Here is a 60,948-nt window from a genome sequence, read left to right on the forward strand (position 1 = left end):
CACAAGAAGGATTTGTTTTTCCAATTAAAATTCAAGCTTAACGGAAAAAATCGTAGTATGGCTATGAGCCTATGAGAGAGGAAAATGTTGACAGAAGACATGTTGACCATGACACCTTGCCTGTTCACGAGCATGAGAGGATAAAGTGTCGCAACACATTGGTAGCTTTGACATTGGTATCTATCACCGAATCAAAATCCTCCACCGGAACTTCCCATAAATTGTTGTTCTTGTTTATTGTTCATGCACCTTGAGAATTCATGTACCCACAGCTTGGTCAATACGTACTCCGGTACGGGTACGTACCCACAGCTTGGTTCTGCTTCTATCCAAGCCATTCTCAGATGGATAGCTAAGCGTTGCTCACGATTGACCCTATGAGTACACACAAGTGTTTAAATAGAAAAAGCAGCCTCACCGAGATCATACCCACCACTCATCTCACCGGGTTATTACAAAGCAATATTAAGAGGCCATTTACAGAACCAACAAAAATGAATAAGACTGAAACAAAAACATACTTCTATGCTATATCTGCCATAGCCATCGTCCTCCAAGGTTCACGTCAGATTCACTTCACATTCTTGAATCTTGATGGAGCACTTTCATAAGTAAGTACTGATCAGGGACAACCTGATGGCTGCTGCGTTCTATGATGCCTTGACATTTCCACTATCAACATTCAACATCTAACACCCCGAATATAAGTTAGAAATTTTAAAATAAGTATTGACTAATAGTTCGGAAACTAAAGTTTTATAAAAATAAAGTTAGAGATAGACAAAAAAATAATTGCAAATATCAACGAGGAAATAAACCTAAAAATAGATAGAAAGTAGTGTTAAAAGAACTAAATTAAAGTTAGATAAACACATTTGACAAATATGTTATAAAAAAATAGTTAAAATAGGTATTAAAAAACAGGTTAGGAAATATAGGCTTTAAAAACTAACTTAAAGTTAGATACTTAGATAAATGATTAGACATACAAAAGTCAGAAAGAATATATGAAATTACGTATTGAAAAATAGATAGGAAAGTAGTTTTTATAAGTTTGGTTTTTTTTTTGACGAAAGTTTTTAAAAGTTAAGTTAATTTTTTTTTTGAACATGAAGTTAAAGTTATATAAAAGCATTTTACAATTATATAAGTTGGAAAATAAATTTAAAAATTAGTGTTGTAAAATAGATAGGAAAATAAAGGTTTTATAAGTATTGATACATAGATAGGAGAATATAATTTCAAAATCTAAGCTAAATTTAAATAAAAATATTGCTCAAATCTTCAAGTGAGAAAATAGATTTAAAATGAAGTTAACAAAGTTAAAGTTAAATAAAATAATTTCATAAAGTTAATTTATATATCATCATGATTTAGGCATGACTCATCATCACAACTAAATTGCCAACCTAAGCTTTTAGTGGAAACCCCATGGCTATGGGGAGCTTGGAGGAGCTCAACCCATACTTGGTCGTGCATGCACGACAGGGCCTGAACAACACAATCTACAACTCAAGAGGATCATCAACACATGCAAGACAAAAAGAGGGGGTTTGAGAGCCATTTAACCTGGACAGAAGAGTGGGAAGAAGGTGTATGTTGTCAATGACGGTCAAGCGAGGACTATATCGTGACCCACTTGGATTTGCACAAGCCAACATCGAAGTTAAGAGAAGCAATAATGTCTGCCTTTGCTATTGAAACGGTTTGTTGTTGCATAACCTGGAATAAACAGAGGCAAGCCCATTAGATGTTCAAAAGTATACAGTTCTTATGTCACAGGCTTATTAGTATGGCAGGCCTTGTCATAATGTATATTTTAAACATAGCAAGTTTTGGAGAAAGGACAGATATGACTGCAGAAATACTTCATTAGCAAAAATGCATAGACAAAAAAATGTAATCAACCTCTTGTAACATGCTCCTGGCATTGTCAGACATTCTACCGAATTCATCTATATAGCAGATACCACGATCACTCAAAACTAGGGCACCACTCTCAAGAACCTGAAGATTAAGCAGAAATAATTAGAGTCCACCAAATTTCTTGTACAAAAGGCGATTAAAAAAATAAATAAATGTATTTAGCCTGTTTCAGGATATTTGGTCACATAAGCCGTTTGTCCAACAGCAGAACTCCTCCTTCCACTTGTGTGAATGCAACGTGGAGATAATTTGTGTATATGTACTGTAGTGGTTGGGACTTGCTTGTCCCAGGATCACCAACGAGAAGAATATTTATATCACCACCGAAGCTAGCACCGGATGCCAACGTCAAAGCATTGCCACTAAAAAGCTGCAACAAAATAAAAATTAGCATCCTCAGAAAACCAGTCAATCAATGAATGCATAGCTAGAGAGAAAGATGTGTAACCTGACAAAGAAGGTCTTTCTTCACATCACCTAGCTCTTAGATGTTTGGCACTAATGACTTTGTTAGTCTTTCATATATATCGGATCTTTTGACATCTTCAGTTTAGCCACCTGCAACTCAGACAAACACACAATAAGCAAGGGCATAAAGCAAGAAGTGGATTTCATAGAAGATAGATACAAACTGTACCTTTTCTTCATCAAAGGCAACTTCTGCATTTTTTCCCTGGGGATTGTCAACCTCCATAGTATCCCCTATCAGCATCCTGGACTCAACGGACTTCTTTATGTGAAGACAATCAATATATATCTACAACATGAAGGGGACAAAACCGAAACATTTAGCAAACAAGATAGAAATTGTCAGAATGGAGCTCTAAATGTTAAATGAGTTAAGAGCATAATGCATACCTTGAATAATGACTTGACAATTCTGAGTTGGCCCCTGACACTCATAGCCCTACAAATACCAGTCACCTGATGCACAAGAAAAGACATGATGGGATAATTAAGCAAAAGCAGATGGATATTTATCTGTCAGAAAGTATGCCATAGTATATTCTCTCACCTCAACTCCGTCACCTCGCTTTCCAGCATCTACCAGCTTGTCCTGCATCAGCAAGCTAACTGTGTGAACTGTGAAGTGTTCCTCCTTTAGGCATCTCATCAGGAGTCTCCTGGATCCTCACAATTTACTTATCTGAAAACCTGATTTTTTATAACAAATCAGTTAATTGCAGTTTTGTAGCTATCGAACCTGAAAGTCAAGCCCTTAATTTCTACACGTAACAGAACAGTTACACTTTTTGATAAGCAAGCTGAATAGTTTCACAATCAAGATCATTATTTAATACCATCATCAACCCATGAATTACGTATCATTTAAATATATCCATTGTTCTTCAATTATATTAATGTGTGAACCAATATATCTTAACCACTTGACACAGGAAGCATAGTTCTTAACCTTCTAGATATAACTAACCCTTTGTCACTTGTATTTTAGGATGAGCATGCACTTTGATCGAGTTGTCACACTGGACTCGAAATGGACTCAATATATTAATTTTAATCATTAACACCAGGTTAATTTTATTTGTAAACATAGAAAGAATTCAAGCATCTTTAAAATAACAATTTCAAAGGCATTATAGGATTTCAGTTCTGCCATCGATTTCTCAGTCAAGAGCAAAAACCAAAAGAAACTGAATAGCTTCCTTGCACACATAGTATATCAACAAAAGAACAAAAGAAATAGGAAATTTGCTTCAAAATCAGGCTCCCTCATGGTCTTCCTTAAACAAATAAACCATAGTGTGCACTACCTGCATTGGTTGTGAACCAGTGCAATCTTCCCTCAAGCATATAGTAGGTACAGTAATCCGCCCTAAAAGTCACAATACTCAACAAGAAATTAAAAATACAATAGGGCACTTAACTGATAACACAGTATGTAAATGGGAAAAAACATGTCATGGGATTACCTCTCTCTACAGCAACTGGTTCAGTGCAGAATCCACACACAAGACACCTAAATATAGCTTCCCTTATTTCCGCTATGATTGAGCTACATTGTATAATCATCCCCTTAAATGACACCATCCTCTCAAAATCTGAAAAGAAGCCTACAAGTCGATTTGCCTGCAATAAAACACAATCTAAAATTACAATGGGGGAAGACGTAAAAATCCAAGTTTGAATGTGCTTATCGAACATGGAATTCATTCAGATGGTCATGAATATCTGGTAAAACCGCCATGTGGATCTAGGGACTCGCATTGATGATTTTCGTCAATGAGTCAGTCCTCAAATTATCACTATTCGAAAGGCAACAAGGGTCCATAATCAGAATTAGCATTCTCACGACTTCAGGGTCATTGTTCACATGATTAACCATCTCGTTTTAGGGACTTACATTGATGATTTCCGTCAAAAGGGAGAACCCTCAAATTATCATTATTCGAAGGCCAACAAGGGTTCGTAATCAGAATTAGCATTCTCACGACTTTAGGGTCATTATTCACTTGATTAACCATCTCGTTTTAGGGACTCGCATTGATGATTTCAATCAAAAGTTCCAGCTCTCAAATTATCAGTATCTGAAAGGCAACAAGGGTCCATACTCAGAATTAACATACTTGCGACTTCAAGGTAATCACATGATTAACCATCTCATTTTAGGGGCTCGCATTAAAAGACTCCATAATCATAATTAGCATTCTCATGACTTTACAGTCATTGTTTACATGATCAAAAGGGTCAGCCCTCAAATTATCACTATCCGAAAGGCAACAAGGCTCATAATCAAAATTAGCATTTTCGCGACTTTAGGGTCATTGTTCATTTGATTAACCACCTCGTTTTAGGGACTCACATTGATGATTTCCATCAAAAGGGCCAGCCCTCACATTATCTTTATCCGAAAGGCAACAAAGTTCCATAATCAAAATTAGCATTTTCGCGACTTTAGGGTCATTGTTCACATGATTAACCATCTCATTTTAGGAACTCGCATTGATGATTTCCATCAATAGTATCAACCCACAAACTATCATTATCCGAAAGGCAACAAGGGTCCATAATCAGAATTAGCATTCTTGCGACTTCAGGGTCATTGTTCACATGATTAACCATATCGTTTTAGGGACTTGTTTTAGGAACTCACATTGATGATTTCCATCCAAAGGATTAGCCCTCAAATTATCATTATCCGTAAGGCAGAATTAGCATTCTCGCGACTTCAAGGTCATTGTTCACTTGATTAACCATCTCGTTTTAGGGACTCACATTGATGATTTCCGTCAAAAGGGAGAACCCTCAAATTATCATTATTCGAAGGCCAACAAGGGTCTGTAATCAGAATTAGCATTCTCGCGACTTTAGGGTCATTGCTCACATGATTAACCATCTCGTTTTAGGGACTTGTTTTAGGGACTCACATTGATGATTTCCGTCAAAAGGGTCAACCCTCAAATTATCATTATCCGAAAGGCAACAAGGGTCCATAATCAGAATTAATATTCTTGTTCACATGATTAATCTTCTCATTTTTGGGACTCGCACAAAAAATACACAACTAAGACTAGGCAAATGAACACAGAAAAAACACACAAAAAAACCCAGAAGTGAACCATATTAGCCAACCCAGAATTGTACACACATTCCAATATACCTTGTTGTAAAGCTCCTCAACTCGTCGGGACATGTGCAGTTTCCATGGACATTCCAGAACAAAGCTATGCATCCAACAAGCTGTTAAATCTAAAGAGTGTTAGCATGTTTACTCATTGATAATAGAGATATATGCATTAGAGTCTGCCTTAGAGAAAGGGATACCATGGGTAAAATAACTAGAATGTGCTGTGAGATCCATTGACGAAAAAGGCAAGCATATGACTTGTAATGCTCTGCCAGCAAATTGGGATACTTGAACTCCTTCACCCTACAAGAGACACAAGTAAACATCCTGAGCAGAAGTTTAGCCTCTTAAGAAACACATGCTTAAAAGTCGAGAAGATCATATACCATTGAGAGTTTAACCTCATTTCCAATACGTAAACCATTGTATCAACTGCTCTTTGTTTTGAATAATTATAAACTGCATTGTCCACTTCCACATTTACCATGTGCTCAAAATGATTCCACAAATCATCCTCATGAACCTGAGATGGAAATACAGATGGGAATTTGAAATCAGCAACAATAAAATAAGTAAAGAACAATTAAAAGTAATTAATACAACCAAACATACAATAAGTACAAGTAAACTCTGAGGGTTAAATGTAAAAAAACTAACCAAAATTGATCCAGTTCCATAGCACAAATGTTGAGCATATTCTGCACAGAGGTGATGTTCCACTCTCTCAAACTGTGGTAAAAAAACACACAAACAACTTGCCTATCAGAATGACATAAACAAAATGCAAATAAGGACAACGAAACGAATAAAGACAGCATTTATTTCTCAGAACAAGTAAACGACAACAAATTAAGTTATAGGGACACACAATTTTACGAGCTGATTCATTAATATCTCCTTGTACACAATTTACTTGCCATCACTGCATTCTCCATTGATTGGACAAGGTTCACAAGTATCTACAACAATAACCAGTCAACACAAACTAGAAAAGAAACACACAATTTGAAGGAACCTACATATTGAGACTACAATATTTAAATGCATTATACAAGGCAGAGAATGAACTCACAAGAAAATTATTAGAGGTAATACGATATGAAGCTGAAAACATCACGTGGAGCTTGCATTAAAAAGGCATCTGTATCCTACCAAATTAAATAAACAGCAAGAATCATGTATAGCATTTCAAAATAAAACACAGAATATCAACTAACTATCAACTGATTTTTCTTAGAAACTTTCAGGCGATTACCTTTTCATTTTCAGTGTATTCATTCATGCTTTCTTGTTTCTTCTTTAATAGAAAAGGGGAAACAAAGTAATATTTCATTTTTTATCAATACTACTGAAATGGACTTTATTAAAAAAAATCAACCTCATGAAAACCAAATAGATAAATTTATCGGAAATTCAAATACATGTGAGTTTGAAAGAGTCTAACCAGGAAAGTAATCAGAGGGATGGAGGTTGGTGCCGCAAAAGGGTTTCACAGGTGGATTTTGGAGAGAGGTAAAGAGGAGGTTGCAGGTCCAAGCAATTGCTAATATTTATTGAATATAGGGATCTGCTATAAACTTCGCTAGTGAAAATCTTGAAAGCATTATGAATAAATACACCACTTTTTATAACCTCAGCACAGTGTTTGCAATGAAATTGAGGTGTGTGACTTGAATCCTTGATCTTCTTCATGGTTTTGCATGGCAACGACAAACCGCAGCCACCACAATATCTTGCATCCTGCACAGTATATTCACCGGATAAAAAATAAAACAATAACCAGAGTCCAATACATTTTGACACAGTTAACTCTTTAACCAAATCTGCTTTTCAGAGTAGCTACTAGACATAGCAACTGATCATATGAAAGAATCAGGCTAATGGTCAGAAATTCACTACAGATTATCCCATCTCTCATAACATTCTAAAAAAAAATGGAAAAACTTTATTCAATTGAAGAATTAAGAACACATGGAAAACCAAACAAAAACCATAGATGACAATTTAACAAAGTTGATGATAAAAAACTGTAATTCTCTAACAGGAACAGTAGAAATTTCGCAACCCCATTTCAACTCATTTTTATCAATATATTCATATCCTTAACTTATCAGAATGAAAAAGCATATTTGTTGCTCAGACATATAGGCATGTCTGACGTAATACATATGTCACTATATGATACCACTCACATAGCTGAGCTATCAGCATGAGAAATTTCCTCTTCCCAACATTCCCATCAGGCTTTTGGTCTTCACCATCAAAACTGAGACCAGACGTGTTACTCTCAGTATTCACAGTCCTTCCTCCGTCCTCCGCCGCTTTGATTCCTCCATTCTTCCACGGAACCTGGACGGTAGCATCAAGTGCATGTTTGAATGATTCATCACATTGAAACCCTAAAACCCTAAGCCAACAGAAAGTTCAACTTTAAAGTTCATGTTGCAGGAAGTTCAATCCAAGCCAAGGTTAGTTAGATGGATGTTTTTCCTCCAAGAGTTTGATTCGGAGATTCGAGATAGAAGTGAAGCACAAAATTTGGTGGCTAATCACTTGAGCAGAATTGAGAGAGATGTTGATACTTTACCTATTAGAGATTATTTTCCTGATGAGCGACTTTTTAGTATTTTTGTTTCTCTTCCTATCCCTTGGTTTGCTAACATTACTTAGTATTTTTGTCAATTACTTGGTTGCGTCTTTTGTTCCTCCATTTGCATCTAGAGCTCAAATTGATAAACTTAAGAGTGATGCTAAGTATTATTTTTTGAATGACCCCTATTTGTGGAAATTTTGTACTGACCATGTGATTAGAAGATGCATTCCAAATCATGAGATCGAGTCAGTCCTTCAGTTTTTTCACGCCTCTTCAGTGGGTGGCCATTTTGGTCCCCAAAAGACAGCACCGTATCACCCCCAAACAAATGGGTAAGCTGAGAATTCCAACAAAGAGATAAAGAGCATTTTGGAGAAGATGGTGCAGTCTAACAAAAAGGATTGGAGCAACAGACTTGAGGATGCTCTTTGGGCACATCTTGATTGCGCCCGCCCTCCTCCAACCATAACTCAGAGAGTTTTCTTTTTCATCTTCTCTTCTTTTATTGCACTTGTTCATTTCCATATCTGCTTATGCTACATTGGGAAAATGTGTCGTTAGAGTGTGGGGGGAGACTAGCGCATGTAGACTAGATTAGAGTAGGATTGATGCATGCTTTTCTTTAATTTCTTAGGTCTTGCTTGGATTTTGGGCATTTTCTTTCTTTTAATTGAGTCATGATATTTTGTGATGTGAATCCTTGCATTCCCGTGTGTCAAGTTACTTTTGATAATTTAGAGGTTGAAACAATTATGATATACTTATCCCCTGCGAGAGATTTTGAGCCTTAATTCTTTTTCTTGTGTGATTGCACTCTTGATTACTTGCACTCTAGAACTGGACTTGACACTTGTTGATACCTGATATTCGCATGCACATATTGAAGTGATTTTAGACATTTTCTTTGAATAAGCCACTAGCCATATAAGCATACCTTGAATGAATTAATCCTTTGATAGCTTCTTTAAGCCTTTTTACTCCATTTTCTTTAGCTCATTAAAAGCTTATAAGTGAAAAACATGTTAGACCTAACCTTAGGGAATTTTGGAGCTTTGGAATTGTTTTGGGAGTAAGTACTCAGTGGATAAGCGTGCATTGTTCTTTATTCCTTGTAATTATCGGTTATGCTTTGTTGGAAGTACATAAGTGTGGTATTTCTTTCATTTCAATTTGATTTCTTTCTTTCAGTTTAAAAAAATAGAAATTGAAAAAAAAAGCAAAAAAACAGAAAAAAAAAAAAAAAAAAAAAAGAAGAAGGGCAAGAGGAAAAAAAATGAATGAAAGGATGAAGTGTGGAATTGGAGGAAGAATTGCAGGTTTTATGCTGCTATATTGACTTACTTTTTACTCATTTCTCATTGCTCCTCTATTTGCTTTGATTTTAGCTACTTATCTCATATTTTATCCTACCTTGTCATTGGCCTCATACAACCTTTAAAAGTCTTTTTTGATCTTTATGTGCATATGTTTTGATTGTTGATGTTAGAGGCTTGTCAAGTCTATGGTTGTATTTGTTTTTCATTAAGTGTCTTGTGTGAAAACACAAACCTTAAACACTTGAGTGTAAACACTTAGACAACATATCTTGTGAGATTAAGTCATCTTTGTTCTCACCCCTTGGTTTGATTGGTTACTTTGCATGCTTGGATGTTTGGATGATGTTCATGGATTCCTTACCCTGTGTTTTTTTATTTTGCCCACTTCACTGCTTTTCCTAAGATTCATTGTGAAGTATGTGATCTTTTAGGTTATTGCATATCTTACATGATTCACTTCTTTGTTACAAGTTAATTTTCATGGTCTATTTCTTTATTTTGCCCAGGAGTACCCAAGGTTAAGTGTGGGGGTGTTTGATGAGCAATACTTTACCCACTTTTCATAATTTTAATTTATCATTATTGATGGTTATTTATGCTTAATTAACTTTTGTTGTCATGAATTTTTATTATGTGTTATAATTAAGTTTACTATTAATTTCAGATCATATTTGGCATTAAGGGCATTTTGGAAATTGCAGAATGAAGATTGTATTTGTGCTGAAGTGAAGATTGTATTTTAAATTTAATTTCGAGATATTATATCTCATTTAGGATTTTATCGTATTTTGATTTGTTATTTTAGGATCTTATCTTTAGGTTCTATCTTTAGGATTTAATTTGATTTTTATTAGGATTAGATTTCAGCTCTATTTAAGGATTTGTGCTGAAACAACTTGAGACACCTTCTACCTTCTACATTTTGCTTAATAATATAATTTCGTTTTTCAGTTCATTATCAGGGTTCTGCTAGGGTTTATTCTTCTACTCCCTATCTTCTCTAATATTTTCGTTGTTTTCGTTCATCCGTCCATGTAAGGCTAACTTCATGGATTGAATCCCTTTCCAAGTATGTATATCGCACTCTTGAGGTATTGTTATTAATGCAAAATTTGTTCTTTATTAATCATCTTCATCTTTTTTTTTTTTGAATCTATGGTTTGCTTAATCTCGCCGTTTTAGAAATAAGGGTTGATGCATGATCGCTTAGCTGGTGTTAATTCGTAACTGCATAGTTTTTGGAAGTGTAAATTGATTTTCGCTCAGTTAATTAATTCTCACAAATTAGGGAATCAATAAGAATGAATTAATCTATTGAACCAATGATTGAGTTGCGATATATTGAACTAAAGAGATTTGTCCGTTTAAATCTATTATGCTAATCTGCTTATTATTTTATGCTTGCGTACTGCAACCAAATCAAAAACCCCCTTTGTGTGTGTTTTGAGTGTTGAACCTTTGCTCGATTGGTAATTCTTATGAAACGACTTAAGAGTCACTTCCTAGTACTATAGTTTTATTAATTAATTATTTACATCAAGTACGACCTCGACCAATCAGGTTATCTATTTTTTTATCACTTTTTTGCAATCTAATTTTAATGGCTAATTAGATTGTTGTTCAAGTCAATTTTCTGATTGGAATGATAAGTCCAGCTTGGTTTTGAGAAGTATGAAAAAGAGTATAAAAAGAAGTGGTGGATTTGCACTGAGATATATAGATTCTGGGAATCGAATTTCATATGATGTCAAATAGCTCTTACAATGTGTCATATATCAATGTTGAGTGCATGCAAGATATTTATGTGGCTAATGAAAATGTTTTGAAATACTTTTAATAATTATCTTTCCATAACTTGATGCCATAGATCACTATATTAATAATTGAATTTTGACTCTCTCATGTTTTAATCTTCATATGACCATCTCATGTGAAGATCTGAGCCTAAGTTTAGGTGTTATACGGATTCACAAGCGTATTTGAACTTTATTTGTAAAAACAGCTTAGACAGGGTGGCAGAACACCCCTTTAATGTCTGTTGTATTGGTCTCACTGTGTATTGTTCTCACTATTTGCTTGTCTTTCGTGACATCTCCTTCAGCTAGCAGGCCCATAATTTGTATTGTCTATTTGTTTGGGCTCTGTAGAAAAGACTGATTGTATTGTGGCTTTGTCTACTCCTTTTGGGCTTTGGCTCACTATCAATGAACCTTGTTTGTTTGACCAAAAAAAAAACAAGGGTGCTTTCAAACTTTATGCTCCATCTCTCTCTATGCTGAATCTCTCTCTTCAAAGTCTAGGCTAACAAAGCGTTAATGAATGTATGGAGAGAAAAAATTATAATTGTGCGAAAAATAATAAATAATACTGACCATAACCATCATTATTCATTAAAAAAATAATTAAAGATATCTTTCACATGATATGGTCATGTGAGATTAACACACAAAGATCCAAATCTGATCCGAATCCATTAAGGATTACCTGCATGTTACTTAATTAATATTGTTTTTTGTCTACATAATATATTTTATTAATGATATACTCGAATATTCACTAATAATTTGTCATTTATTACAAACTATATATACTTGCTATTTTTATTCCTTCAGCATCTCTACTATGAAGATGGTAAAAGTGAAATTTAAAGATTTTAAGGCATTCAATAAACCTCCAAGGGTCCATGCAATAGATGTCGTTGATTAGAACACTTGTTTGGGTTGAGATAAACAATCAAACTCTCTTCTTCACCTTTGTTCACGAACACCGCTCGCACCACCGGCCTTGCTAATCCACACCGTCTTTGCTATTTCCATTACTTCTTAGCATCTAATGTTGCTTATTTTGAATCTTCATATGCCTTCCTTAATTTTCTCTCCTTATGCTAAGAGCTTCCCATGTTAGTGTTTGAAAGTCGCACATTAACAACTCCGACAGAGCTGGATGAGTTGTTAAATTGGGAGACTTGATTAAAATTGAAGATAAAAGTTTCTCCACTCTAAAGACAATTGGTCTCTGATAATTTGGGGTTTTAATGAATTTTTGTACGGCACTTAGGGTTTTACTTCATGGTTTCAGGTTGTTTCAACTTATTCAGTGTGCATGTTTTTCTTAAAATGCTTATGTATGTGCATTACAATATCGTTCTTTAAGATTTATTCTGCGGTTAAATGTTATAATTGTCGTTAAGCAACTCTTTCGTATTTATTCAGGACAAATTTTAAAAAAAAAGAAATAGCAATCGAACTCAACTTATTCAATCCACGAGCTCGAGCTAACAAGTGTAGTTAAAGCCTTTATTTTTTCTTGTGTCCGAGTGCTAAATGATCAGTTGTTCCAATTAAAATTCAAGTTTAACGAAAAAATCGAAGTATGGCTATGAGCCCATGAGAGAAGGAATTTCAACCAATCACACCTATTCTTGCATGTTCGTGAAGGTTAACTTCGTAATGAGAGCATTTACCATGGAAATTAAGATAGACACAAGCTTCTCCTGAAGATCGTTTCTATCTATTTTTCTTCTTCTACCTGTTACTGTAATTTTAAGTTAATTTGCACCTTTTGAACCTTGTCGTAATGGGTTGGGGTATCCCTTAGACCCCTCATTAATGCATTTTTGCTTATAAAAAAACTATGGAAAGATAGATTGCAATGGAATCAATTAACGACTGAGATTAAATTTGGCTGAAATGAATTACAATTTTACCAACATAACCATTGTTCAAGCTACGAGATATTCATAGAAGAAATGGTAAACAAAGTCTCAATAGAAGAGATTTGAAACCTACCAGAGGTGATGGGAGACAGAGAGTGGTGATCCTTCATCGAAACCTAACGTCGATGGTGATGGAGAGGACAAAGATGACGTGGTGGAGATGACGACGTGGAACACAGGCCGACGGTGGAGAAGCACCGTGGTAGAGGCGACATTGAGGTTTTGTGAGCGTCATCGAGCGTGAAGGGTTTTGATGAAGGATATAAAGAACAAAGTAGAGGGATCTGAAATTTTATTTGTATGTTGATGGTTTTCGCTAAAATCAAAATCCCGACCGCCGCAAAGCTAAGAAAACACATATCAGCGATTGGAACCGCCGTAGAACAAAAACATTTACAGTGGTCGAGACCAGCTGTCGCGAACCTATTATGTTTTAAATAGAAGTGATGTCGGCTAAACCACCGCAAAAGAACCGCTGCAAAATTAATTATTTGGCATAGTGAATTACTGAATATTATCCTCAAAACGGTAAAAACTTCTTCTTTATTATATATTAAGATTAAGATAAGATAGCCGAGTCTTGGCCAGCTTGGATATTATCATTTTTCAGTTTTGGTTAAAAATAAGGATGTTAAAATTTCAGTTGTTATTAACAAAGACTGTTTGGGAGATGATTTTTAGTGAAAATTTTTGTTTTTTAGAGGAAAAGATAGGGGAGAATATGTTTTTAACAATTAAATAAATGATTTATAATTAAAAAAATGTGAAAATAATAAATCATCTTGAATATAATATGCTAATTACTATGATTTATTATCATAAATATTATATAATTTTATTAATTAAAAAAATTTAAAGTTAAGGACTTTCTTTTTTTCTCTCTAAAATTCTCCAAACAATTAGAGGTTGTTTGGGAAGGGAGGATTTGAAGGAAAATGAAGGTTGATACAAAGATAAAAGTTACCCAAACAAGACAATTGTGTTATTTGGGTAACTTTCATGTAAAAAAATCAATATAAATAAAAGTTAAATTCAGTACACATTGATGTAGTGTAGAGTGTGTGTTTGCTTTTGTGTTAAGTTTCCTTCCTATACTAATCCACGTAGGATTCTCATTTCAATGCATAAGGCGCGTAATTAGTGAATTGAATTAAAAGCAAATTCACATTGAGTTGAATTAATTAATGACCATTCAAACACTACTTTTTAGTTTAGAAATTTCATTGATGAACATGTGATAAGTTTTAATAATATAATATAATTTAATATACTATAAAATTTAAATTTATTATTGAATTATTCAAAATATAAATATATAGTATTAAATTATTTTTATCATTAAATTATTGTTTTACTAACTTTATTATTCTAAAAATATTATTATTAAATTATATAAATATATATAATAGTAATTTTAAATTATTTAAAATAATAAATAAATTAAATATTAAATATTAAATATCATTAAATACATACAATATTAAATATCATTAAATACATACAATATTAAATATATATTATTGTATTAAACTTTGACTACAATTTCAAAAAAAAATTGACCAACATATTAAATTATTTTAATTATATATTTTACTTTTATTCTATGCAAAAAAAATGTTCATTTATTTTAAACTTAACATTTCAACACACTATAAATACAGAAGAACAACCTCAGAAATGTTCACAATTCTTTCTAACCTACTCCATTGATGCAAGACAAATTTGACATCCATGGATAGTTCTGCAACACCTCATCATCATCACCTAATGCCTCCACCACAACATGGAGGTTCTTCCCAAGACGAGATCTTGAGCATTGCAATGGAGGCAATAAGAGAAGAGGAAAAACGTGTAGAGGAATGCCTCAATCGAACCCCGGGCAACCGGTACTGTATCTAAGTTTTATCCATTATGTAATTCATATTATTTTATATTTTTGTAATTATCATAAGCGCTTAATTAATTGTAACAGGAATCAGAGGGAACTAAATTACCATGGTGACAACGATAGCTCTAAGTTTCGTGGAGTTTCCAAGTTCGATTCTCTCTTAACATAAGCAATTAATTTATATATGTTTGTGTTTTATATATTTCCTGATGGTGCAAATAATTTGGATGTAGGTGCCATGCTCTGCGTTACGAAGCATTTACATGGGATGATACAATTCCAGGAGAGGAACGAAGAACAGGTTGTACATTTTTGGCCAAAATCTTAGATTTCATTTTAGTATATTTACCTCAAATAACTAACATAACCACTCTATGTTCTCTTGTGCGCATGTGTCTTCTTCAACTATAACAGTTTATATTGGTAAGTACATACTTCTTCCCTATATAAATCTCACTTAAATTAATAAATTAAATCTGGATTTTCATCTTATTTAGCAGGAATATTGTTCTTTGTTTTGTTAATTTTTTCTAATCTTATTGTGTGTTTTGAGTTGGTAGGTGGATATTCGACTGGAGCTGAAGCTGCCAGAGCTCATGACAAAGTTTCAATTAAGATAAAAGGCAGCAATACATTAACAAATTTCCCTGTATGCCATATTGGATATTTATGAATTTTATTAATTGGAAAAAACTTATATTATAGATTTGATTAAATTGTTGCACATTAATTGATTAGTTTCAATCTAAAACTTTTAATTGTAGTTGAATGACTATCGGGCGGATATCTTGCAAATGCAAGAAATGAGCAAAAGATTTTATATTGAGCATGTTGCTAGAAGGTAAGGTGTGAATTACAATAAAATTTCTTTTTATTTTTAGTGCTCACATCACTTCTTAAAACACACATCACGTTTAGAACTGAATATTTAAAGAGAATTTCTTAGTATTTCTTTAGCATATGGTTAAAGGTCCATAGCCGTAGGAATGATTTCATTAAAATCTTATTGAAATTTCAGGAGTAGCTGGGCCAGTAGTCAAACCACTTCCCCTTACCGTGGTGTCTACAGGTTTGAAATCTCTCTTCTCATATCCTTCATTACTCTCTCTCTCTCTCTCCATGTCACTCTCTCACTCACTCACTCCCTCCTGTAAGAAACAGAGTTCCAGAGTGCAATAGTTGGAAAGCAGGTCTTGGCCAAAGGATTAGAAGGATAGATCTTGGCACATATCGTGAGTTCGATTCTAACACTTCCAACTGCATCAATTATGAGTTATTCCTGCACATAAATATGTGTGCATATTCTACTAATAAAACTATATCATATAGTCTACATTTAACTTGAGAGATATCTTTTATCTATTTCACCTTTCAGATAGTCCTGAGGATGCAGCTAGAGCCTATGATATTGCTCTAATAGCATTGAAGGGAAAGGCTGCAGTCACACATTTTGATGTAGACTCTTATGAGATCAATGGCATCTCAAATTCAAGGTCTAAACTAATAGGGGAATGGAAAATATCTGTTTGGAGTAGTGGAATCAGCAATGCTCATACAACACATCCTAGCAGCTTCCAACACCAGCACAGTCCTCAGCAATTGGGAGCCTCATCCTCTAATCATATCCTAAATAACCGCAATCTTCAGCAGCTCGTGACTCGGCAACTGGGTAGTGGAATAAACAATGCTGGCAGATCCCAATACCATCACAATCCTCAGCAATTGGGAACCTCATCCACTAATCTCATCCGAGAACAACACAATCATCAGCAGCTCCTAACTCAGCAACTGAGGAGTGGAATAAACAATGTTGATACATCACATCTTAGCAGCTCCCAATACCAACACAAGCCTCGGAGCTTGGGAACCTCATCCTCTAATCCCAGCCCAAATGAGCCCAATCTTCAAGAGCTCCTGACTCAACTAGGGAGTGGAATAAACAATGCTGATTCAACACATCCTAGCAGCTCTCAATACCAACATAATCCTCGGAACCTGGGAATCTCATCCTCTAGTCTCATCCAAAATCAACTCAATCCTCAGCAACTCCTGACTCAGCAACTAAGGAGTGGAGTAAGCAATGTTGATACATCACATCCTAGAAGCTCCCAATACCAGCACAATCCTCAGAGTCTGGGAACCCCATCCTCTAATCCAATCCCAAATCAACACAATCCTCATCAGCTCATGACTGTGCAATTGGGGTGTGGAATAAACAATGCTAATACAGCACGTCCTAGCAGCTCTCAATACCAACACAATCCTCAGCGAGTGGGGTCCTCATCGTCTGATCTCATCCCAAATCAACACAATCCCCAACAGCTCCTGACTCAGCAACTGGGGAGTGGAATGAGCAATGCAAATACAACTCATCCTAGCAGCTCTCAATACCAACACAATCCTCAGCAACTGGGAAGCTCATCCACTAATTTCATCCCAAATCAATACAATCCCCGACAGCTCCTGACTCAGCAACTGGGGAGTGGAATGAACAATGCTGATACAACTCATCCTAGCAGCTCTCAATACCAGCACAATCCTCAGCAAGTGGGAACCTCAGCCTCTAATTTCATCCCAAATCAACACAATCCCCAGCAGCTCCTGACTCATCAACTGGGGAGTGGAATGAACAATGCTGCGACAACACTTCCTAACAGCTCACAATACCAACACAATCCTCAGCAACTGGGAAGCTCATCCTCTAGTGTCATCCCAAATCAACAGAATCCTCAGCAGCTTCTGACTCAACAACGGGGCAAGGGAATAAACAATGCTGATGCAACTCATCCTAGCAGCTCTCAATACCAACACAATCCTCAGCAAGTGGGAACCTCAGCCTCTTATTTCATCCTAAATCAACACAATCCCCAGCAGCTCCTGACTCATCAACTGGGGAGTGGAATGAACAATGCTGATACAACACTTCCTAACAGCTCACAATACCAACACAATCCTCAGCAACTGGGAAGCTCATCCTCTAGTGTCATCCCAAATACACACAATCCTCAACAGCTCCTGACTCAACAACTGGGCAATGAACCTTCCAACAACAATCCCAATACTTTGAACAACCCATGTCAGAACTTAAACTCCAGCTTCTCTAATAGTCTTCAAAATTATTGTTCGCAACTAAACACTGGTGCTCAAGTTGCAATGCCTGAAGATGTTTCTGACATAAATCAGTACCTCAACATGGATTACGTGGAAGAGTATGATCGCACTTGTGGAATTGGCCAATGGAGGCCGATAAGGCCTTGAGCACTTCCAGTAACAGGACATAATACAAGCTAGTTAATTATGAATACTCACAGCAGATGGAAGCCAAGTGATTGCAAATCCAGATGGATTACTTGTACTTTTCCTTAATTAACAAACTGGGAATGTGAACATTGTTTTTGCTACGAGCATCATGAACTTGACCTTCAATATTTGGTTTATTTTACCAGCTGTTTGATTGATTTGAAATGATATGCAAGTTTATATTGGAATGAGTCATTAGCTGGGAATTTTACTTGGATGCGTAGATGAGGATAACCATTCATTGGAATGGTATAGCAATCCCTTTGAGAGATTGGTATAGGACACTTACCATGAAAAGGATTAATCACTACTTTCTTTTCTAAAATTTCTAGACTAATATGGAGAATGTTCTAGTGTTTTCATGCATTTAAGCTCTATAGCTAACTCCTAGCAACTCATGTACACAGAACATGCTCACTTAACTACAGGATGCAGATATTATTATTATTCAAATTCTTTTTTTACTTTACTTCCATTGTTCCTACATATTTTACATATTCAATTTTCCTTTGGTAAAAAACAAAAACTGGGGTACACATATTGGGAACTCTCAAGGTTCACATGGACCAAACTTCACGGAGGAGTTGATATCTAGCATTTGTAGTGGTGGTATAGCTCTTGTGCTCTTTTTGATTATCTTGTCCATTAGCAGAGACAGTTGGAGATAAAGGAAGCTTATCAATGATGGATGTAAGAGGGGAATCAAGTTCCTCCAGTTCTTCATCACTGGTATATCCTCTCCTCTGAACAGCTGATACATTCCTTGCCAGGTGAGACTTTCCTCCTGCCTCTGCAACTTTCTCTGCCACATTAGATGAGGAAGGAGGCACATACACAACTGCGGCGGCGGCATAAGGGAAGCTTCTGACAGATTCTGCTGACAATCTTCGTTCCGCAATAGTCTATAGTTGAAAATAAGTAAAATTCAATAAACTAGTTTTCACTTTAATAGCAGAGGTCAACTATTGTGTAGAACAGGAAGTTGCAAAATATGTACTCTATACACGAAATTGACATTGCGTTAATGGCATTATCAATGTCAGAATTTAAATAAATTATTTCTCCTTCCCTTGCCAATGCAAATTGGTTATTAAAGTCATGCATGTTGAGAGAAACCAAAATTTAATAACCAGGTAGGTGTTCATAAATCATAACATACCATATAAACATAAAATTGAATGTTTAATTAAAATTTTCAGACAAATTCCCAGACTTATCATAAGCTGCTAATAGCATGTCTGGAAACCCTTCTACATTTCATTCCTACATGCCAAAAATGGTTGAGGAAAAATGAAGTGATCCTAACATACTGTAAATATAGCAGCAAGTTTATGTAGTCTCATGAACAGCTGAAAAAATGCAAGAGATGTGGAGTATACCTCCGCGTTCAGGGCCTCCAAGACAGTTCCTGGAACAGGATCTGGACAGAACTCATCCGGGGTGAAGTTGCAGAGGACCCTAATTATCAATGAAAGAGTGATGGATGGACATACCTGCACAACAAAAAAAGATATGGAATAAATGCAGTGACAAAACAATGAAAAGAGAAAGTGATATGCTACAGTAGAAAACACCATATAATTCATGAAATTAACCTCCTCTCTGACGTGTCTATCTATAAGCATGTCTTTTGGGAGCATTAGAAGGTCGCTCAAGTCGTTTAAGAGAACAAAAGGTTTAGGTTCGCCATCTCCACCTTGCCTTTCATCATTCTCACCGCTGTCCTGATATTCTTGCACACAATCTTCGACATCCATGCCAAACATATCAGTAAGCCACCTAGACCAATTCCCAACCTGCAATTCAAGTAGCTCTTCCGTAAGCATAAACACCTTTTGGCATAACTTATGTATGTGATGACACCTTAGCACTGCATAAGAGTCACATGACTCACATCAAGTACAAGATATAAACACCATTTTTTGATAAATCAATTTTTTTTTCAATTTCACCACTTTTAGCCGCTCTGACATTGCTAAGCATTGAGACTAACAAGTAATTGAAGAGTTCACTGTATAAAATCACAAATGGCATACAGCATGATATCTTCTGAGAAGATGATCTATTGAGAATTTATGAGGTTCGAATATAGGAGGGCCCAGGACACCAAATATTCACCATGCTTTTTTCTCCTCAGAAAGAAAACACTAAAAAGTAACCAGTTAATGCAAGTTAGAGTGGTTGAACAGATAAACTAAAGCAGTGGATATGAGACACGGATTTTCTTATATTCACTATAATATGTTCTGTAAACAATAATGTCAGATGATAGAATTATTGAATAACCCATGGTTAACCTCAGAGTAATGCTTCGATACCTAGAAGATTAAGTTTCAACTTTCAACTCAAGCAGGTCTCAGCAGACAAAATCAATTTGTTTATCTTACTATTTAATAAAAATAAAAAATAAAAAATAAAACACACTATAAGCCCCCATCAACAAGTTGTCCCCCCAAGAAACTGATGCACTACAGAAGAGGAAAGTTCCCCCCTGCCAGCTTAGAAATTCAAATGTTCAAACTCAATTTTTAGACAATGTGTGAAGTATGAACACAAAGCTGTAATAAGAAAAAAATACATACAGAATTCTTTAGCTGTGCACCAGATCCAAAGCTTAAATCTCCTGCTGGAATTGGCAAAACCTTTGAATCCAATATAGGATCTGATATAGGATCAGTTGGGATCTCAAGGGCTGACTCCCGAAGAATAGCATTGAACATGGCAACATCTAGTCTAGCTATGCACTGTTCCATGACCTGGTGAAAGAGTTTAAATCTATTCAATCCTGCAAAGGAGGGAAAGTGAACATTTTAAAGAACCTAAGGAGTAATAAAAAAAGCATACCATTCTAGCCAACACAGGCAAACAACCACACTCATGCCCTCCAGCTCGAAGAGGACAGAGTCTTTGAAAAGCATCTTCGAAAGCATATCTCCAGAGATTGATGGAAAAGTTTCCTTGATTATGATCTCCAAGTGCAGGTCCCAGCACCCTCCCAAAGGATTTATTTGAAGAGAAGTCCCCAGCTGGAGACTGCATGTAAGGAGTCAAAGCCTGAAAACATAGCATGCTTCTCAATTTATCATTAATGCTTCAAAAAATTGAGACCAAGATCAACTGTGTCAAGAGCATCATAAAATAGATCAATCACTTCTTATTTAGTGTATCCAATTTTACAAGTAATAAATAAATACTATTAATGACACTAGTCAATAACGGTGATGTTAGAAAGGAGCGGCATGTTCGCATATATTTAATCACAAAATGAATGAGCCTATCTCTAACCATAATAGCAAACACTGGTTACTTAAAATGTAAGATATTTAACGACAATAAGAAAGAATGATTATTTCCTACTCAATCAAACTGAATAACTAGATGAAGCATAGATTGGAATACACAATGTACTGCTCTCAATTGTTGTTTTCTTACATCAGTGAAAGCCTCCATGTCTTAATTATAAACAACAACTTAGACACGAGACAAACATTTATACCTGCCACCACACTGACTCCACTAGCCGAGAAAAGATCCATGATTCTACTCTTTCTAAGGCAGATGTAAAGGTTCCTGTCTCTTGCCAATCTTCAACAAACTGAGTGAAACCACTTCCTGCTTTACCATTTGGGAATCCTTTCCATTTCAGGGATGCAGACTTTCCATTGCCAGCCCCATTCGATTCAGCCAACCGCATAAGGGGACTAACTTGACATGAATTGCCAAAAGCATGTGAAATTATCTCTCTCAGCACAATGGTGTTTGACAACCAGAATGTTAACCTAAAATACAAACAAAGATTAGAATATCTGTTGTCTAGAAATCAAAATCTGCAGATGAATTTTTTTTTAATAAATTCAAGTACATACCTTGAAACATCATTACCACAAGACTTTGCAACCAATATAAGGCCAGAAACAGTATTCTTGGCTATTGTTGCTCGCCTATTTTGGGTCCAATGCTTAGACGCATGTAAATAGAGCCTAGAAAGGCGCCGAGCAGGTGTGTGCACCTTGTGTGCTGAGCTCCCATGCTCTGGTACTACAGAATAAAGTGACACTTCAAGAGCAGCAACTTCTCTTAGTTCCTCTTCAAGCTTTTCAACTCGTAATTCCATTTCTTCTATTTTTAGTTCCAAAGCAGCCTTGTCCTCATGTTCACCATTTTCTTCAGCATTAACTGTCTCATGTCTTTCATCTTCACTTCCTAAGCTCTGAGCACCATTGGAGGCTCCATCCAGGATCTCGATTTCCTTCACCTCTAGAACATGGTTTTCATCAACTCCTTCAGAAGATTCTGAAGAAGCTTTTACAGGAGCTTTCACAGGCTTAGAATTGTTTGACGAAGTATTCTTGTTTGTAACTCTGGAAGGTCCTTTAGTTGAGTTCATGGGTTTCTTTTGATTGCTATCTGATACCTTGGATTGCAATTTGTTTGTTTTCCTATCAGATCTCTCCTTTAATCCACGACTGCTTTCTGAGGGACTCACTTTGACCTTACTTTTTGCATCTTTTGAAGCTTTTTCTACTTTCTCATCTTCATTTGTGAAAGAATCACCTTGGGATGACACTGAATCCTTTACTGTATCAGTATCTGATACTTCTCCATTCCCTTCTTTTTGCTCTTTCTCCGTATCACTGGCCTGGTTAGCAACCATTGCATTAACTTTCATCTCGGCAAGTGCCTCCTCAGACCTGTTGACATCATCCACATAATCTATAACCACGTTTTCATAAGTTTCTGAATTCTCTGAGGCAGTGTTTGAATCGCCTACTAAATTATTTGCAGCTGATCTATCCTGGGGTGTCTTAGATTCAGTTCCTTTTTCATTCAATGTTTTGGATGAATTATCTTGATGCAATTTATCCTCTCTTCTTTCGGTTCTTCTAGAACCCTTTGTCTGACTATTCCTTGAAGCTTTTCTCTTCTCAGTTTCTTTCATGCTTACAAATTCCCTCAAATTTCAATCAAATCAAGAAGCTGTAACAGGAAAATGATAGCTTTCACTAACCTTAGCGAGCTCCTTCGTGGCAAAGCAGTTCTCAGTTCCTAAAGTCCACTACCAATACCATAACAGTTTTTCCACAGATTGAAAACAACCATGTCCTACCTGCAAAAGTAGTGATAAAATAAGTTATAAAATTCTAAAAATAAGGAAAAAACTAGCCAAAAACTAGAAAAGGGAAACCAATAAAGATTAAAGAGATGGGATTTAAAGTTGAGGCATTTAAAATTCATCAACACAACATGTACCAGGAGACGCAGCACAAGTCCAATATAGAAAAACCATAAAGATAACAAGTTCAGAAAGATCTCAGAGCACACAATTAGTAGTAATAAATACAAAAAAATGCACCAAATGAATCAAAACCTCATTTAGAAAGTAATAACTCAGCAGGTAGAGGGAAGCAGAAATCAAATTAAGATCATATAGGCACTGATACAAGAGTCCGAGCTACTAGATACCCAATTGGGAATAAATTGCAATCTTGTTTCACACTAGTGAAATTGAAGCAAGTTCCTACATTGAGCAAACATATTATAACTTGTTTGTTTTGCTCTATGAAGGAGCAAGGTGTGCAATATTCAGACAAGGACATAGAATACGATGAAAAATATATTCTTTACATAAAAGAAGAATAGCCAAACGCACAAGATGCGGTTACCATTGTCCATTTCTGATAAAAAAAAAAATAAAACTAGAATTATTTGGCCATAGAAAAAGGGATAAAAACAAAGAAAACAGAGAGCTTGAAGTAGAGAGTGAAGAAAAGAAAAAAAAAATCCTCCATGAGCGTCACAATCATCAAATCAAATATGCAAGCTGGCTATATATATTGTAATAATAATTTGAAGACCCCATTTGACAACTATTGCTAACCTGTCGAAAAATTTAATCTTTTAAAATTTTTTAACAATTAAAATGACCAACATAATCCATGAAGGAAAAGGGTGAAATTACTAAATTGGGATATTTTGGAAGTGAATGCTCTGCTCTGGTAATCAATGAACTACATACAATCCATTTCATGTCACTATGCAGTTACAAGAAGAATGCAAATGCCAAGTACAACCGAAGTGTGAAGAAGATGAATCTATGAACCGTCATGATCAAATGGTATACAGAAAAAACAAAAACAAGGACAGAGAAGGGAAATTGGGAGAAAGTAGTAGACTAGTAAATGGTAAAGGAAGAAGATCTAGCAGAGAAGAATGGTGTAAAGGCATGCAAGATTGTTGAGTATGAGAAAAAGGAAGAAGAAGATAAAAAGCTGTAACCGTAACAATAAAGGAAAAAGAAGAAGAAACGTTGGAACTTACCACACAGAACACGGGTAGAGAGAGAGAGAGTGAAGTGAAGAGGTTCTTGGGATTAGAAACGTTGCTGCAACAATGTTGTGTCTCTGTCTGTGTGATTGTTGGGAGAAGAGAAGAGAGTGCGGGAACGTGGAAAACAGGAGGGTGACCGGGGGATGGGGTGTCGGTGCAGGAAGGTGACCGGGTATGGCCGGTGTTGATGATGCTTTCTCATGTGCCTTTGTGGTGTAATCAGGTCAACATTTTCGTCATCTCCACTCATTGGGTGGGAACCTCCATTCTTGCCTTGTGCTTGTGGGACCACTAATTGCTTCTTGTTCCCTTCCTTTCTCAATTTTTTTTTTAATAATTTTGTTAATTTTTTCCAACTTTTTGAAAGTTCATGTTTTATTCAAACTTCAAATCAAACTACACCAACATATTAACAAGACATCAGTTTAGTGGTAAGCAATAGATCGGTTAGATCCAATCAAATCACTTGGAGACTGTTGATTGAGGGGAGAATTGCAAGCTTTCAGTGTGATGAGGTGGAAAGGCTTGCGAAGAGAAACAAAGTTGGTAGGTAAAGAAAAGGAGGATTGAGAGAATAGCAGGTGTGTCCTTTGAACCTTGTTAGACTACCCACAATGGTGTTGAATGTGGGTAGTTTAATGTTGAAAGTGGGGTTTAATGGTGTTGAAAGTGAGTGTTGAAAGTTGGAGGGAGGAGAGAGGTGTTGAAAATTTTCAACACTTGTGAAACCTGCAGCATGGGACACGTGGCACGGCCTGGCTGGTGACCGCCAGGCGCGTGCCACACACGCGCGGACAAGGCGCGTTATGGGCAGGGCGTGGCAGCAGGCGGGTCCCAGGCGGACCGGTGGTGGGACGCGTGGCACGCGTCGGTTGGGCACCGTGCGTGCCACGCGTCAGAGGAGAGAGAGACGGTCTGATGAGTGACGCGTGTCACGCGTTGATTGGTCCGGGCGATTTTCTTTTATCCTAATCTTTCCAACTCAATTATCTGGTACACTCCCATGTAGGATTTGTTGGATCCTCTAACTCCCGCTCTGATCGAAGGGTTGTGGGTGAGTTTGCGTGTTGTGGTAGTGACTAGTGACCTTCAACTATGTATCTGCTCCTGTGGTGTAGGGACGCTGACACTTTATGGGACGTGCGTGATGAGAAAGGGGTTGGGTCAGGCACTTTGTTTGGGGAGAGGTGACATCGGGACAATGTCGATTTCGCCGCGCTCGTAGTCGATAGTAAAACTTCAAGCCAATTTCGGTAAGGTTGTAGTCCGGTGTCGAGAGATTCAGAGTAGTCTGTTTTCTCATGTGGATGTTGTAAGCATTAAAGGTTAAATGAGTTTTTATTATTGAAGGTGTTCGGGGAAAGACGAGGTAGTGTGATTGGGAGGCGTCCGCATCTTTCCACTACCATAACACTTGTAAAATGTACTTTTTTTTTAAATTAATAAAATTAATTGAACTTCTTAATATATGTTTTTTCTCTTTTTAGAAAAGCCGAGGTAGTATAAATAATTTAAGTTGGATCTAAATGGTGGGAGCACGAGGAGTGGACAGTAGCTGTGAGAGGTGCACGCACAAGGATAGGAGGAGAGTGCCACCGACAGGCCCATATTGCTGTTCAAATAACAGAATAATTAGTAGAAAGCACAAATCAGGAGAGGAAATGATACTGTTGTTTTATGTTGTTGGGAGAAGTGTCAGCATAAACAATTAAACATGCAGCAATGCGCGTTTAGATCTCACATCACATCAGCTACATAAGTAAATTTACGAATCAAAAGCAACTAAACATCTTAGCTAGCACCGACGAGAAATCAATGCATTGCTTCATAGTATTTCAACTCAATTCAAGGTGCTTAATTGCCACATAAATTGGCTGTCTCTATACTTGCTTAATGAAGCAGTGACATGCCACTGTGATAGGATCCGCAGCATCAGCTTCACAAGTCACTCTCAAATTAAAAGTAGTTGAATTAGCAGATTGGCTGAAATGGATCCTTTTAATAGTAAAAATAAATTGACACGATCTTACGAGTATATAATTATTCTGAATTTATACGCTTTAATAGAAAGTACTACTATTAAATAAGTGATGTTATATATTATATATTAAATATTAAAAATATACTGCATTTGCTAGCATGTTTGATATCCGCTTCGGCCATCATTTGGGCATTAATTGGGTTTGGCCAATACTAAAAGGATGATAAAAGATTAGCACTATTTTTTTTTTATCTTAAGTATACTTGGTGTATATAAACTTTGATCGGAACCGAGATTGGAGACAGCAAGAATCTGATAAAAAAAATATGAAAAGACAATGACAAGATTTGAGCTCGGTGTTGCATGTGAAAAGGCATAACGATGCATATGGAATAAGGACAGGATGAGAGGAATGAAGATTTGATGCTATATTGAGTTCTATATTTTTGTTGTAAAATCTGAGCTACTGAATGCTCTTATCTTTTGTAGTAGTGCATAATTGTGTAGAATCTTTCAGTATGGTGGAGCGATTTTGGCAAGATGTTCTAACGTTTAATATGGTATGACAATATATTAATATAAAGAGAAGCCTAATGTCATAAAAAAAACAATAAGTTAATAAATGAGTAATACTTAAGTAAACGAATAATCAAACATGTATTTATAGAAATGGTAAGCGTCATACTCAAGGAGCTTTGATGAAATCTTTAGCTTCTGAAATAATGGTTGTCAGTAGACAACTTTACAATTATATTACGAACGTGTCGGCTTAATTCGCTCGGTCATAAGCTGGACGAGTATAATACTCACCTTCTGGTTGCTCGAATGGCTAACATAGAGTCTTTTGGCCACTTGTGTATCATTCGGGCCGTCCCAGATGATATTACTCCAATAGTCTTTTGGACTGAGCGGAAGGAATCCTTCAATTTGACATATAATGCAATCTAATGTCGAACTTAATAAGTTTATATTTTATGAAATGTCCAAGATGCAAGCATTCTTAGATGAAAATCAAAATTGAAGTACTTCACGAACGTTACGTTAGCTTTGAAAATATTGAAGGTTTGATTATCCTTTAGCTTGTGCCTTGTAGATGTTGTTTGAATGCCTTAATTAAAACTATTGAAAAAAAAAAATCGAGCATTGGGTTAAGTAACAAAACTCATTTTCTTAAATTAATATTCAGAAGCTTTTTGTTTTTGCCGGGTACCAAAAAAGCTTGCGGTGTTTGTAATGACAAAAAAGAAAAAGCTTGTGGTCTTTGTTGAGTTCTCTTTTGGGCTTTGAATTAGGCCATGTTCTTTTTCCATTTATTTTTAATTTAGAACTTGTTGGAAAAACATGAATTTTATGAGCTTGTTGGAAAATGAATCTAAGAGCATCTCTAATGCAAGATTTTTAGTTCTTATTTTAGAGTTAAGAACTAAGAACTAAGAACTTTACATTTGAGGTGCTGACATAACCCAATTCTTATATAAGGAGTTTTGCTTTTTGAGTTCTTAACTAAAATATTAATTATTTATCTCTCATCCAAATTACTTTATTACTTTATGAGTTTTGTTTTATTACTTTATGAAAATAAAAAGTATAAATAATGTGGTTCGTGGGACCAAATGAATAGTGGTAAGAACTAAGAACTCATGGTTTGAGCAAAATTGCTTGAAAGTTGCTTAAACACATGTGGCAATACGGGCCCAAATGAATAGTGCTAAAAACTAAGAAATAAGAACTAGCATTGAAGATGCTCTAAGTATTTAAGTATTTGTTGTTTATTATGAAAAAAGCATGACAAATCAAGACAAAGGTATGAAACCCCTTTGTTATTAAATAAGTATTAGAGAAAGTGTCTATAAATTTTTATTTAATTTTAAACTATTGGAATTCAAGTTTCACTAAAGATATATCAATTTTACAAATCAAAGGCACACTTCCCACCACAGATCCAGATCGTGAGGCATCAATATAAAATTATCAACTGAAGTTTATTAACATTTAAGAAATATGTCTGGAATGTTGGCCTCTTTCATGGAAAGACAGAAAATGTTGACAATTTGATATAAACAATTTGCAGTCCTTACAATCACAAACTTCTGAATAATAAAATGCAATCACAGTATAGTGAAGTGGTATGAGATCCCCAATCTTTTTATTTTTCTTGATGTACAAAGCAAATGCTTCTCCTGTCTTTTGAACTTTTTCTTCATTCCCTTAATGGTTAAGCAAACCATGTGCTTTGGATATTTGTTGTCTGCAAATCCAAAGTTATTAATAGCATGTTTGGATCAACTTCTTTTTTCTCAGAATTTATTTTGAAACCCATAAACTACTCACAGAAGCTTCTCTTCAGAATTCGTTATGGCTTCAGAACCAATTGTAGAAGAATATTCAAACACGCACTAACTTGATTTGCTATTTTGTAGATGAAACAGAATTAAAATTAAAGAAAGAGATGTCATTCACAGTAGATGGCTTGAACTCCAGAGGATTATTCCACTGGTCTAGTTGATTGTTTGAATTTGACCATCTCATTTCTACATTTTTAACTTCAAGACCTTCAATGTGTTCCATCATCATGCCTGCAGTCCTGTGTTTAACCAATTCTTGGCATCCTGGCCTATAGTCCAATAAGCCACCAGCATAACTGGTGAACCTTCTGTAAGTGATGTTCATGTTGACGAATCTCAAGTTCCTTAACAGTCCTCTCTTGGAACCAGCCAGGAAGATGCCATTTTCAGAATTTGCTGTGATGTTAATGAAAAGAACATCTGAGATTGAAGCCTCCTTTGAGGTTGAGTGTCGCGGGCAAGTAGTCACGTAGATAGGCTCCGCTCTCCCCCACCATAATGGATCATAGTATCTAGTGCTGATATTTATGTTGGAGAAGACTATGCCACTTACATTTCCTGCACAAGAAGGTTGAAAGCACTTCAGAACATGTTTGGATCCCGGTTAAATCTCATAGAATCACTTCTCCCTCATAAAAGCTACTCCTAATAACTTCTCCCAGAATCACTTCACCCCCAATGTGAAAACCTAAAAGGCTCCCAGACACTCACTAAGAGGACTATATTAATCAGGCTCAATATAAATGTGACTCTTTCTAACTAAGCCAGGCTCAACTAAGCTACATCAAAATATGTTCAAATGTTCAATCATAAATTTAGAATATGAAGATTAATTTACGTAGATTTTTTGTTTTGTTTTATAATGAACTTTTAGTGTGTTTAGAAACTTGAGGTAACACGATTCTGAACGTGCTGAGACGCAGAATCAAACATAGACTTAGTATTTTAGATACCTGTTTTGCTTTCAACATTTTGAGTTAAGGAAAAATAAACATTTATAGACAGAACAAAGCAAAAATTTGTGATTCAATGATTTATCTGGAAGAGAAACAAGAAGAATCCAAACCAAGTTACCTCCATCACGGATCTGGAATGCAAGACCTCTGTGAGAATCAACAATAGTGATATTATCAAACACGAAATGCTTGAAATCAAACCAACTAGCACTGCCAAATTTAATTGCAGAAGATTTGGACCGAATCCAACAGTTGGTGACAGTGAGGTTGTAAACAGGGCCTGTATATGACTTTGGACAGATTGCATCATCCCCTGTATCAATGTGGCATCGAGTGATTACCGTGTTGTTTGAGTCCTCAATGTCAATCCCATCATTGTTTGGTATGTTGAAGTCCCCATAAATTGCAATGTCCTCAATGGATATGTTCTCACTCCGTACCAAGTGTAAGCTGCAAGTTAGTACAAATAAACTGTTAGGCTCAAGTAAGTATCCACTTTATTATAGAAATAACACAATAGAATAGCTTTAAAGTTTAAACACATAACATAATAAATCAAATTACAACTTAACCAATCTAAATGCATAGGTTATGGTCAAAGACGTTTAAGGCCAAAAAAAAACCACCATTGGCTAGTAGGATAGCTGTCTGATATGATAATAATAGAAGTAGAAGTATTTGTCATGGGACCCGGTTCCCTTCCCATGTTTATCCAAAACTCATGTTGCCTTTGTTTACAGATAAAACCCAAAAAACTCCAAATCAACAACTGAGCCCATTACAGCAAGACATCCACAAGTAATATCAGTTTAGGCTATGTTTGGATATCCGTTGGCAGTGGACATTAGTACTCACTTTGAAGTAGTGCTCATTTTGAAGTAAAGGGTGAACAAAACTCTTCTTATGAATTGAGATTCTGTTACGCTAGACTCCGTATCCAAACACACACTTAATCGTACTTGAAAACTTACTACTTATCATAATCAAAATCAACCACATATACACTATGCACAAACAAAAGTCAAATGGCTAGCACGAAACGATGGTATAACTATACCATAAACACTTATGCATGTGTTTGAGTAAGGCCGCGTTTGGAAACACAGCTTAATTAAGCGCTTATGATCATAAGCGCTTATATCATAAGCGCGATATAAGCGCTTATTCATAAGTTATTTTAAAATATTTATTGACATAAATTGAAAATAAGCTATAGATAAGCATAAGCTCTTTTTCATAAGCTATCCTGAATAGCTTATGAAAATAAGCTCAAACAGCTTATGGTAGACTATAAGCTGTTTGCATAAGCTCTCCCAAACACTGGCATAAGAGCTTATGCTATCAGATAAGCTCAAATAAGCTCTTCCAAACGGGGCCTAAGTTTATAAAAATAGCTTATGACAAACTTATAAGCTGTTTTGAACTTATTACATATTAACTATAAATAAGCGCCGCTTATACCTACTTAAAATTTATATCCAGAAGCTTCTAAAATAAACTTATGAATAAATGCTTATGTGATAAGTGATTATTACCATAAGAGATTAACTAAGTTGTTTACCGAAATGCATCCTAACAAGATTGCTTAACTAATCAGGGACTTACTCACTACTCACTAGCACTTGAATTTTCATGTATGCATAAATGAACTGAGCATAAATGAGGTGATTCAATGAAATAGTGGATAGAAATAGGAACAAACCACCAATAAGCAGGTTGGTTAAGGGTAATGTTGGAGACTCTAACGTTTCTGCAACCGAGGAAACCGACGAGCCTTGGTCTGCATTCGTCACCCGAACAAACTCCAGTTTGATTCCAGCTCACCATGATGTTCTTCCTCGGATCCTCCCTCACCACGAACTTCTCCGCCTGCCCATCCACCACCCCGCCGCCATCAATCCCCACATCCGTCGCGTTCTCCGCCAGCACCACGTACCACCGCGACGGCTCCCTCGGGTAGTCCTCCAGCCTCGGACCGCCCAGGATGGTTGCTCCGGGCTCCACAAACAGGACCACGCCGGATTTCAGAAACACGGTCGCCGTCAGGTACTTTCCCGGCGCCGGGAAGATGACGCGGCAGGGGGAGCTGCCCGGGCAGGAGTTGATGGCGGACTGGATTGATGTTGTGTCGTAGCGGACGCCGTCGCCGGCGGCTCCGAAGTCGGAGACGGAGACGGTTAATGGGATGGGGTATGGTGGGTGTGACGTGGCGAGGAGTGATTGGGTGAGAAGGAAAAAGGAGAAAGTGATTTGGAAGAGGAGTGGTAGCTTGTGTTCTTCCATTAACATTTTTGGAGAAAGAGGCTTTGTTTGTATGTTCAAAAGAGAGGTGTCCTACACTCCTACTCCAGAACTTTGTATACAACTATATACACTCTTATCATAGTGTATAATGTTTGTAAATTGTTTGCAACTAGTATATCATATTTTAAAGGATAATGAATGTCAACTTGGTTGATACAACTCGTTACATATTACCTAGGTAATCATGTTCCGGATCTCCCTCCTCCTAAGGCCTCTTCTCTACTTCTTGTGGCGGATGTTGTTCAGATCACGTTCCCTCGTTCTACCTGTGTGTAGTTTTTCCTTTCGGGCTTAAGCCCTCTTTGTAACAAAAAAAAAACCTATGTTCGAAGCCAGTAAAAATGGTTTCCAATGATAATTCAAGTGGTAAGAGTTAGTTAATAGGTTTAGAGATGAATCCCTCCTGAGAATGTACAATTTATCTTTCTAATATAAAAAAAAATTCAAATAAGATTCCAATTGCTGGACAATTCTTCTAATGTAGATCCCCTAACGCCGCTATTGAAATTAAAAAATATTGCTGATATTGGTAGAACATGCAATTGAGTTAGTAAACTCTTTTGGTGTAGTTTTTGTTTAATTTTTAGTCTTTAGTCTTAGTTTAATTTTTAGTCTATGTTTAATTTTCCAGATGTACCCAAAAATGGTAATCTCTTTAAAATATTTTTTTCCTTAAAAGAAAAAAAAAATTGTTTGACTAATGTGAATATTTTTAATCGAATTATGGACCATGTAGATAACTACATAATAAATCAAGTAAGGGACGATGATGCCTTCTATTGTATAGGGATGACAACGGGTAGGATCGGACACGGGTTTTATAATTACCAAATCCAAACTCAAACACAAACACTTATGGGCGATAAAATGAAATACATGCCCAAACCCATTGGGTTTCGGATGAAACCAAAACCCAAACTCATTCCTTACGTGAAATAGCAACCCTATACAGAACCTACTTTCATAAAAAAAAAGTGAAATTCATAGAAAGAAAGAAAAACAAATAATATTCATCATCCTCATCCATCACCAAAGTAAGACAACAATAATTTAGAGTTGACTTTCTCAAACATACAAAAGTACAATTAATCATCAAATACTAAGAACAAAGTTTATAAATATATACATGTATGATATTTTTTTTGTAATTTTATGTTTTGGGTATCTTTGGGTTCGGGTTTGGGCGGGTATGGACACGAATTTAACTAATATCAAACCCAAACTCATAAGTTGCTACAGTAACGGGCAAAACCCAAAACCAAACCCAAATCCAGTCAACTCGGGTTTTGTCTGTCAAATCGGGTTCAGGTTCGGGCGGGTACCCATGAGTTTGGGCAAAATTATCATCCCTATATATAGATTAATCTTGTGGACAACTATCATAACTCATAAGTTTTGGGCTGATTTATTGTTTTAAGACACTTTCTCTCCAAAATATGAGTCAGTTGAAAGATTAATTAGATGTTTGACCGGAAAAGATTAATGAGATGGAGTGAAACAATTTCAAGAGAGCCAATATACCAACTGACTTTATAAAAGGACAAACCTATAATCAAATGTCATTTTCACAACCTAAATCAAAACTTGTTACATTCATTCAACATGTAAACAAACACAATAAGTTTTGCCATTTTACCAGCAACTGCATTTAGCTTCTTGTTGAACATGGTAACGGTTAGAAGTCCCACATTGGCTAGAGATAGAGCCAAGATAAGCTTTATAAGGGTAGTGTAAACCTCAACTCTAGTGCTAGCTTTTGTGGTTGAGTATAGGTCTCTCAATTTCTAATATGGTATCAGAGCCTATCCTAGATCCATTTGTTGTGGAGACCTCCCATTATTGGGCCACCCGTTGTTAATCCCACGTTCCAGTCTGTTCAATCCTGGACGTGAGGGGGTGTGTTAGAAGTCCCACATTGGCTAGAGATAGAGCCAAGATAAGCTTTATAAGGGTAGTGCAAACCTCAACTCTTGAGCTAGCTTTTGTGGTTGAGTATAGGCCTCCCAATTTCTAATATGAAATCTCAAATATTAGGGTTGAATAATTTTATTTCTTAGAATTATGTTACAATACATCAGCCATATATACAAAGCTGAAATACTAATTTAGGAAATATAATAACAACACCTATACAATTAAATCCCTATGATTCAGGGATATTCCCCTCCTACATTATAAATGTGATTTGCTAAATAAGGAAATAATATAACTAACAATAAAACATATTCTGACACTCCCCCTCAAGCTGGTGAATAGGTATTTTCCATTCCCAGCTTGGAAACAATCCTCTCAAAGTTGTTGCTATTCAGCCCCTTCGTTAGAAGATCTGCAAGGTTGTTTTGTGAGGAGACATATGGAGTGCAGATTAGGCCACTGTCTAATTTTTCTTTGATAAAATGCCTGTCAACCTCAATATGTTTGGTTCTATCATGCTGCACTGGGTTATGAGCTATGCTAATAGCGGATTTGTTATCACAGTAAAGTCTTATTGGTTCATCCGACTTTATTCTCAAGTCTTCCAAGATGATCTTCAGCCACAGTAGTTCACATATCCCTTGTGTCATTGCCCTGAACTCTGCTTCGGCACTGGATCTAGCTACCACACTTTGTTTTTTACTCTTCCAAGTCACAAGATTCCCTCCAAGGAAAGTGCAATATCCTGTAGTTGACCTCCTATCCACAATTGACCCTGCATAGTCAGCATCTGTATATGCTTCAAGACTTACATTCCCATTCCGTTTGAACAAAATTCCCCTGCCTGGGGTCCCTATCAAATATTGCACAATTCTTAGTGCAGCCTGTAGATGGACCTCCTTTGGATGGTGCATGAACTGGCTGACTAGACTCACAGCAAATGCAACATCAGGTCTAGTGTGAGATAAATATATGAGTCTGCCAACTAGTCTTTGATACATTTCCTTGTCAACTGCAGTATCTTCTTCTGCATTTCCTAGCTTCATATTTGGATCAATTGGTGTACTTGCAGGCTTGCATGCCGTCTTACCAGTCTCTTTCAACAAATCAGTGATGTATTTCTGTTGGGATATGAAAATCCCCTTTTTAGAATGGGCCACTTCAATTCCCAAAAAATACTTCAACTTTCCCAAGGTCTTAATTTCAAATTCCTTGGCTAGATGTTGGCTTAACAGTTGTTGCTCCTCCTCATCATCACCTGTCACGATAATATCATCCACATACACCAGTAACACTGTTACTCTCCTTGACTTAGAGTGTTTAATGAACAGAGTGTGGTCTCCTTGACTTTGTTTGAAGCCCAGACCTATCATAACTTTAGTAAACCTTCCAAACCACGCTCGTGGTGATTGTTTTAGCCCATACAATGCTTTCTTAAGCTTGCAAACAGTGTTGACAGCAGTTTTTCCACCATATCCAGGGGCAATTCCATGTAAATCTCCTCCTCAAGTTCTCCATGGAGGAAGGCATTCTTTACATCAAATTGTTGCAAGTTCCAGCCATAATTAGCAGCTAGGGATAATATCACCCGAACTGTATTCATTTTTGCAACTGGAGCGAATGTTTCCAAGTAATCCACTCCATAGGTTTGAGTGAATCCCTTGGCTACTAACCTTGCCTTGTACCTCTCAATGTATCCATCAGCCTTGTATTTTATTGTATAGACCCACTTGCATCCTACTGGTTTTTTCCCATTTGGAAGAGGAACCAATTCCCAAGTACTATTCTTTTCCAGTGCTTCCATTTCCAAGTCCATGGCTTGCTTCCATTTCCTATCAGTCAATGCCTCAGATAGGGAGGTAGGTGTGGTTATAGTGTTTAAGCTTGTAAGGAAGGCTTTATGGGTAGGTGAGAAGTGTTTAAAGGATAGGTAATTGGCTAGAGGGTAAAGTGGCTTCGTGGTGCATTTTCTAGTCTCCTTCCTAAGGGCGATTGGAATGTCCAGGTCCTCGTAAAGTGGTGCTGAACTGGATTCTGGTTCCTGTGCAGTTGGGGAATCAGAGATTGATTTAGTGGAGATTAAAGGATTAGGGGAAGTTACCTCATGTAATGTTGGGTCGGATTCTTGGACATGGACAGATTCTGGAATGACCTTTGTCTTCCTTGTATAAATCAATTTTTTCCCAAATCTTACATCAGCTTCATCTTCCTCTTGAGTGGATTTAGTGGGTTGAGCCTCCATCTCATAATCCGTTGCACTTTCAGTCCCTACTTCTGGTCCGAGAATAAAGTCAGTGAGCATAAGTAGATCATCTTCCTTTCTTGTAGTCTCCCCCTGAAGATGATCTTGGTGAAAGTAACTTTCTTGCTCGAGAAAGGTGACATCTCTGGACACAAAGAGTTTTTGAGATGGTGGGTGATAGCATTTATATCCCTTTTGTGTGGATGAGTATCCTATGAAGACACATTTTAAGGCTCTTGGGTCAAGTTTACCTCTATCACCACTATGGACATGGACAAATGATACACACCCAAATATTCTTGGAACAAGTTGATTGGACGTGGACACATTAGGATAAAAAGAGGACAAAACCTCCATAGGACTTTTTGAGGCTAGAACACTGGAAGGTAACCTATTAATTAGATAACATGCAGTGAGAACAGCCTCACCCCAAAATTTCTTAGGGACCTTATGCTGAAAAAGGAGAGCTCGGGTTTGGTCTAGTAAGTGTCCATTTTTCCTCTCAGCAATCCCATTTTGCTGAGGTGTTTTGACACAGGATGATTCATGAATGATGCCTTCCTTTTGACAAAAAGAATTAAGCCCATGATTAAAGTAATCTTTGGCATTATCAGATCTAATCCTCTTAATGCTAACACCAAACTGATTCTTTACCATTGAGAAAAAATTCTGAACCACGGAGCTGACTTCGGACTTTTGTTTCAGTAAGAAAATCCATGTAACTCGAGTGCAATCATCTATAAAGGTAAGGAACCAACGGGCACCGGAAACATTTGGGACATTTGAGGGACCCCACACATCAGTATGAATTAAATAGAAGGGAAACGTGCTCATATTATTACTAATGGGAAAAGGTACACGCTTGTGTTTAGCAAGCTCACACACTTCACAATGAAGACTCTCCACTTCTAATTTGTTAAAAAGGGAAGGAAATAACAATTTTATGACTCTAAAGGAAGGATGTCCAAGACGACAATGATGTAAGAGGATTTTCTCCCTTTTGGTCTTTATTGAATCAGCGAAAAAAGAGTTGCTGCTGTTGTGTAGATCTGGAGGCAGATTCGGGTTGTCCAAGTAATAAAGGTCATTCCATTCTCTAGCATGTCCAATCGTCCTCCCCGAGTACTTGTCCTGTAGTACACAACCATTGTCATAAAAAACAACTTTACATGATAAGTCTTTTATGAGTTTTTTTATGGAAATCAGACTAACAGACAATTTGGGAATATGAAGGACATTTTTTAGGGTTATGGTTGGGGTTATTTGAACTTCTCCTTGACCGGCTGCAGTCATGAGAGTGCCATATGCTGTGGATATTTTCTTATTGCTAGGGCAAGGTGAGTACGAGGAGAAATTTTTAGGTAGGGGTGTCATGTGGTTAGTGGCCCCAGAATCCAGTATCCAGTATTGGTTATAGTTTGTATCTGAGACATTGAGTCCAAAAGGAAAAAGAAACTCACCAAACATACCTGAACATGCGAGAGAACAAGTACCTGTTGGTTTATCCAACTTGCTGAGGAACGATCTCATTTTCTCTACTTCATCCGGGTTAAGTTGAATCAGACCTCCTTTATTTTCTTCATTGGTTCCAGCAGCTATGTGCGCCTGTCCTCCCTTTCTTGTGTTGTCTCCTTTTTTTTCCCCACTCCCTGTCTCGGTTTTGGGGCCCCCACTCTCTACTAGGTGGCTTTCCAACCAGCTTCCAACATTTGTCACGAGTGTGGCGAGGCTTGTTGCAGTAGGTACACCACACTCCTTCACCTTTCTTCTCTGTATTGCTTATTCCCCCTTTTTTCTGGTCTGCCATCATGGCCGAGGCCCCAGAAGCTATCATGGCTGAGTTTTCCACAGTTGGGGTTTCTAGCATTACTCCCCTTCTGCTTTCTTCACTTCTGACCATAGCTACTACTTCATTAATTCCTGGAACCTTTTCTTTTCCAAGGATTTGGACTCTCACCTGATCAAAATTAGAGTTAAGCCCCACCAGGAAATCATAGACTCTATCCTGCTCAATATACTCTTTGAGCATTGCTGAATCTGCTGAGCACTTGGCTTTAATGACCCTATAATGGTCTAACTCCATCCACAATGATTTGAGTTGATTGGCGTACTCTGTAACGGTCTTGTTTCTCTGTTTTGCTGCCACAGTCTTCACCTTCACATCATATATTTGAGCAGCATCTTTAGCTTTGGAGTATGTCTGCTCCATAGCATTCCAAATCTCCTTTGCAGAATTAAGAAACATGCAAGTATCAGTGATCTCTGGGATCATTGAGTTCCATAGCCATGCCATGATCATAGAGTCCTCTTCATCCCATTTTGTAAATTTGGGATCTTCCTCTTTAGGGGCATCTTCAGTCAAGTGGCTAGCTTTCCCTTTACCTTTCAAAGTTCTAAGAACAAGCTGGGACCATTTCAAGTAATTCTGCCCATTCAATCTGTAGGCAGTGTAGAGGTTCTGCAGCTCTCCATGAGTTTGGGATTTATTATCCCCAGAGTCAATGTTCCTTGACTCAATATCCACTATTTCTTCAATTGGTTCTCCCATGGCAGCAGCAGTACAGTGAACGTATTGCAATGGGAATGTATTCGGGACAGCAACTAAGGAACAATCACGACAGCAATGAAGGCTGCTCTGAAAGGGATGATCAACAGCAATGAAGGCTGCCTTGAAAGGGATGATTGACAGCAATGAAGGCTGTCTTCTAGGGTTTTGGTTTGCGCAGTCAGAGGCGGCTCCCAGAACTTGAGAGCTCTGATGCCATCTCAAATATTAGGGTTGAATAATTTTATTTCTTAGAATTATGTTACAATACATCAGCCATATATACAAAGCTGAAATACTAATTTAGGAAATATAATAACAGCACCTATACAATTAAATCCCTATGATTCAGGGATATTCCCCTCCTACATTATAAATGTGATTTGCTAAATAAGGAAATAATATAACTAACAATAAAACATATTCTGACAGTAACTGAAACTCAATGTGGAGATTGGTAAACCGAATTTGGGAATGCCAGGATACTTTGCCATCAACTTAGATGCAGGGAATGCATGTTGATACACTTCCTGTTGTCCACCCTGAAGAACTATCTGAGTTGTGACTCACCCATCCTTTCTGAAAATGATTATGGAGCATGAGGTATGCATTACATAAACTTGTCTAGTGTGAACTTCAAGTACGAGTATAAAGAACAACCATTTACTGCTTCATGTAGCAACTTGTAATGGTTTGGCATGTGAACCTACTGATATTAAAGTTGTTTAGACATTGAAGATGGCTTAAACTCTGACTTTCCTTAGGTTCTGCATTGTAAAAATTGAAATTTGCAAAATTTATAGTTGAATGCCTAAGATGATTATTAGATTAATGCCACTCGAGCGGCCAAATAGCATTTATATCAACAGATAAAATCCCCATGAAGACAAATGAGCAAATACAATACAACAATGCTACTAAAATAAACATTACATAACAATGCATGCTTGCTCACAAATTCACAACCCATAAACAGAAAAACAAAATGGAAACAAATAAAAACACAGAAAAGCTAAACATTTGATTAATTTTTTTCAATTTTCCAGTCCTTCACTTTTTCTTCAATGCCCTATTTTCAGGGCCCATCGGGCAGGCTGCCGGAGCTTCTGCCAAGGAGGCCAATCTCAGACCGTGCAGGTCAATTGCACCAAACTAATTATACTTTGGTAGACTGAAATAAAAAAATCTAAGAGAAGGGGATAAGAGAAAAAGGTTGTGGGAAAAGAGTTGATTGAAAATAAGTGTAATGGAAGGATTCAGGTGGGATACAAAGGAGAATGGAAGGTGATGGCAATAGGAAGAGGAGGACGAGGAAGCAAAGGAAGAACATGGCAGGGATACCAAAAGAAAAAATCCTACTCAAAAGTTAACAGGATAGAAAACCCTCACAGAAGAGGGAAAACACCACCTAAAATGGGTAAGCATGTCTCCCACGAGGAGGGGAAGCACTCCCTACAATGGGGGAGATAGGAAAACTGGTGGGGTGGCGCTGGCTTTAGAATGCGAAAGAAAGAGGAAAAATAGGGTTTTTCATGGTCGGATAAAATAAAAAATTAGAGCTACGCTTTTTTTCTTTTTTGTGAAATGAGTAGATTGACTAATGATAGCCCAAACGAAACTTACAATCATCAAAGGGAACTGAAATCTCAACAGAGCAGTACAAGTTATACAACAGTTCAAAAACAGATACATACTTAAATCACAAGCATACTTGCTCTAGCAAATCAACAAACCAACTAAAATAATAGAGAAAAACCTATTAAAGAGACCAAAAACTCCACAAATCCTTGTTGCATCAACTTTTCCAACTTCAACTGGCTTTGCTAGTGGCGTAACTTGTACAGCTTCTAGAATACTGCTGACATTGGTAGAACATGCAGCCTCAACTACGCAGAAGAAAGTCAAGCGGCTGAATGAAGTGTCAACGAAAACATCGAGAGAAATACAGCCTACTAAAAATAATCACAACAAAATGTGGTGGTGGAGTAGTTTGAGTGAAAGGAAAATAGAAAGTGATGGTGGAAGGCAAGGGAATGGGTAGTTGTGCAGGAAAAAAATGGAACACAAAGGGTCAAACCAGAGGAAACGGGTGAAAGCATGGAGGGGAAGAAGGTGGGAAGGAAAGTGGGTAACCGGATGAAGGTGGGTGAAGGAGAGGAGTGGGAAGAGGAAAGAAATTCTCTCACTAAGGAGAGGGAAATACTCACTAATGTGAGTAGGAGGACCCCGTAAGGGAAACAAAAAACCCCATCCTCGAGAAGCTTCCTCCTCTGAGGGGAGAAGCTCCCCTTGGGGCCGGGGGTGGTGCTGCATAAGGATCTGTGGGGAAACTAAAGCTACGCTTTGATGATAGAATTTAGTAGCTGGAACCAGTCTCCAAATGGCCCAACACATTAATTAAACTTGACTGCTCCTTTGGGCTTGATTGTTAAGAATTAAGATGGATGAAAGCCACAAACAATGTATGGGGAGTTAAAATTAAAATGAGATGAAGTAGCTCCACCAAAGACTGAGCATAAAGTTAAAACCAAAAGGAAAAAAAAGAACACTATGGACTATATCTAAGACAAAAGTTCATATTTCATTATGGATGACTATTCTGTTTTGTAGTGTCAATAGAACTAAAAAATGAAATGGCAATGATAATATCCAGCAAGGAAATAATGATAAATGCCTTCATGGATCATATTTATGATGTGATTCAATAACAATCATACATATATATGTGTGTGTGTGTGTCTTTTTGACAAAGCCTATAAATGTATTTTTCATATTCAATATGATTTTCCATGTCCTTATCGATTGACAATGTACATATAAACAAGCGAATGTTTCATTCCTTGACTTCATGTAATGCCATAGCTCTTCATCATTTTGAGGACCAGTATCACCACCATTAATCTTGAGGCATTTTAAGGAATAGCACAGGTAGAAAGCTTCCTCTAAGTTTAACTGAATCAAGTGTTTATCTTTTTCAACTGTTCTCACAGGCCGACCAAAGCATGCTTTATCAAGCAGATCAATTTGTTCTGCTCCAACTGCTACGTGCACACTGTTGCCAGAGAGAAATCCACATGTATCTGATTGAACTAGAGAAGATTGAAGCTGAGATATCGTCTTTGACATGGGTTCCTTAAGGGCTTCAGCTTCTGCATCCTTTTTAGCTTTTGCATCTTTTCCTTTCCATCTCGGCACCATTTGGCCTAACAAAAAATGAGTAAACAGATGAGTCAAATGGGTTCGTTTTCTTCCCTGCTCTGCTTCTCTTGATGCTTGTGCACTTCAGAGTTCCCGATGAGAAGGGATTTCTTGAGACTTTTTCGATATGGCTGGTATTGTCAATTGTGCTTTTGGTGACGGAATCCTGAGTAAAATTGTCGTTTCACGATGCCCTCTTTTTCCCTCCCTTATTCACTCACTAATTAGGTTTTTAATTGGACCAGACTCCAGAGCCCATTATTTGAAACCTCATATTTGGGCTTTTGAGCATAATAAAAGTAAGCAAATAAAAAATCATTGAAAACAAAGAAAAGGAAAAAATAGTGATCCCACTTTATACCATGTTAAGATCATTTTATTTTATTTTTTCACAATCAATTCTAACATATACTAGAAGATAAGCGACCCAAAAAAAACATTTACGAGATACTTTAAAATCATTTGTGTAAAGATTTCCAAACATATACTTAGTCTTTTCGGTAAATGAGTGTATTAGGATTGGGATGGAGGGAAAATTTTTGGTGTCAGTTCATTTTGTATCTTGCATTTATGTATTACGATTTTCACATTTCTTTTGAATCGTAGGTTTTTTTTTTTTTGAAAAATGAATCGTAGGTAGTATGTTTTAAGTTTTTAACCGAATTCAGCCTGAAATAATATTATAATAATTCACCAATCACCTACTGGACTTGACTAAGTCAAATACCGTCACTTCCTCTGATGTCTACTCCACATGCTTTTGTGCCTCATAAACCCACAATATGAGGTCGAATAGATGGTATATTTGGAAAATGGCCTTCCCAATTTGATAATGCCTCTCAGATAGAGCATAAATGCTACCATTTTGAGAAGCGAGTTCTGACATTTCCTTGCAAACGTATAGACTAGTTCATGTAACTTCTATGTGATGTTGGTCCAAACATTTATTGAAGTATATTCAGTGCATTTTCTAGATAAGCTCTAATAAACCTCTATCCAACCAGATAGTCTATGAACTAGAGGACTTTTTAATGATCACGCCTTCTTTCTCTTATTTTCTAGTAGATTCCCTTCAACAATGTTTTTTACCTTGTTAATCCATGTATAGATAGATACCGATAAAATTTGATAAAATCAATGAATTGGAGAAGTTATGGATTCATGTGTGGAATTGATAAAATACTTTTTTTAGATATTACGTCAACACAGCCTCGGAGCTTTGCATGTATTTTTTGGGTTAATTGCAACAAGTGTTCCTCACGGCACGTTTGTGTTTCTAACAAGAATCCCAATGTACCTTCAATATTCTATTAAATCTGCCTATTTCACAATTAGAGGTCAATTTACTCTAACAAAGAATGCAATGAAAATCTCAGAGTACCATCAAGGGAATCCAGGTAGAAGACAATATAGACCAGCTGAAATGCTGCTATGATCAACAACACTTCATACTTTGCAATGAAAAAGGGAAAAGAAAAACAAAATGAATCATCTGTAGAAAATCAAAATGAGAAAGAAAATATTGCATGTAATGCAAAATTAAAGTAGCTTGTTCAGGAAATTCTCATTAAAAGCCAATAATCTAAGTAGCATGCAATGAACAAAGCAACTCACTCCAATAATAATTCAGTAACAGTCTGTTCTATGATTTTACAATCTTGAATCAATCATCTCGTCGATTGAATGACCCCTATAGTTAGTATACATAATGATACTTGTATTATATAAGAATAGCTTACCGATTCTTCTTCCTCTTTTCTAGCCATAGAAAATCCAGGTTTCCAACTGAGCCTGATAAATAGAAGACATGGAAACCCTGCTGAATAGCATTAGCATAGATACCGCTCAAGATCACTGCTAACTGCGAATACTATACTTGATATATACACTACTAGGCTATTAGCTACTGATACGGCAACTTCTGCACGCTTTCATAGCTCCATCTTCAATTGGTTTGAGTGCAGAGATGCTGTAACACAATTAAAATTGAACTTAAATACTTTCAAAATTTACTTGTTGAGAAATTAAAAAATCACTTTTAACACATATTTCATGTTTAAGTTAATTCCTTTCAAACAAATCAGTAATTTGTAACTTAGAGATTGGAATGCCAGGTTTATTACTTAAGCATCCTTCCAAGATTACTTTATGATGTTCATAGTCAAAATAACCATTAAAAGACAGAAAACAGTTCCAATCTCCATCTATTGATGAAAACCAGTGCCTCAGCAGTAGGAACCATGATGTGCAGTTAGAAAATTCTCTCATAAGCATTTCTCTTGAGAGTAGATATGCACAATAAAAGCTAAATTCTGGTCTACCTGAATTTGCTGACGAGTCATAACTCAAAAGTGAGGTTTCCGGAGTCATGAAATTATGGTTGTCTTCCTCCCTCGCCCAAAGTGGTTGGTGGAATGCATCGAATTGCCATTGTTGTTGATAATGCGGTCTGTTACCGTTGAGTGGGTTTTCTGGCCACATGAGAGGTGTAACCATGCTTGGTAAGTTACTGTCCATTAGAGATACCCCCTGAAAGTTACAAAGGAGATTTCATAAACAGTTCTCAATATTGACTGAAGGCTGAACAGGCTATACAAAGCACTATACTTACAAGGTTACACTTACATTCAAACACTCATTACTTCAATTACAATGTGCAGGAGGGTTTGTAATTGAAGAATATTAAACATTTAGGCCATAAAGTGCAAAACTAATTATTTATCTGAATTTCTGAAATACTGACAAACTTGTTGTAACTTTGTGCATGTTTTATATTGTTTCTTACTTGTTCTTGCATGACAATATAACATCCAACAGAATGATATAAATAACAGCAACAGGCCACAAAAATCTCTTTCAGAACCCACCATGTACCGCTTTAGTTTTCAGACGAAGATGAATTAAGCACACACAGCTACATGAACAATTAATAGCAACATTTTGATCTATTATATTTCCCCTACATAAGACATAAAGCATAGAAGGAACGAATGAAGGCAGAATAGAAAGTGCTTCAGAAAAAGAGGTCATATATAATATAGTTTCAGCTAAACAAGAGAATTTCAGAGTTTTCAGATTAACCCCCAGCCAAAGAAGCAAATAGATATTTTTTCCCCAATAAAAAAAAATCGAGTTAAATTAATTTATAATACTTACATCAGCAGTCAATAAGCTGTCTAAGTTGAAATCAATTCTTGGGTTAACTGCGGCCAGTTTCATAGATAAGATCTGCAATCAGAACATAAATCAATGAGACCAAAACCATATTGATGTAAATCACTATAATAATCTTGCAAATCTTGCGATGATGTCTATGGTTAGACTCACAGTTCACTTCTAAACAGCTTATTTTAACAAAATATTATTACAAGAATATTATAACTTTTTAGCATATACGCTAAATAAACCTACATACAAAGCTACGCATTCGAAACTTCATGCCTCAAGTCAACAACACGAGGGAAAGGAAGTAGGCCCACTAAGAAGATTATATGTCATATAGTCCTCAATAACAGTACCATGACAGCTTAACATTTAATGCTAATCCTTGCTTTTAGGGAAGCAATGCTTTATTTGTTCTAGTGACCCCCAAATATTCCAGCATCGCACACTAGCTTTAGATTACTCCCTCCGGTCCACAATATAAGCAAAAAACTACTTTTTAGGTTCATTCAATCCTATAGTTGAAAGCTCAATTTAAGAGCCAGGAGAGAATTTGTGAAGGAAACCTAGCCTTTTCTTTCAAAAGTTTCTATGCATCATAAGCCATATGTAATTGAGAGCCAAATAGCAAATAATTATCAAGTATAGCCAGCTATTTGTAAATTATTTATGTCAAATGTCTGCAATGTGAGAGTCTGACCTCCACTTGACGTTGCAAAGATTGCACATGGTTAATGATTTCATCCAGAACCAATGCCGTTCCAGATATCTGTGAAATAGATTATGTCATGTCAGGTACTAAATTAAAACTTTTGAGAAAATTTAACACAGTCCAAATGCACTGCAAAATCATAGAATGACCGGGTAACTAAGGCTTCTACATCAGACAAAAACAAGGGGTCATTTATGAATAAACCTGTGCGCAAGTGATGAAACATAGTACATATGGGAATTAGGCCACAAAGAGAGAATCCATCTTAGGGAAAAAACTTCAACCAGATTATTCTTCCCCCATATTCAGAAACATGTACAGACTACAGACTAGAATGATTAAAATAGCATTTCAATATCACCAAGAAAGGTGCACAGTAAACTACTATGCATTGCTGCACAAGGCACCACCAATCTCCAATTTGTTTTTTCAATCCTATAGTTGAAAGCTCAATTTAAAACCATCCCCTGGATTTCAGTTTTGGAACATACAACTAAAATGATGCTAAATGCAACTCATTCATTAGACAAGCATGATAGAAGAAAACCGCTGATTGAAGGTTTCCAGACTTCGGAAGGGTAATAACCATGATCCATGGGCACACCTATGATTGTAAAGCGCCCATGAATCAGAGTCGCCAGCCAGTGGACAAACTATCTGGAAGCTGAATATAGACAAGTACAAATTAAAGACCCTCTTGTAAATAAAATATTAAATAAAAAGAAATACTAAATACATCAATATTTTTAAAATATGGAAAAAATAATAATAAAAATAATTTAGAAATCAGAAAAGTTATCAGGTGAAACAGGGGATTTAGGGATCGTTTGGCCCAACTTATTTTAGACTTAAAAGCTACTTTTAAGTTAAAGATAAAAACAAGAGCTTTTAAAAAAAGGCAGAAGCTGTTTGTCAAATTTTATTTTTATACAACTTAAAAGCTACTTTTAAGTTAAAAGCTATTTGGTAAAACTATTTTACAAAGTTTCATAAAGACATGCAGAACATAGATGATATATTTGGCAGAAAGCATGGAGTGAGCACACCCGCATGGTCCAAATTGCAAAACAGCTCAATCCATAATATAACTATGCCCATCTACACCCAAACCCCCCTCATCAACAGTCAGAATAAAGAACCTCACGCCTCATAACCAAGAGACCACAAGAAAGATATGACAGAAAGCTTTCCATGGACACAAGACACAAAGATAATGAGTACATACAAGAAGTCCAAGAAGAAAACTAAACAGAAAAAATACATTTTTTTTGAAAGGCCAAGTAATATGTATATAAATAAAAGTAGAGATACAATAGGAGGTTGGCACTAGGGGTGCCCACATCCCTTACAAGAAACAGAGATCAGAACCATGAAACAAGAGAAACAAGAATCCACCAATCCTAAACCCTTGGTGATGAACTCCTTACACAGTACAACCAAAGACAAAAAGGCTGCTCTAACATTAAAAAGTCCAACAAGTAGCAGCATAGAACACGAGGATGGCAAGGTAGGAAAGAAACCAACACCAAGCAGCTTTGAGGACAGCTAACAGAACCGGGGCAAGAGGGACTAGCAGCAAAAAAACCCAGTAGGAAAATTACCAAGATATAGCAGCCCCCAAACAAACACTAGGACTAGTTTCCCACTCATAGAAAGAAGCCTTAAAATTGTTCTGTTTACACTTAACCTTTGGTTTCACACATGATAAATTTAATCATTTTTTAATTATAGCCCCTTCCCCTTATGCAGCAAACCCAAAATCCTATCTTAATCATTATCTAACCCACCCACGTATAACAATGGCAATTTAACCCCACCCACGGCCACGTATAACAATGGAATTTAAGAATTTCATAACAAATCTGATTCTTGTACAGATTTGTGTATATATTAGTATATGATTAATTGTTGGTTCATGTATAGATTATATAAATATTCAGAATCGGTTGAATCAGAGTACGCATGTAAGACCTAATGGAACTCAGAAAACCAAATATTAAGACATTCATATTAACATCACCACACACAGAGAGTAGAAATCAGTGATTAAATCCATGAATTTCAGAAAGAGATCAAAATAGAAAGATAGTTAACGGTACCTGAGTGGCTGAGTGTGTGCAAAATTCAAAACCACGAGTCTGTAGAGGAAGGCGATATAGGAAACAGCCAGGGTTCCAAGAGGAAGAAGATGGAGAAAAACCACGATAAACCCACGTAAACCACTACAGATACAAATAAGTTAGGCCAAAAGAGAAGCTCCTTTTTTTCAAAGCTCCTCTCAATGCCTTTTTCTAAAAAGTTACTTTTATCATATTTCTTCAGTAAAAATAAGTAACTTTTAAGTCAAAGAAATTTTAATGAAATCTGTTTGGCCCAACTTTACCTTAAAAGTGACTTTTAAGTCAAAAATAAGTTGGGCCAAACACTACCTTAGAATGATTATTCATGCAAACACATAACCCCACAGCTAATCATGTAATAAAGCCTACTACTACCATACTATAATTGCCATTGAGTGTTGGAGCTTTTGCCACGTGCAGCACTTGGTGAAATGCACAAACACAGTTTATTTATGCACGTCAATGATTGATCACATGCTCTAATCTTATGAGAAAAAATACGCCTTTTGCAAGTGTCCTAACTCCTAATTATCCAATCAAGTGCTATTTTGTAGGAGTGATAACTCCAGGTGACTTTTACATGCATGTGATGTCGTGTCTAAGTATCATGGCAAAAAAAAAAAAACAATAAGACAGACCCATTTAAAATTTAAAATTATCCTATAGAAATTATTTCCCAAAGTGGCCCAAATTTTCAAAAAATTAAAATTAAACCCATAACTTACCTTAGACTATTCTATAGGACCTACATATAGAAGGCCAATGTCAGAGAAGAGTAAAAAGGTTGGAAACTTCAAATGACAAAACTACCCTCCGAAAAAGATGTGTAACCAAAACGAAATCTCCAAAAAAAAAAAGCTAAAAGATGAAATGACATAAATGCCATTTTTGACACTCAGTAGCGGTGGGCACACTCTTCACTTGACGTGAAAGCAATCGCTTTTTTTGAGGGTTGAAAAGGTGCAATAACAAAATTCATTAATCAATACTTATACTAATAAACAAATACAAACTTAATTGGTCATTTGGGAGACAAATCAGACAGATAATGATAGGTAATCACAAAAAATGATTAAATCACTATCAATTAATCCAAGTAAGTAAAGGTTTAATTAAGACTTTGAAGAGTAAGACCACAACACATGAAAGTGAAACCGACCTTGTCGCAACCAGGGACCAGTTCTTGTAAAAGCTTCATGCGCGCATTGATCTTCTCTCTCCTAGCCTACAACATCAGAATTCACAAACTCAATTTAGTTTAATTAAATTAAAATTAAAGTGATTTAATTAAGCAAATTAAATTAATTAATCAAGAGCTTACTCTTTCTGCCAAACTGTGACAATCTGTGGCTTGACCTCGCCGAACGCGAACATGGACATACGGAAGCTTCTCGCCGTCACCGCCGGAGGATTCATCGGCGACGCTCTTACTCTTCTTCGACGACGAATCTCTACCCTGTATTTCACAAAACCATTGACAATTTCATGTTTCAGAAACTGAATTCCACAGAAAATCGAAACCCTAATTCCTGGATTTGGTACCTTCTTCTCTCGCTCCTTCCTCTTGGCGGCGGCGCTTCTCTGATTCTTGTTCTCAACGGCGGGATCCGAAACGTACCCCTGAGTCGAGCACGGGTTGGAATCGGTCTCTTGCGGCTCGTTCTTCACCGGCGGCGAGTTGTTGTTCTCTCCGGCAAACACGGAGTACTTCGCGGCGCGTTCGATCAACGCGGCGTTGGAAGGGAAGGTCAAATTGCCATTGAAAGAGCCTAGTAGATAGGGTTTCTGATTCACGTTGGGCGAGTGAAGAAGCTCCACGGCCTGCGTCGGTGGTAGCTCAAGCAGCGCGGTGAACGAGCTCGCGTTTTCCGGCGCCGGTACCGGTGACACGATTCCCTGAATCTCGTCGTTGAATTGAATCGATTCAAGCACAAGGACGCCATCGGGAGTTGAACCGCGAAACCCTACTGTAGATTGCTCCTCCATTAAACTGGATATCGAGTGTTGAATCGTTCGGTTTGGTGGGAAATTGAGGGGAAATGGAAAAAGGAGTGTGTGGTTTAATGGCGGTCAACCGGTCAATCGGTTCTCTCTGTTCTCTTGCTTCTCCTCCATTTGAAGTACTGCGAAAGCAACGTTGCTACGATACGGTTACACTCTTATTACTGTTGGTATTATACGGGTACGGTTCCATACAGTTTCCTACAGGCAAAGAAAGAAAACTATGGGACCACATTACCCTAATCCGGGGCCCACCATGATCTTCAAAATCCGAAAATCAATTTTTTTACACTTTGGTTGAACTCGACATGAATTCACGTTAAAACTATTTTCAGACTATCAAACAGAATGTCAATAGTATACTATGGAGATTAGATGAGACTCACTTCTTTATGTAGGAACGTCGATGGATCACCTCAACGAGAGTTATCTGGGAGCTAAGAATTTAACGGACACAATGAGACTCAAACCCTTGACCAATGAAGTTAAAATTAAACTGAGAACTTGTGTCTAGGTGTGTCCACTGTCAACTAAGTCAGCTAACATAATCAATTCTAACTTCTATGTTAGGGCTTGAGAATTGTGAAATTACATTTAGGTTACCTCGAATGTCAAACTAAACATACATGTAGGGGTGTTCGTGATTCAGTTTGGATCGGTTTTAGGTGAAATAAAAAACCGATCCAATCAAAATTTATTGGTTCGGTTTCATTCGGTTGTTAGAAAAAAATTCAAAACCGAACCGAACCGATAATGAATGGTTTGGATCGGTTCGGTTCATCGATTTTACAACTTTTTCTTTAATCAGTATCAATTCCACAATAAACAATAAGCCACCGCAAATTTAGTGAATCAAACTACACAACCAGAGATTAATATCAACTTTCGCACTGAGAGAAAAGGAGTGATCCTTTATAAACATAATTTTTAGAATGCTTTGATAAACATAATTTTTTGGTGCACTGATAAGCTTTACGCTCATAAGCAGGGCCGGCCTTGGGCCTGTGCAAGCAGGCCCACAGCCCAGGGCCCAAAAAAAATCTCATTAAACATTCCTCTAAAATAAACTTAAGTTATAATAATTAATGTTTTAAAATGTTACTAATGATTTGAGCTGGTCTAGTGGTTAGTAACTTTGTATGTTACTTTTATGTACCGGGTTCGAATCTCACCTTTTGGCTTTTGACATGTTATTTGTTAATTAATTTGAATTGAAAGAATTCAAAAATGAAAGCAAAAGGTTGCGTTGCTTAGATTCGAACACGCGACCCCTGTGCAGGTTGCAAGAGGCCAGTTGCTAAATGAACCAACATAATGATGTTGTTAAAATTTCGAACGTTAAAATTATTAGGGGTTCATTTGTATTATTTGCCTAGGGCCTCCAAAATGTCGGGACCGGCCCTGCTCATAAGCTTTGAATATATTAGAATGCATTTCAAATGCAAATTCAGATGAGACCAAAACATAATGTATTCTCGTTTTATCATCATTTGGAAAACTAAAATAGATAGATTCATTTACCAAACTTAAATAGAGGAAGAGGAAAATGAATAAATATACACATTTATTTATTTTTTCAAAATATTTTATAAATAAATAAATATCATTGGTTCGGTTCATCGGTTCGTTGGTTTTTAATTTTTCAAACCGTGAACCAAACCAATCTTCATTAATTTTTATTGGTTTCGATCGGTTTTGAACATAATAACAAAAAAAATCAATCCAATTACTTTGGTTCGGTTCGGTTTGTTGGTTTCATCGGATCGATCCGATCCGATGAACACCCATACATACATGACATGATACATGCACTTATATGAGTAAAAGTAAAATAAATTTAATTATGTTTAAAAATAAAAATAAACTGTACTTTATTTTTTGAATTCAATTTGTTCCTTATTTTTAAGGTTACAGAGATTCGATGGTTGAAAAGAAGCCCGTTGGAGGTTTCCCGTTATTTTGTTGTTTTTTTCTGGAATTGCTGTTTGTTAAGAGTTGAAAAAATTGTAATGTTCCATTTTTCTCATGAAGCTTCGATGATTTTGAATTTTGATAAGGGATCAGAAACGTGATTGGTGCTATAAAGCAGTTTTGCTGTATTTGGATCATAGAAAGCTCTTTTGATTAATTAAGTTATTATGATATTATCCCATTACGGAAGTTCTAATCTGGCCTTCTTTCATTAATTTATTCTTTTCATAATGTAGTGTGCTTTGCACGGGGATAAAGTTTAAGGCTAATATTCATTGTCTCACAAAGTTTAATTTTGTCCATTCAAAAAAAAAAGTTTAATTTTGTCTTTGATTTAGCCATTTAGGGGCTCTAATAGAAACTTGATTTAATTTAATACTTTAATCTAGTGTGGGTTTGGATTAATGTTGGCAGAACTGGATCTGATAAATGTGAGTTTGAGTACGTGATTTATGTTTGGATACATTTATCAAAAATTAATTTTTGTTACGAAATTTCGTTTGGATAACTTTAGTTAGAATTGATTTTGATTATGTAATGACTAAAATGGGTATGAATATTTTAATCATTATACAAGGTTAACATCATTTTTTAACTTTATATTAGTATGAATTAATTTATAATTTAATTTGATTAAATTAATTATAATATATATATATATGATTAATATTTAGATTTCATTAAATTAATAATACATATAATTTATAGTTGTACATAACAAATAAGTTGACAATGTTAATATCAATGGCAACTTCCACACTACACATAACAATCCATGGCTCAATCGTTATAGTTGATGCACTTCAACATAAATGGACACCAGTTCTCACGGCTCACATCTACCTCGATGGCTGCTTCATTTCCAAATCGATGGCTCAATCAACTACAATAAACATCACAACAAAATGACAGGGAAAAGGGGCATTAAAGAGAAAGGGGAAAACCTTGTGGTGAGAGAATCGAGTCTCTTGAACGGAGAAGCTAGCCTCCAACCAAAATTGGATCTAGAAGGTGAAAACGATTCTGCTGGAGTGTATCCGAACATCTCGTTTTCGGTGTGATCTGCGTTTGACCTCTCAGACGTGATTCCAAAAGCTTCATACACTGATCCAAACACACACCTGAATAACTCACTTCAAAAGTTCGAATTATTGATCTCTAATAAGGTGTTAAGATTTAGGATATTCCTAAGAAATTGTTGATGCAAGGATGCAATTGCAAGAGCTTCAAAGGCGGTGGAACTGGTTTTGGACGGCAACTACACAAAGGTGATACTGGAATTTGATTCAATTGAGGGCATCTACTTAGTGTCTTCTCCTTGTGATCCTAGCCATCCTTACAGAGAGGTGATTGGTTATATTGGGCACGGTGTGGCAATTCATGGCAACATCAAATTTGCCTTTGTTCCTATAGGCTTCAATTTAGTTGTTGATTGACGGTCCTTCTTGTTAGGGTTCATGTGTTTTCCTTCTTTTTTGGAGCTTGCTATTGTCTTCTTGATTTAGATTTGGATGAGGTTTTAGCCTATTGTTCTTTTGATCCTGATGCTTAAATTGTTTTCCTCAAGGCTTAATCCCATCATGTAACAAAACAAGGAGCTTGAAGGGTGTGAGCAAACGCAAATTATCAATTCTTGCCCTATAATCTAATTGAATATTGTAGTCAAAGGGGTCACGTTCCATGATGTATTTGGAATAGTAGTTATTAGTTAAACAAGAAATACTTGTCCAAATTAACAATCAAAGTCATGTTAAAAAAGAGATAAATAAATCAAAATTCATAACCTTATTGATATAGCTACGAAAAATTATATACTTATTAAAAAAAATATAAATTAGAAAGTACGACAGTACGACTCTTATTTGAGAAATCAAAGGCGTCGCGTTGTGTGTCGATTTAGAAAGGAATCAAGACAATACTTCCATACAACGTATCATTTGCTGAACTTCTTTAATGATTGATGGGCTTAATTATCATCTTAATGATGGCCTTGAATTTGTTTGAGTTTGCCTTTATCCCTTTGTGTGTCAACATAAATCCCAAAAGCTTGTCTGGTTGGACTCCAAATGTGCACTTTTCATAAATCAGCTTCATGTTGTGCTTTATTAGCTTAGCAAAAATATCATGAAGATCTTGAGTATGAGATGCTTCTTTTGTTGACACACCATCATGTCGTCCATATACACATTGATATTCTTTTTGATCACCTTGTCCAAAAGTGTTGTCCATTAGACGCTAATAAGTCGCCTATACATTCAGAAAACCTTGTAGCAATAGTTGGCTATGTCCGTCATGAAAGTTTTCCTTTCCTCGTCCAGTGTGTGGATTCAAAATTGGTTGTAGCTTGAGTAAACATCCATGAAGAGCTCAAAATCTGAGCCTACATCCATTAATCTGCCCATGCTTGATAGGGCTACGAGGCTTTTGGGCATACTTTATTTTGATTAGCGAAATCCGCACACATCTTCATTTTCCACTAAATTTTTCAATAATCACAACTTTAGTTAACCACACGGTGTACTTTATTTCTCTAACAAATCTTGCTTCCACCAATTAAAATAAAAGTATAATTTTTTACTTGAAGGAAATTAATTAAATGCATGAATAAATAAAGTTCACACTAATAGTAAACACACACGTTTAATCCAAGAATTAAAGGAGACATTTTTAACCAATTCATAGTCTTTCATACATAAAACTAGAAATTAAACCCGTGCGTTGCACGGGTTCGTTTTTAATTTGTATTTTTTAATTGTAATATTTAAATTTGCAGAAAGGTAAGAAAGCTATTATTTAGAAGAATATTTAGAATATATGTATAATTAAATATAATTGAGTTATGATATTCTCACACTTTCTTTCTCTAATAAGGGAAAAAAGGATCAAACAAGTAGATTTTTTTTTTTTTTGCTTCATCGGAAGAAAAAATAGGTAGATTTCTATTGAGATTGAAATGAGAGTAGTTTTTTTTAAATAAAAGAAATTTAATTACTTAATTAGATTAGTATTGAAATGAACGTGATAGTCTACTATTTTTTTTCTAATATTGATTTAGTCGTTGCAGTGATGTTATCAGTTGTGCTAATTTTTTTTATCAAGATTGATGTGGTTGTTTACCATTGCTGGTGGCATAGAAGTTCTTTTAAAATTACTTTCACGAACATAAAAATAGATTATATCTAACTGCAGGATGAACGTCATTTGTTCCCTTTGAATGATTAAGTTGCTATTTTTTTTCCATAATATGACAATATTGAGGAGTGAAAGATTCCTATTTATTATCAAGAATATAGTGAGTACTACATTTTACACACTTATCTTTCTAGTGCAGTATATAAATTTGCGTGGCTTACACTTTGTTACTGATTTGTGTCATATAAATATAGAAATGATGATATATTTGTATGATTTCAATTGAATGAGAAAAATTGTTTAGTAAATTACCATATATGTGAAACTCACAGTTTTATTTTCCAATAATCTGCAACGGGGATATATCACTAAGTAATGTGTGTTTCTTGTTGTTGTTGATGATCTTTCTCCTGCAATAAAGAAATAAGAATGAGAAATTTAAAAAAGCAATTTTGAAATTAACTAAAATAATTAAAAATGACATACTTGTTGAAGTAGTTAGAGACAATTGTCATTTTTTTTCACCAGCAGCTGAAGTCTAAGAAATATGAATAATTTGAGTTTGTGAGTGATTTCACTGGTTTGTTTATATAGAGATATAATAGATGCATGGTTCAATATAATACATTTCATTTTTTATTTATTTAATGTAGATAGTTGAATAGCCTCCTGACATTAACAATTTTATTCAGTTTTTGACACTGGTATTGCCATCATGCCACTATTTTTAATTTAGTGTTAGTTTTTATTCGGAGTTACTATGTTAAGGAATTCTAAGAGTTTGTGAGTTTAAGAAAAATAGACATATATTCGTGCAGAAAATTGGACAGCAAATTAAGACCATTGCATATCAAGATTAATTTTGGCGGAAGTATGCTTTATTGTTAAAGTTTTTTTTTCTTGGACTAAATTGATATTAGTTTAAAATTAATATTAAATTTGATTTTAATTTAAGGTACTGTGCTAAAACCATTTGCAGATATAATTTTGTGGTCTGTTACACTTTTGGCATGGATGTTACTCTTTTGCTTATACATTTGATATTTATTAAGTTTAAAACTGAAATCATTAGTGCACAAATTTCCACTACCCGTTCATTCACTCACTAAGCTATCTCATTAAAACACCAATTTTTTTTACTAATTTATGTAGGTTTTCACGTGTATTTGTACTTAATACATAGCTCAAGTGAGCTTTACTAATATATATAGATATAGATAGATATATATATTTTTTTGGAAAAACCAAATATATATATATATAAATAATTACTTTGGGAAATAAGAGCCCCAAGTACAATATAGATAGATATATATTGATAGAATTATTTTTATTTTAAAAGTATTTTATCTAAATTATTTATTAATAAATGTTATTTTATTTTTTATTTTGATTTTTTAAATTTGTCAAATGCAAAGCTCAAGTCAATTTTAAGTCTGTGAATGTTGTTATTTAATATAAGTAGTTGAATAGGTTTTTATAATACAATTATTTTCAGTTTTTAGTTTATTAAATTTTTTATTTTTTAATGTATTTAATATAAAGGTATGTGAGCTTTTATGGTTTAATACATATGTGTATTTGTACTTAATACTTAGCTCAAGTGAGCTAATATATATATAGATAATCCTTTCAATGCAAACATTCATAAAGTAATCCTTTCGGGTGATAAATCCCTTCTATGCATACTCCACACGCATAAAATAAAAAATTACCCTATTTTTATATTAAAAGTTAAAACAGACAGGTGAAGTTGAAAATATGAAGTGAAGAAATAAATAAAATTAAGAAGTAAAAGAGTAAAAGGCAATAAAAATAGATAGAAGCAAAGGTTGGGCCGTAATCAACTGTTTGGGACCCATAGCCCATACATAGGGTGGGGACCTGATTCAAGCCAACGCCCGACACAGTTTAACATGACCCGTCATTGTCTTGCATTTATATCGTACGCATAACTCCTTTTTTATTTTATTTTGGTGAATCATCGCTCACTGCCCTACTTTCATTCTATTTCAAAAAAAAAAAAAAAATTATGATATTTCTCTACCTTTAAAATTTAAAGTGAGTAGATTAAATTAGATTGATCATAAATCAACGATAGTTTATTCAAGTGGTACATGCTTGATTATCTTTAAGTAAGGTCTCAGGCTTAAGTCTAGTCTTGTGGATGGAAAAAACCTTCGTTGAGAGAGTTAGCCATATACCATGATGTAAATGTTCCCGGCTCGAATATGATTAATCATCCGAAGGAGGATACTTTATGATTTCAATTTTGTTGGTTTAATTTTCCCGCCTTTAATTATTAGAGCTAGTTCTCATAATTAAGTAAATTTTTATTCATATCATATTCATTGACCATACAAATTAACACTAGGTGGTGGCAAAATGGCCATACATAATTGACTTTTCTTAATCAATATTAATATCTTAGGTTCGAATATTGTAAATGAAAAACTTAATCTGCTAGAAGAACTAATTGAGATGTGGATGTTCCCAATGCTACTATGATGTGAAAGTTGTCGATTTGGACATGATTTCCCCTCAATAAGTATAACTGTAGTATGAAAAGTATTCAAACAACTTAAATTATTAAAAGTTTAACTGACTACAATTTTTTAATAAATTTGAGAGTGACAGTAGGTAATTAGTTTTAAGAGGTTAATTCCTATGAACTGATAAGTATTAATAAGTTTTACACAATCATTCAATCACATCCCTCCATTTTTCTAGATCATAATTAATTTTAAATTTAATAATATTTAAAATAATAAATAGAAGAATGTGATTGAATAACCATGTAAAACTTTTACATCATCAGTGCATATATTTTAATTTGTTTAACAAGAACGAGTGATAATAAAAATTGGTTGAGAAGGGAGTGAGAGTTCAACCTTTAATTATTGTTTCTGACATTTAATTTAATTTGATCCACCCAACCAAATGTGTTCACAACAATTACACAATGATTATTACTATTGAGTGTTTGGTGGTATAAGATTCACCAGCCAAATTAAAGACGAATAACAATCATAAAAGGGAAGTACTATTTTAGTAATTTTTTAATCCAAAAAGTAACATTTATTACTCACTCTAATTGACTTTTGATTTAAATAAATAAAATGGGGGAGATGAGACTCAAATTTAAAGTAGATATAATTGTCGGATGAAAACACATGTACTACTATGAAGCTATATTTATCTCACCCTAAAAGGATGAGTGAGGATCGAATATGCACCTATCCGATATAAAAATCTGACATGCTCCACTCAACTAACTCCCAGTTAAAGCTTCAATTACTCGTTTTAAACTCTAGTAAAATTTCATTAATATTTATCACCTAACAGAAAAATACAGATCAGGTCAGAACAAAAAAATATTGCAAAAAAATATTCACAGGAAGCATAGAAGAGGAGGACAGAGGTGGCCTTCCACATCCAAAAACAAATACATATCAGGTCAGAGGCAACTATCATCGATTTGCCAAGCAAGATAGGAGGACGGAATTGTCATCTGATGATGACAATATCATCGATTCCTCATCAAGGTTCTTCATTGACTTCTCCCTCTAACAGATCTGAGAAATACATCAACATTGAGCATTGCTGATAGAGTGGAGTAGAGAGATGAGGAAGTGATTCTGAGAACCCTTGTCCTCTCCACTTCCGACAGCGGTGAGAGGTGAGTGGAGTAGAGAAGTGAGGTATGGTCGTCGTTGTTGATTATGAGAGAGAGAGCATTAGGGTTTCCTTCAGGTTCTTATTATCTAGGTGGGCTGGGCTTATGGCCATTTAAAAAAAAAACTATATATGGGCTCGGTCGGGTTTAGTCACCGCTCGACCAGGGTTTCTTGGACCGAACTCGACCGGTTCAAACCTGTTGAACCCGATTTTCTCACCCAATGGCCCGTTTACCTGCTTAGGTCCGCCCGTTAGCTGCGGTTTGGGTCCAGTTAAACCGGTTTCAGGGCGGACCGGTTTTTTTGCCCAGCCCTAATCATAACCGTGCACCTAATTGCTTAAAATTAATTTTTTTAATAGTATTGAATAATAAATACTACTAGTACTTTTAATTTAATGATTCCTCTTTATGTGCCAATAAAAGTGAGGCAACACTATAGAACTTCAGACCATAAAAGTGTAACTTGTTGAGCATGTTCTTTCAACCTCTAGCAAGCAGTAAAAGTTGTAGTTGTAGATCTGTATTGTTGGGGCCACAGTTCTTATTGGTTAATTATTAATGTGAAGAAAGGTAGAGGTCCAGTAAGAAATGTATAAACGGGTAAGTTTGAGGGTTTGACCTTACATTATTTCAACTCTATGTTGGTAGCCTCATAAATCTCAATGATATGGTTTTAATTTCAACTGTTTAAGCTAGTAACAAATAGCAATGAACCAGTGATTGTTGCACTTGTGTGGCTGTAGATGCAAAAGGAATTTCCGAATTTGGTATGCTTTTTTTTTTTTTTATCTCACCATCGTTTGAAAAAGTGAAGTTGTTTATCTCAACAAATGTCTTTCCTGAAATTTGAACTTGTGTTTAACGATATCTAATTTACTTACAACTAAACTAACATATCGTTGTAGAAAATTGGTATACATAGCTCAATGCTAGAGTATAACAGATCACCCCATAATTATGTGGTACAAAGCATTAAAAAATAGAAAATTAAAACATGACCATATCTTATTAAGGTTATTGATTATTGACAGTGGGTTGGGTTACCCACTTCCTATTCACTATTCAGTAGCAAGCAGTGCCTAGTTGTTTTGAATTAAGCTCTGATTAAGACCCATCCTATTAGTTCATATGCACCTTTATACCCTGTCTACAGTCATCAAATACTACCATAACTCTGTTTAAATCTGGTAAAAACTGTGTACGGTTGACAATTCCAGAAAATTGGTCAGAAATATAAAAGGATGTTGTGCAAAGTGCAAACACTAATTTAATTATATAACTCTCACTTCACTTGTTCATGAATCATGATAGTTGTCTTACATATATTAGTTTGCACCTAAATCCAAAAAAGGAATAGAAGAATATGTTGAGAAGCTTAAAAAATTTGTTCCCCTTATATATATCCTCTTCTTCCTCTTTATCTCTCCCTATTGTATTTAGTGCAGGCTTCCAACTTTATGATAATATAATACATATAGTAACTATTGAAGCAACCTACCAATAAGCGCTTGTAGCTCAGTGGATAGAGCGTCTGTTTCCTAAGCAGAAGGTCGTTGGTTCGACCCCTATCTGGCGCGTTTATTTTTTTTTTATTTTAGTTATTTAGGTGAGATTTAATTGTTATAGCCTTTCTAATTTTGCTATTGAAATAAGATGTTTTTTTCTCCAAGACTCATATACTTTTATATATAGTATAGATATATATCATAATATATTTTAAATGGTTTATGTTTTTAATCTCACAATTATATTGATTCAAAAAAATCTCACAGTTATATTTATATTTTTTTTTTTATCTTATGCTAGTGTAATATTAAAACTGAAAATCCATTTAGTGTTTCCAAAATACGAAAACACATGTAGAACATATGTTATATATATTATATTTTCTTTGAACATTAATTTTGTGAGCCTGTATCAAATATAAGGAATAAGTGTTGACAAGTAAGATAATTAAAGTAAGTGCAGGTTTATAAGTCTTACAGTACATGATTAATTATGAAATTGAAATCAATTATGTGAGAAGTTTATGAGT

The 60,948-nt window shown here is 35.8% G+C and overlaps 3 protein-coding genes, 1 non-coding gene and 1 pseudogene across 12 annotated transcripts; 1 reads left to right on the forward strand and 4 right to left on the reverse strand.

Annotated features, from left to right (window-relative positions):
* Positions 1 to 4: 4 nt before the first annotated feature.
* On the reverse strand, positions 5 to 8,093 carry LOC130730667 (DNA replication licensing factor MCM4-like; annotated as a pseudogene). The gene is made up of 16 exons (XR_009016423.1): positions 7,705 to 8,093; positions 6,957 to 7,252; positions 6,585 to 6,653; positions 6,170 to 6,241; positions 5,899 to 6,035; positions 5,710 to 5,815; positions 5,546 to 5,625; positions 3,858 to 4,014; positions 3,699 to 3,760; positions 2,942 to 3,081; positions 2,785 to 2,850; positions 2,564 to 2,683; positions 2,375 to 2,484; positions 1,909 to 2,296; positions 1,570 to 1,722; positions 5 to 689 (listed from the first exon to the last, which is right to left on the reverse strand). The product of XR_009016423.1 is annotated as a DNA replication licensing factor MCM4-like (transcript).
* Positions 8,094 to 18,735: 10,642 nt separating this feature from the next.
* Positions 18,736 to 24,800, reverse strand: LOC130730668 (uncharacterized). Of its 6 annotated transcripts, none has more exons than XM_057582733.1 (9): positions 24,643 to 24,800; positions 23,333 to 23,431; positions 22,191 to 23,015; positions 21,821 to 22,103; positions 21,169 to 21,378; positions 20,907 to 21,080; positions 19,920 to 20,120; positions 19,704 to 19,817; positions 18,736 to 19,226 (listed from the first exon to the last, which is right to left on the reverse strand). In XM_057582733.1, exons 3-9 carry the CDS (start codon positions 22,991 to 22,993, stop codon positions 18,882 to 18,884), a joined length of 2,130 nt encoding a protein of 709 aa, XP_057438716.1. In that variant the 5' UTR covers positions 22,994 to 23,015; positions 23,333 to 23,431; positions 24,643 to 24,800; the 3' UTR covers positions 18,736 to 18,881. The 6 variants fall into 6 exon arrangements, with proteins under 6 accessions (XP_057438716.1, XP_057438715.1, XP_057438717.1 ...); XM_057582732.1 differs by lacking the exon at positions 24,643 to 24,800 and adding an exon at positions 23,693 to 23,916; XM_057582734.1 differs by lacking the exon at positions 24,643 to 24,800 and adding an exon at positions 23,788 to 23,908.
* A 3,782-nt stretch (positions 24,801 to 28,582) lies between these two features.
* On the reverse strand, positions 28,583 to 32,330 carry LOC130730669 (uncharacterized). The gene is made up of 3 exons (XM_057582735.1): positions 31,636 to 32,330; positions 30,052 to 30,383; positions 28,583 to 29,535 (listed from the first exon to the last, which is right to left on the reverse strand). Exons 1-3 carry the CDS (start codon positions 32,220 to 32,222, stop codon positions 29,042 to 29,044), a joined length of 1,413 nt encoding a protein of 470 aa, XP_057438718.1. The 5' UTR covers positions 32,223 to 32,330; the 3' UTR covers positions 28,583 to 29,041.
* An 11,335-nt stretch (positions 32,331 to 43,665) lies between these two features.
* LOC130730670 (transcription factor bHLH48-like) lies at positions 43,666 to 50,277 on the reverse strand. 3 transcript variants are annotated; one of them, XM_057582737.1, is made up of 8 exons: positions 49,673 to 50,277; positions 49,452 to 49,586; positions 49,290 to 49,355; positions 48,110 to 48,148; positions 45,999 to 46,067; positions 45,293 to 45,364; positions 44,458 to 44,665; positions 43,666 to 44,105 (listed from the first exon to the last, which is right to left on the reverse strand). In XM_057582737.1, exons 1-8 carry the CDS (start codon positions 50,114 to 50,116, stop codon positions 44,068 to 44,070), a joined length of 1,071 nt encoding a protein of 356 aa, XP_057438720.1. In that variant the 5' UTR covers positions 50,117 to 50,277; the 3' UTR covers positions 43,666 to 44,067. The 3 variants fall into 3 exon arrangements, with proteins under 3 accessions (XP_057438720.1, XP_057438719.1, XP_057438721.1); XM_057582736.1 differs by having other exon boundaries at positions 48,110 to 48,232; XM_057582738.1 differs by lacking the exon at positions 48,110 to 48,148 and having other exon boundaries at positions 49,673 to 50,276.
* Positions 50,278 to 60,417: 10,140 nt separating this feature from the next.
* Positions 60,418 to 60,490, forward strand: TRNAR-CCU (transfer RNA arginine (anticodon CCU)). Its single transcript has one exon. It is a non-coding gene; the product is annotated as a tRNA-Arg (tRNA).
* Positions 60,491 to 60,948: the final 458 nt, after the last annotated feature.

The sequence above is a fragment of the Lotus japonicus genome, chromosome 1 (genome assembly GCF_012489685.1).
Source record: "Lotus japonicus ecotype B-129 chromosome 1, LjGifu_v1.2".
In the NCBI taxonomy this organism is placed as follows: domain Eukaryota; kingdom Viridiplantae; phylum Streptophyta; class Magnoliopsida; order Fabales; family Fabaceae; genus Lotus; species Lotus japonicus.

What these genes read in the sequence shown, in the direction of transcription:
- LOC130730670 (XM_057582736.1), bottom strand. Translation starts at nt 50,116, where the DNA reads ATGGAGGAGCAATCTACAGTAGGGTTTCGCGGTTCAACTCCCGATGGC. An exon ending in GGAAGGAGCGAGAGAAGAAG is followed by an intron (nt 49,587 to 49,672) that starts GTACCAAATCCA and finishes TGTGAAATACAG; the next exon opens with GGTAGAGATTCGTCGTCGAA. An exon ending in GTCACAGTTTGGCAGAAAGA is followed by an intron (nt 49,356 to 49,451) that starts GTAAGCTCTTGA and finishes CTGATGTTGTAG; the next exon opens with GCTAGGAGAGAGAAGATCAA.
- LOC130730669 (XM_057582735.1), bottom strand. Translation starts at nt 32,222, where the DNA reads ATGTTAATGGAAGAACACAAGCTACCACTCCTCTTCCAAATCACTTTC. An exon ending in AACCAACCTGCTTATTGGTG is followed by an intron (nt 30,384 to 31,635) that starts GTTTGTTCCTAT and finishes ACTAACTTGCAG; the next exon opens with CTTACACTTGGTACGGAGTG. An exon ending in ATTCCAGATCCGTGATGGAG is followed by an intron (nt 29,536 to 30,051) that starts GTAACTTGGTTT and finishes CTTCTTGTGCAG; the next exon opens with GAAATGTAAGTGGCATAGTC.
- LOC130730668 (XM_057582730.1), bottom strand. Translation starts at nt 23,263, where the DNA reads ATGAAAGAAACTGAGAAGAGAAAAGCTTCAAGGAATAGTCAGACAAAG. An exon ending in TGTGGTAATGATGTTTCAAG is followed by an intron (nt 22,104 to 22,190) that starts GTATGTACTTGA and finishes TTTGTATTTTAG; the next exon opens with GTTAACATTCTGGTTGTCAA. An exon ending in TGCCTGTGTTGGCTAGAATG is followed by an intron (nt 21,081 to 21,168) that starts GTATGCTTTTTT and finishes CTCTTTCACCAG; the next exon opens with GTCATGGAACAGTGCATAGC.